Raw genomic sequence first — 72,089 nt, forward strand, 5'->3', positions numbered from 1 at the left:
AGTTTAGATAGCCTAACCAAAATTGCCTTAGTAAAGATTTTATATAAGGTGGTACACAAGGCAATTGGACGAAAGTCCGAAAAAGAGGTAGGGTTATCTACTTTCAGAATTATAGAAATAAGAGTAGTATCAATTTCTCTTAGGATCGACCTATTCCTTCTAGACTCCTCCAAGGCTAGCAGCACAACTTTTCCTATAAAGTCTCAGCATTTCTGAAAGAATAAGGCCATAAATCCATCCAGACCTGGTGCCTTTCCAAATGCATGGAAAAGACTATTTCTTTCAATTTAGCCAATGAAAAGAGGGCCATAAGCATCCTATTGTCCTCTTGAGAAACTAAAGGGGTGATTGAATTTACAAACTCATCATTTACCACCACCGGCTCTGCTGAAAGAAGAGACTTAAAGAACCTAACAACTTCGGTGGCTATATCATCCTCATCTATCAGAGTATTACCATTAGAGTCAATAATACAAGAGATTCAATTGTGAAGTCTCTTGAGCTTAGAACAGGAGTGAAAGAATTTAATATTTCGATTTCCTTCAAAAAGCCAAAGATCCCTAGACTTCTGTCTCCAATAAGATTCTTCCCTAGCCAAGGACTCACTCAACTGCATGTTTGACAACTTTAGCTTATCATACATTGCAAAAGACATATTTGAAGCAACAATGCTTTCATTAAGTTGCTCAATTTCCTCCTAAATCCTGGCCTTTTCACCAAAAATATTCTTAAAATGCATCACATTCCAATCCTTTATCCTTAGCTTTAAAAAGCCAATTTGTTAACAAGCTGAAACATCCGAGACCTAGGAAAAAATGGAGCTGAATTCCACCAATGTTTTAAGGAAGGCAAAAACGATTGGTCCCTAAACCTCATTGGCTCAAACTTGAAAGGTAACTTTCTAGGAGCCCTATCCTCGAAAATAGTGAACCGAATAGGGAAATGATCAGAACCAGTAAATAGGAGAATTGAGGACACAAAATCCTATCCTGAATTGAACCAATTATCCGAAACCATAAAACGATCCAACCTTTCCAAAATTTGACAAAAGTCCCTTTGCATGTTAGTCCATGTAAATGATCCATTAAGAGGTTTACAATCAACCAAATTTAAGGAGTGAATGAAGTTGCAAAAGTCTGACATAGCATGCTTATTAGGGATGATTCCCCTAGCCTTTTCCTCCATACTAGTAATTGCATTAAAATCTCCCCCAAAAATCAGGAAAATATTCCGTAGAGGAATAGCAAGAGAAACCAAGAAATTCCAAAGTGTTCTTTTTTCTAGAACCCCAAATGGACCATAAACATTAAATAACTAGAATTTTAAATTTGACAGCCTGCTCTTAACTAGCCCAAGCATCTAATTGGATGAGGAAGAAATTAACGAGAAATGTACAATAGAATCTTTCCAAAGGACTACCAGCCCACCCGAAGCCCCAGAAGAGGGAGATGAGTGAAAATTCCATACTTTCCAAGAAGAAAATAACCTATCAGTCGAAGACAGATTTAGCTTAGTTTCTTGTAACAACACTAAATCACACTTTATTAAGTCCAATTGTGACTTAATCAAGCATCGTTTGTTAGGGGTGTTTAAGACCCTAACATTCCAGGATATAATCCTCATTGGGCCTGAGGGGAAGCATCAGCTCCCCTCAAAACATTCGAAGAAACTAGAGAAACCAATCCTACCGAAAAAACCTTACGCGGACTTCGTTTAGTAGCTAAGGCTCTTGTGAGAGGTGGACTAAAGGGTTTCTTTGATCTTTTCTTTCTAGAAGTCTCCAAAGAAGAAAGAATAGTTGATTGACTTCCCACATCGATCTCTAATTTAGTCTTAGTATGCTTGGGCTTGCGACCCCTTTTCCCTGGAGTAGACAAGGGTGAGGTAGGGAGAAGTAGGGTTTGAACCAAATGAAGCCCAGGAGTGACTGCCACGAGTGCCTTATCTACCCTAACCTCCTCCTTCTCTAAGACCAAGGGAGCCAAAGATGACACAAGACCTGAAGCCACCAAAGCCTTATCCATTTTGGGAAGCTCAAAAGAGTTATTGGTGGGAAAAGCAACCAAGTCATTCTCCAAAGTATCCAGATCAACCGAAATCAAAGAAATTACCTTATTAGCTAAAGGAGAATTAAGAGATACCTTGTTAGTATTAACAATATCTTGTACCTGAGCAATGAGATGCTCATCTAGAACAACATCAACCTCCACAGGTTTGTCACTATCTATCAAAACCTCAGGGATTCGTGTTTCAGCCTCTAATAAAATACCCACATCTAGAATAATATCAACACCCATGGGTTTATTTAAAACATCAGGTACTCATGACTCAGCCCTTAAAATATTACCCAACTCAACCACAGGCTCAGAAGACAATCTCGTATTTAAAGTGTCATTAGGATTTTTCAGAGGGGGAGCATTCAACAGACTAATCCTCGAGGAAGGAACGTAGTTTTTAGGAGTCGCTGCTGAAACCCTAGAAGTGAAGGTCTTCTTCAAGGGGGAAGGAGGATTAGCAGTAGAACCAACAAATTGGTCTTTATTCTAGGCAAAAGTTTCCTCATTCTCATCAAAAGGAGATTCAATTCCCCCCTAACCAAAACGAATGGATTTCATATGAAAGAACAGAGGAGAATCCATAGTTGCTACAGAGCAACCAAAATCTCCATGGTCCCTGACCAAATTCTGATGCCACAAACCAAACGGAGACTGAATGTTGTAGAACTTTGGCTGGGAGATTTTAGGGGAAGTTAAAACACAAATTTTGACAACCAACACCCCATCCTCAAACATTGAACAGGACAACAAAAATTTACCCAGCGAATCCCCAATTTTTGTTAATATATTAGATTCAATAAATTCAGATGGTAAAAGAGGAATTTGAAACCACATTGGAACCTGTTTTGGGCCAACCCTAGAAGCCGCTAGAAAGGGTTTCCAACTTTCCACAAAAATTAGGTTTTTTCCAAGCCAAAAAAATAATGTACTCAAAGCCTTATCTCTAGCAGATGCATAATCAAACACAATAATAAACGAGCTTCCAGAGAGAACATGGAAGTACAAAGTGCCATATCAGTGTGCATGAAGTTTATAATGAAGCTTGGACAGAGGAATAGAATCACCCCACACCTGAATAACAACTGCCAAAGCCCAAAGATCATGAGCCTTCTTCCCCAAAATGGCATCCGAGGCATTAATCAACAGAATCGGTATTGGAGCAGGCTGAGAGGGCAATTCCAAATTCTGCAAATGACCTCCTGAATCCCTTGAAATTGGTTGCAAATTCGTAGAGGCATTCGCCAGATCAATCCGAACCTAGCATTCCATTTATGCTTGCCCTTTTGCCATTTCCCCAAATTACGATCCCAATTATGATGCCACCGAAAAAACCCTTTGAAATATGTAAAAGAAGGGAAATTAGGTTGGGATGTTTTATCCTCTATAAAGCGAGCAGGTGAAGCCAAAGCATCAACCCATTTGCCATCCTAAAAAACCCATTGCGGAACATGTCCTGCTCGAGAGCCAAAGGGATCTTTGGGAGGTAGCGGATCAGACATCGCCTCATCTCCCCAACGCCTGTTCCGTTGCATGCCAAACACCTCACTCCTGAGGGCTCTCTGCTATCTCCATTTTTATTCTTAACCAATCATGCAAATTTAATCTGCATCCACTCCTTGTAGGAGGATATAACCATCTCTCCAAGCTTCCATTCGACATAAAAGGAAGAATCAAAGCTTTGAAATCAAGATTCGAACAAACTGAAATGATTTTAATCACATTGCGATGTTTAATCTTTTTAAGTATATTGCATTCCCTGTGAAAACTTTCATGAGCATTTGCATCCAGCAAATTGAAAACTTTAACAACAATATTTGTGCCATTTTTGAGAGTACCTCTATAAACAGATCCAAAAGCCCCAGTTCCTACAAGATTTGCCTCAGAAAACCCGCCAGTAGAATTTGCAAGTTCACTGTATGAAATTCTGGGGTTTCCTACATTGAGAGAAGGGGAATTCTGGCTGGTAGGTGGATTCTTTGCACGTCTCCATCTAGAGGATAATGCTATAAGTGCAAATGACATGATTAAAATTGTAACGACAATCACAACAGGAATTATCACCTTTTTGGACCTTGATAGCAGTTTGTGCTTGGAACTAGAGCATGGTGGCAAATTTATCAAGGACCCACAAAGGCCAATATTTCCCATGATTTCAGAGCTTTCAAAAATGCCCCCCTTTGGCACCTCTCCAGTTAATCTGTTGAAAGGAAGATTGATAACTTGGAGCATTTTCATTCCACCAAAAGCCGTGGGTATTGTACTCGATAAATTATTGCATGAAAGATCCATGGTCTCAAGATTTTGCAGATTTGCTAGCGATGCAGAAATTGGGCCTTGAAATGAATTCCAAGAAAGATTTAAATATTGCAATGTTGTGAAGCTTTCCCGTGCGCTTGGTATGCCACCTAACATGTGGTTGAGAGATACATCTCTAGCTTGGATCATAACCATTTTACTCATTTCTAAAATAGAACCTTCTAATAAATTGCTGGATACATTGAAATAAAATTGGAGATTTGAGAGCGCTGCAACTTCAGCAGGTATACTTCCCATTAGTTTGTTGTATGCTAAGTCCACCAGCTCCAGAGTTTCACATCTCCCTAAGCTAGCAGGTATTCTCCCTCATAATTGATTGTGATGAAGAAGAAGTACTCTCAATTGGGGAATATCACCAAGACTATCTAGGATTTGCCTTGATAGCATGTTATCACTCAGTGCTAACAATCCAAGCCTTTTTGCCTGACCCAAAGTTCTTGGTATTAATCCTTGTAAATTGTTATTGTTTAGGTACGACCTTTCAAGATTTGGAAGTATAGACAGAGTTGATGGGATTGTCCTATTGAAATAGTTTCCTCTTAATTGTAGCTCTGCCAGCTTTGTGAGGTTGCCAATCTCATCCGCCAAGTATCCTTCTAGTTCATTCAAGGCCAGTCCCAAATAGTAGAGACTAGTTGAGAGAAGGCCAACTGTGGAGGGCATGATTCCAGTAAGATTATTAAGAGACAAGTCTATATATTCTAAACTGGAGCAATTAGTCAAGGCCTCTAGAATAGGCAAACTGCTGCTTCCACTCACCAGATGATTTCCCCACAAAACAAGCTTCTGAAGTTGGAGTAATTTCCCAAATTCCAAGGGCACTGTGCCACTAAACTGGTTACTGTCTAAGTCAAGTATAATTTGCAGATGGGTACAATTGGAAATTGAACTCGGTATCTCCCCATTCAGTCTGTTTTCCCATAAATACAGATTTTGCAGATTTGATAGTTTGCTGAACTCCCACGGGATGTGACCAACTAATTTGTTCCTAGACAACTGTAAAATTTGGAGATTACTGCAGTTTGAAAGGGCAGTGGGAATTGGCCCGGTAAGGCTGTTGAATCTCAGAGGAAGAACTTGAAGTCGAGCAAGCCTACCAAGTTCAACTGGAATATTGCCATGGAGTATTATTTCCCAAAGTCAATTGACTTAAAGAAGACATGTTTCAAAAGAAAGGTGGGACTATGTCTGTAAGCTGATTTGAATCTAACCATAGAATCTCTAAATTTTGGAGATGCCCAAGCTCGGATGGAATGTTTCCACTCTCGAATTTATTATAAGATAAGCCCAGTTTCTCTAAGGGACAGCCCGCTAAAGCGGAGGGAATTGTTGGAATGTGATAATTTCTCCTTCACATGCAAGAAATATCTACGATCATGCACCGACCATGCATCGATCATGGAAGAAATTTATGTTGTAGTTCCTATTTTAGAATATTTGATTAAGCAGTTTAGTTTGCAAATAATGTAAAGAACATGCAAAATTAAATCTCTAGTTTTAGCTCAGTTACTCTATCAATCATGCAAAGCATTGTTTGTTATGATTTTTCTAGAATTTTCTATATGTTCCTAAATTCCTCTTTAAAAGAGGAGATGTAAATCAATTAATTAGCAATCAATAAAATGGTTTTGTGCAGCAGCACCAAGGTGATTTTTTGTGTCTATTTCTAAACTTATATGTCTATGTATAATTATGTGTTTATGATTTCTTGGTGTATGCATTTGATAAATTATTTCTGAATTCTACTCTATCCACCTCCTTCATGAATGACACCTTCCAATTGGTTAAAAGACAATCCGAGACTTCTTAAGCGAAAAAGCCTTCCCAACTGAGGTGGGATTTAGCCCTTAAAGCTATTATTGAATAACTCAAGTACTCTATGGAAAGAGAGATCCACCAGAATAGGAGAGATGGGACCTGTAAGATTCAGTGAAGTCACACGTGGTCGACAAGAAGAGCAGCACACTCTATTAATACTACATTTGATACATAGTAAATTTTGTCATTTAGAAATAATGTATAGAAAATACTTGTGATAGAAGTATATAGGAACTCAATTATGCACTTGCATTGTAGTGAGTGTCTATCTATTGTAATTATGGTGTTTAATTAAATCTTTTAGGATAATTTTTTAATTAAAAAAAATTCATATAAGATATTTTATGTCCATTTTTTTTAGTAAACTTAGGTCAGACTGGAAAAAGAAAGGATTAAAGTGCAAAATTATGGTAATTTATGATTCAAAAAATTTAATTATTTTAATATCTTATCTCTCATCTATCTATTAGAAAGAAATATTTTGATTAGATACACATTTCTCCAAAATAGAGGATTTGTAAGGTTCTTTACTCTAATCGTTCTTTGGAATACTTCATGCTTAACACTATTTTTAAAAAACTTAATAACTATTGACTTAGTCATAGAAGGATGAAGAATTCATTCCACTAATTGAAGACCACATGAGAGCTTTTACGAGATTATAATTAACCTTGAGTCCTAAAGCAAGGAATATGTAGAATAAAAAATATCCTCACAAGTGATTGGAAGGTTATGATGTACCAAATAATAGTGACAATTTACAAAAAATGTTAAATGAAAAGGCAGTAATAGATGGATTTAAATTTAGATGGAAAAAAGTACTAATTTTATAGTGGAAATATGGATTCTCTCAAAAACTATATTATAATTATTGTCTTTTTAAATGGTCTAGCACACAAAAATTCAAAGGTTGAGAAAATAACTCAAGTATTGAAATGGTCCTTCTCACCTCTTTTGAAAGAAAATCAATCTCCCTAAGGGTAGAATGTTGAAGATTAATAGGTCATGGAATAATTAGATAAACTATTATGTTGAGCTTTGAATTTATGAATTGGCCCTTGTGATAGTTGAGCCAATGTTTAGAATAGAAAAATTGTTAAAATTGTTATCATTCTTTTTCAAAGACTCCTTTTATTAGTTATACTAAGAATAGTTTCCAGTATTTATCATATGTAGTTTATTGTACATAACACATAAGTGTGGCAATATGAAAAGGAAAAGGATACATATCTATATCTTTTTCACCTATTTTGTGCTCTTTTTTTCTTCCCTAATTTTAAAAAAGAGTATATTTGATCCAATAACAACAAATGGTGCTAAATTATTAGGGTATATCAATAAATATTAACAAATGAACAAGCCTTAACACAATATTTACCTTAAATGTAGTGCCTCTCCTAGACATTCATTTTGATTTTCATTTTGATAATTATATGGTGGATGCTTAGATGGTTTTTGTGATTCTATTGTTATTTTAGATGATATTGTTGATAATAGGACTTATGTGGATTTATGATTACTCAATATGATTCAGCATACTTTGGGACTTATGTGGTTGAGGATGCGAGACCTATTATAAGACATGTGGTATTTTTTATGATTCTTATGAATGTTTATACATGGTATTACCTTGATGAATGGACTTATATGATTCATGGATTTTTATGCGATTATTGATCATGTGGATTATAAGACTTATGATGATACTAACCCCATTTCATGATGATGATTCTATGCGATGATTTGATATTGTATTGTGTGCCTATCTTTGTGAGTAGAGACGATGCCATATCACTCATTGCAAGCGAGATATGTCATCGTGATTCTCTATCACTTGTCTTCTTATAATGATGTATATGTATTGTATATGTTGTGTTTTTTTTTTATGTAGGTTTGCAGGTATCGGACATCGACTCCACCTGGTCTCACAAGTTTGAGCGTGTCCTATCCCAATGGCAAGTTGTTGGAGATGACACATGTTCCCTCACTCACTCTAGATCTAGTCCTTCACCTTGTCAGTCTTGTTGTGGCGTAAGTTGATGTCTAGGCTTGAGTCAATGTTTCCCTTTTTGTCAGTTGCTTGGGGTTGTGAGTGAGTGATTATTTATGCAATTAATTATAAGATATTGTGATTTATTTATGATTGGATTAATTTATTCTATAGTTGGATATTGTCTATTTATTTATTTATTTAGTGGATAATTATTTATCTAATAGTAAGGTCTATATTAAATTAATTTATTGTTATTTGATTTATTATTTATTGAATTTATTATTGTTTTGTTTATTAATTATTTGATTTACTTTAGTTATTGTTTATTTAATTGATTTTATTTATTTGTTTGAAATGAAATGCATGATAAAAAAATAAGGCACCATTAAATCTTAAGAGTATCCATTATTGCTTCATGATCGACAGTAGTCACTATCCATAGGTCTTTGGTCTTTAGTTTTCCTTGATGCTTCAACAAGTTGACATTTGTAGCTATAATAAGGTGTGAATAAATTAGAATGGTTTTGTGTCTCTCATAGTCTTCAAATGCAGGTATGCCATTCTTTCTAATCATGTATGTTCGCAACCAAGTTCCCATAACAACAACTGAACCTGTAGGATATGTGAACCCATCATCATCTATCATTGGTTGTGTTAGCTTCTATTTTTTTGTACACATTGTTCCAACCATTATTCTGATCTCTCTTCATTCTGTTGTAGTGCAACAACTGCAAAAACATGTCCTAGCTGTACAAGATTTGATAGATAGTCATATTCAAGTGAACTTTCTATGTCATCGTTTGACAAGGATATTGTTTGAGATAAATGAGTTAGATATTGGGGAACCCACATATCAACCCACTCACTTGAATTGCATTGATCCCAATCACACCGAACACAACTCTGACAAAAACAAGCCAACACTCATGTTCAAATGGTCCATGTACTTGCATATGAGCTAAGAAATGAATGCATCTTTGAAGAATGTTTAATTGTTTGACAATCCAATCTCTATCCCACTGTGCTCTCCTCAACCAACCAAAAGAATTTGGTCATTGCTGAATCAAGAGTACCTCCGTGTGACAATGTTGAACTACACCATTCAACAATAGAATGTGCATCGGAGAAATTTACACCTGAAATCCTCAATTTCTCCTTAACTAGATCTCTCTTCAAGCATGCACTTGCTCCATCATGCTCTCCCTTCCCATGCCCTGCCTCAAAAAAACACCAAATATGAGGTATACACCTCTCTACATGCATTGTACTCAACCAAAAAAACATACCATAATTCTTGAATTGACTCGTATAGTTATCAGACCATATGATATGTCGATCAATTGCAATATCTTTCACATGCAAGAACTCAAAATAATTCTTGAAAGAATGTTGCACATACTCGGAGGAGTGTGATCTATCCTCACTCATATAAAAATGATACTCCCTGATTGTCTTCATGTCCTCTTTTGTACTATCAGGAGCATGTCTATATGTAATGTGAACAAAAATAGCAATCTGGATTGAATTGTAGTACTGAGACTGTACCTCATTTTCTGGTTGCAATGCATAGTTCTCTGCAAAATCAACCACCGATACAATAGTGCCAATCGGGAAAGAGTTCTTACACATCCTAAACTGTTGATCCAACCACTGAGACCTATGGGTGTGCCTTGCATACTTGTAGAACCTTCAATCAATAGCACTCACTTCTCTTGAGACTAATTTGCATCTAGAACCTTCACCTCCAAACTCATGTTCATTGCCCTCATGAAAACATGAAACAAACTTTGACAACTTACCACATTGTGAGCACTTCTCATTCAAACAATCATTTCTATAGAAATAGCAGTCATCATCTCTAGGGCATAAAAATAGATCTTGCAAGTCTCTTGATGATCTCAGAAATAGCATTGCACCACACTCCTCCAACATCTCATTAGTATACAACGTAGAACGAATATGGCATAAAAGTTCATGGTACATTGAAAACTCCACATGGTACTTGCAACAACAAGTATTACAAATCTTAAGAGGAACACAATAAAATGGCTTCAAAGATTCAAAGGACCTTTGTGATATTTTCAAAGTTGGATGTACTTCACAAAACAAAATTACAACATTGTTAGGCTTGATTCCAAGAAATGTTTGGGATGCGGTGTGCGGTCTCGGTTGTCGATTCTTAATTTCAAAACATCCTTTAAATTGGGTGATACTCTAGAATTAGAATGCCAAAATTATTAAATCTCCTACTTCACATTGTCAGTCAACTTTCTATCAACATGTGGAAGCCTCCCACAAAAAGCCCATGTATCATGTTGAAGTGGATCGTCAAGTTGTAGTACCCCTCCTCGATCAGCCTCTTTTTGTATGTTTTGATTTACTTTAGTGATTGTTCAATGGAACATTATTGTATATTGATTCAGATTATATGTGATGTTATTTCATGTTTTATCTGGATGTATGGTGTATGCTTTTATGCAGTATCTCAGTGCTTATGTTTAATGTTATTTGATGGATCATTATCATGGACTGACACGTTTACCTTATATTGTGAAGCGTTACTTATATGTTTCATGTTTGAAAGTGTATTGGGATGTGAGGGGATGATTTTCCTTCACTCACTCTGGTGAGATAGGGATTGTCATGATTCTCCTTCATCGGTGTGTGTGTCGTGTGATAAATCAATGATGAACAGTGAATACCAAACCGGTACTGAGAGGGGGGGGCTGAATCAGTATAGACACAAAAACTTTTCTTGAACCGGTTTGACTGCAAATAGTGAACTTGACTGACAATCACTAACACCGGTCTGAACCAGATTACTACCAATTAAACACAATGCGACTATGAAAGACATAAACCAGCAACACTTAGCTTTCCATACAACCTACTCCCTCATTTCCACTTTATCTTTATGCATAAATAGATATTCTATCATCTGAGATACAATAATTTACTAGATCAACATGATTCACCACTAAACGAGAAATAATGAAACATCACATGAAAGAGGCATCACACATGAAACACATATTTTTCACATGGAAACCCAACTGGGAAAAACCACGGTGGGGATGAATACCCACAAGCTTTTTTGAACTCTTTAGAAGTTCGCTCTATTAGGAGCCTAGTCTGGTTAAAGACTATTACAATAGGTTCTATTAGGAACCGATCCTGTTAGGGATCACCCATTTAAGGGTTAAACCCTATTAGAGGTTACCTTGTTAGAGGATTTTATGAACTCAATGGCTTTGAGTCACCCTGTTAAAGGATTTACAAAAAGACGGTTAAAGGTACCCTGTTAAGGGATTTTCCAACTATTGAAGTGGTTAGAGATCAATAGGTATTACAATGATCTAGTAATAGCACACAATGCCAATGCAAATCCACTTTAGTTCCTTCCTTCTGCACACACACTCTGTAGGTATCAATTCTCTTATTTGGTCTGGCAAGAATCACGTATCTCTACACTTAGATACACACACAACATTTGCCACCAACTTCAACATGAAACACAACATCGACCTTATAGGAAATAGATAGGTTGGTAGCATAAACCCTAAACCCTAAACATTTAGTTTGAGCAATTCAATCAGTTCAATCTTGACCATTGAACACTTTGCATTTGAATACAACGGTCTTGAACAGATCTCAAGACATTCTCCATCATTCGTTCTTCACCGCTTCATGAGCAAGTGCAAGGTAATGAGTCACAAATTCACGGAAGTCCACGCGTTGGAAAATGCGCTCTTATAAACGGGGGCCCGTTTATGCTTCGGGCTCCCGAGCCGAAAGGTAACGGGGGTCCGAAGCAAAAAAAAATGGGCCCCCATTTTGTTCTAAAATGGGGGCTTGCTTTTAAACAAAACGGGGGCCCATTTTTTAGAAACGGGGGCCCGTTTCTAAAAACGGGGGCCCGTTTTGTTTAAAAGCGGGGCCCCGTTTCTAAATGGCATTTTTCCTTTTTTTTCCACAAGCCGCCCTTGTTTGAAAACGGGGGCCCGTTTTGTGGAAGTTGATTCCATAACCCGCCACTTGGCTCGGGATTAGGCCCGGGATAGGCCTGGGATGGCCACACCTGAGACATGGACCTGCAAATTCAAATCTCCATGAATGAAAGCACAAATATGAACTTCAGAAATAGTTTACGCACCTCTAATCAGAGAATTTTTATATGAAATTAAAACCCATTTCAGATTATATTGTTTAGATTCTAAATATGTAAATTTATTTAAAAATTGATTATTTTAACTATTTTTCATTTAATTTATACTAAATCAGGTCCATAAATTTGAAATATTAACTAATTTTGTTAATTTAATAACTTTTTTATTTTAAAGAATTTTGGAAAAAAAATTATATGTCATCAATCTACACAAAATTCTTTTGTATTTAAAAAAAAAAAAAATCAAAAAATGTTAAGTTTACATCAAATTATGTGGGTCGTACACGTCAAATTTTTAAAAAGATAATTACAGTGATTAAAAAATTAATTAAAAAAAAATATTAGAAAAAAAATACAGAAAAATATGCTCATCAATCTTTAGTGTGTTACAAACCATTTCCCAAAACGGTTTGAGAAAATAATTTTAATTGTGTCAAAAAGTGTGGGTCGTACACATGCATGGTATGGTCCTGAAACAGGCATTTTTAAAACATAGTTTTCAGAACTCCATTCAAAAAGTTATTTTTTATTATGTGGGTATTAAAATAAATTATATATTTGGAAAGTACACTCAGAGGGCTATCTTTGGAAAGTACACTCAGAGGGCTATCTTTAAAACATAGTTTTCAGAAGTCCATTCCAAAAGTTATTTTTTATTATGTGGGTATTAAAATAAATTATATATTTGGAAAGTACACTCAGAGGGCTATCTTTTATATTACTGACTTTTTCCAAGATTCAATCTCTAAGTGTTTCAAAATTTAAGCTCAAATGAGACAAAATCTGAAAATCAGGTGAAACACTTCCACTTTTTGGCCAAAAAGTGGACTCATCTTCTTGCACTGACCCTCATGGAGGAGATAACCCATCATGTGTTATACACCGCTTACAGAGACTACGCACATTCCCAAGGTAGATAGGATCAATCTCCTTTATGCAAGATCCTTCACGTGCATGAGGATGACGTGGCAACATGATCTGGTCTCTATTACAATGCTAACTCATCACACAAGATCAAAACACTTCAACCAAAAACCCCGAGGGTGAGACTACCAACCGGTAGTCATACCATATTAAACCTTGATAGAAAACATTCCATATGTCGGTACACCTTTCAATATATCGATTCACAACATTATACAGATTCACTTTGCCAGTTACTTAACTTCAATAAACTGGTTCACTCTTCAGCATATTGACATCAATGAAAACACAATATTTTCATGTCAACATACTCTGCACATATGCCAACATCATGTTTGTATATATATGAATATTTTTTATATGCACGTCTGGATTCTTTTGGTACAGGACATTGCAGGTACTAGTATCGGGTAGGTACGGGGTATCGACTCCACCTGGTTTCAGAGATCTGAGAATGCCTTATATGCCCAATGGGAGTGGAGGACATAATTGTTGTACCCTAACTTGACCCGCAGTTACACTCGTGTGAGTGTTGTCAGTCTGTTGTCTTTCCCATCTGGCTAGCATGCGAGTCATAGTTCTTTGGTTTGGTCATTTGTGAGTCGTCATTTGATCATGCCTTTGTTTTCCGTGCTTTCGTTTATTTATATGGTTATTTAATTAAATCAATGATGCTATCTCATGTTGGCGTAATTAGTTAGCTATTATACTCTGTGATTAATGATTTGCTAGATTAAATGGTTAAAGGGCTTATTTCATTGTGTAAAGTTGCATTAATATATTTTGTGGAAGGAAATAAATATTGCCTAGCCATTTAAATGATATCTACTTATGTTGAAAGAAAGTATTTTGGAAAATAGAAAATAAAATAAAAAAAGTTGTTCTTTTTACCTTTCCATTTTAACTTTTTCATTTTAATTGTTGGAAAAGAATTTTTTTTGGAAAAAGAGAAAATCTTATTGTTTTTACTTTTTAAATATTCAACCTTGATTGGATGGAAAAAACTCTAACCTAGAAAGTTTAGGTTAAAAGATATTTTTCCATCTATTCCTAAGAATTCACGGGAATAGGAAGAGGGAATTTTTGGAGAGAAATTCTGGAAAACTTCCTGGAGGAGCTAGAAATTCGACCTGGTTTTCAAGGTTGGAGGATCTCTTCTTGTCTTGAAATTTGATTTGAATATTTCAGTTTCTTCCCGTGTGTTTAAAAATGCAAATCTCCTTGTAGATTCTTGTGGAATGTTAGGATCAGAAGAAAGAATGCCCAATATTGTTGATTTTGTGAAGCTCTTATCATATGGTTGCATTTAGGAAAGACATGGTTCATTTCTCTATTTGTTGTATGTTGTGTTCTTGAAAATCAATTTCTTGTTTTACCTCTTCTTTTGGAAAAGAATGAATTAGATTGGGTTTGTTGGGTGCATCCTGGTATCTAACTTACCAAGAATTGGTTAGCTATTGCTTCCAGTGTGTTTATTTCATCATTTACCTTTCTAGTAAATATCCCTTTGAATTTTGGATTTGGCACTGTGTGTGTGTGCCCGTGAAATAACCTGTAAATGAATCGTTTCTTGTGCTAAATGATTTTGTGGCTTATTGGATTTTAAATGCTTAAGGAGTAAGAATTTTAATTAATTTGGACTTTACCTTACCCCATGGTGGGATAATCCCACCGCGTGGGGCGGTAGTGTCTACTGCCCACAGGTAGGAGTACTACTGGTCAGCAGTACTGCTATGCGGTAGCAGTACTACCAGTCGTTAGGACTATTACCATTCGGTAGCAGTACCACCAATCGGTAGGACTGCTACCAGTCGGTAGCGGCTACTACCTATGGTAGCAGCACTACTGGTTGGAAGGACTGCTATCGGATGATGGTGCCTCCTACTTATCGGCAACAGTACTACCGACAAGTAGTGTCTGCGGCCTAGGCAGCGCCACTACTGCGGGTTGGTATCAACCCCCACGTAACCTTCTACCCTCACTGGTACAAACCATTTTATGCAATAAAATTAATTTTTATTAAGTGAAATATATTTTAAAGTTGTTTTAAGTGTTAAATGAAATGATGATTTTTCATGTGATTTTTATTATGTGGTTTAATAAATTTATCAATGGAAATCAAGGCATGAATTAGTAATGCAAATTGGTTAATTTGGATATATTCTAGAAATGAATTAAATGCCTGTTGGGAATTCATGTTTTTATTTTGTTAAGTATTTGACGTGAGTTTTATCCTTAATGGAATATTGATTTTGATATTGAATAGATGTGAATGGTAAAAGAGTGTTTTATTTAATTTTCAATTAATGATGTTGCAAGTGCTTATGATGCTGATTTTCTCAAAGATTGTTTGAGTGCAGACTTGTGAATTAGCTATCCTTGTAAGTGTATATTATGTTATTTATGGTCTGTGGTTCAGTCATCCTATGGTGGCGTAATTGGTACCTTTGACCAAGTGATATATGTTGGCTTCATTGTCTTAACCATGTAGTGTCTTTAGCTTATGATTAGCCAAGAGTCAGTATGTCCTCGTTTGACCACTTGTTTCTAAAAGTGGTGTAATGGTTGTCTGCTTTTCCATAGGGTCCTCAGGGAGTGACCTTGTCTGTTTAGTGTCCTTTTAGAGAGTGGCTTCCAAGATAGGGTTGCGGCCAGAGTGGTTGGCAGGTTACCCCAACAAAAGTTAGATAATAAGTGATAATCTAATTAATAGATTAGGTGGGTAGTTCATAACATTAATAAAGATATTGTAGTTCGCGCACAGGTGAGTGCTTGTATTGAGGCTCATAATGTAGTGAGACAGCCTGGAATGGAAAACTGACCACCTTATCTTTACGAAAGGCTGGAAGGGTCAGCATGAGACTTAGTTGGAGCCAGAGGTTCGGGAGAGGTTACCAGGATAGAGAGCTAAGACCTATGAGGGCCTGTCGAGGTAACCATCGAGCTATGTGATGACACTCTCTCTTTAGGTTCACTTGTGTGTGTAATGTCAGTTCACTTGTGTTTTGTGATATCGAGTCATTTGTGTATTTGTGATGTTGAGTCACCTTTATTATTGTGGAGTTTCTTTGTGTTGTCATGGAGTTGTATTGTTTTGTCGACCATGTCATGCCTTTTCTTGCTTGAGGGTCCTCAACTATCTCCTAGCACGGTGGGGTGATTCCATTTTGGGTATTACATGGTCTGGTGGTAGTGCCACTTCCCGTTGGATGTTCTTGTTCATACCTTCATGCGAGGATTGGCTTCACAGGTGTTTCTATAGATTGTGTCTCATGCTTATCTCATGTTTGGCGATTATTGTTATTTGGAGACCTATGTGGTCATTGTATCATGATCTTTTGTAACCTTGTAATTGGTTAAGTTGTATCTTTATATGTATATTGAGAAGCTATGTATTAGAAGAGAAATGTAATCCTATGTATGGGATATTTTTATCAGTTTCCTTTATGTTATGTGTACATGCTTATTGAAATAGAATTATATTATATCCTTTCAATCATTCAATGGTGTAAACTGAAATTGGCATGGCTTCTAGTGATCATTGAGTTAATGATGAATTATTGGATTAAACTTAATTGTGGAATTTATCTTTTGGTTATTTCTTCATTGGTAACCCTTAAGGAATTCTGGTGTAAGTCTTCCGCTTGTGTTTTCATCCATGTTGTGTTAAGCACTTATTATGTTTATACTTCTTAAAAAAAATTGTTTCACCCTTGTTGTGGGTTTTCCTTCAGGGTTCCTGGTGGGGCTTTACATTTGGTATCAGAGCCCATGTTTCAACACTAAGTACTCTAGGTTTGTAGTGAGCCCATTTGCCTTGACCTTTTGTGTAGGTCTTGTGGTGTGACTTCCTTGCTTCTTTCCTTGCCTTTGATCTGAGCTTTTCTCTCTTGTGTAGTGTCAGGTCATGGCTAGGAAAGCCAAGGGAGGTGGCCGTGTTGGTGGCCGCACCAGAGGCAGAGGAGGAGGACGGGGTCGAGGTTCTGACCACCATACTCCTTCGCCACCACCCACTCATGTGAGTGTGGATAGAGATCAATCAGTTCATCAGGAGGGACCACATTCAAGAGAGCAGGTTCCCAAAAGGGAAGAGCTACGGCAAATGTTTCAAGAGGTGCTAGCTAGACTAGGCCCTAGACCTGAGGCAGATCAGCCCATCCATGGTTGGGTGGAGCTGCTTTAGAAGGTTCCAAAGAGAGAGAGATATCTCCTAAAAGGAGAGAGGTCCCAATGGAATAGGATCCATCTATCATTGGGCACATGAGGGACTTGATGAGGTCCAACCCTCCTTTATTTGACAATAAAGGTACCGGTCTCGAGGTAGAGACTTGGCTTATCGGTTTAGATCGATGTTTCACCATGTATCCACATGGTAGCAAAACCAAGGTGAGATGCACTATCATGCATCTTGAGAGCTTTGTATCTATCTAGTGGAGGTTAGACGAGGAGTGGATCAGTGTGAACATTAACACCGTGCCTTGGGAGATCTTCTTGGAGAGATCTAGGGTATGATTTCTCTCACCCTAGTGGAGGTAGTCATGAGCAAATGAGTTCTATGCTCTGCACCAGTTTGGGTTGTCAATATATCAGTTTGAGCATAGGTTCTATGAGCTCAAATAGTATGTCGGGATTGGCAATGATGAGGGTATGCTTCTTCAACACTTCTTGAGGGGTCTTAATTACCGCATCAATGGAGGAGTGAGATTTTTTGAGCCTTCTTCAATAGAGGTAGTCATGGTGAAAGCCAGGATGGTGGATCAGAACCTTAGCCATGCTCATGGCGGCCAGTCTAGAGTTCCAATCGGGAGTGATCCTCCCAGTGGGTCTAGAGGGAGAAGGAATCAATCCTAGATTGTTGCACCTTTTAGGGGTCCTCAGGCACCCGCTAAGGGTGGACAGTAGTAGTAGCAGCCACTGAGACCAAAGCAGTCTTAGGGCTAGTAGGGTGGAAACTCTGAGATTTGGAAGAGAAGGTTTTGGAGGAAGGGTGGGTAGACCTTTCTAGGGAAGTCTTCTCAGCGGGCATCTTAGGCCCCTAGTGGGGAGAGCTTTTAGTAGTCCAATGGGTTGTCTGGAAGTAGAGGACCTGGTAGTGGATCTTTCTTCACTTGTGGTCAGTTTGGCCATAAGGCCGCTCAATGCCCTCAGTATCCTCACCAGACGAGTAGCAAGAGGCCAGCTGTATCAGAGCTGATAGTGGGGGATGTAGGTAGATCCCATAGAGTATTTGCAATAGTGGATGACTGCTAGGCTGAGCGTCAGAGTACCATGGTTGAGACCACAGGTTTGTTGTGTGGTATTCCTATCTCTATACTTTTTGATTTTGGTGCTTTAGATTCTTTTATTTCTTCATCCATTGTGGAGTGATGCAAGATTGTGTTTGCTAAGAAGGCGGATAGGTGGCCAATAGAGTTATCTACCAGTGTGCGAGTGTTTGTAGATGCCTTTATTCCTAGTTGTGAGTTGGACCTAGAACCCTTTGTCACTTCAGTTGACCTTCGAGTCATTCCTTTGGGGTCATATGGAGTTGTGTTGGGGATGGATTGGTTATCATCTCACAGCTCTCATGTAGACTGTCTTCTGAAGACAGCAGAGTGTTTAGATGACCTTGGCAAGAGAGTGGGGATCGTTGGAGTTCAGCGATCAATATCCTTGCAGATGATTTTGGCTATGCAACTTAGGCGGTGCATGCGCCAAGGATGTCATATTTTTGTAGTTGCTCTTGAGGAAGTGGATGAGGGAGAGAGTCAAGAAATCACTCTTGATGGTCACCCTATTCTTAGAGAGTATGCTGATGTGTTTCATTTGGATATTCCCGATATGCCTCCAAAGTGAGACATAGACTTTCGCATTGACTTGGTTCCTGGTGCGGAATCTATTTCGAGAGCACCATATCAGATGACTACTCAAGAGTTGAGTGAGTTGAAGTTGCAGGTTGAGGAGTTGTTGGCCAAAGGGTTCATTCATCTGAGTGTTTCTCCTTGGGGTGCACCAGTTATCTTCATTAAGAAGAAGGATGATTCTCTTTGGTTATGCATTGATTACTGACAGTTGAATAAGGTAACCATCTGGAATTGATATCCATTGCCTCAAATAGATGACCTTTTCGATCAGGTGAAGGGAGCCAAGGTTTTCTCTAAGATAGACCTGAAATCTATGTATCATTGGTTGCGCATTCATGATGTCGACATTCATAGGATGACATTTCGTACTCATTATGGTCACTATGAGTTCACAGTGGTGCCATTTGCTTTGACGAACATGCCTTCAATATTCATGAGTCTTATGAATGGAGTTTTTCGTACCTACCTTGACCACTTTGTCCTTGTGTTCTTGGATGATATATTGATTTATTTTAGATCTATGGAAGAGCAAGAGGGTCACTTGCGTGAGGTATTGTAGTGCTTGAGGGAGAATCAACCTTTTGTAAATTTGGTGAAGTGTGATTTCTTCCAGTCAGAGGTGAGCTATCTTGGTCATATAGTTTCAGGGGAAGGTATATCTGTGGATCCTTCTAAGATCTAAGCCATTGTTGATTGGCCAACACTGACCAATCTTTCTGAGGTTCGAAGTTTCATAAGTTTGGCTAGATATTACAATCACTTTGCGCAAAATTATTCTCAGATAGGCCATCCGATTACTTCTCTTCAAAGGAAAGGGAAGAAGTTTGTTTGGTCAGAGCAGTGCGGATTAGCTTTTCATACCTTGAAGGAACTCCTTCTTAGTGCTCCAATTTTGGCAGTTCTTGATCCATCCAGAGATTTCATGGTATGCATAGATGCCTCTTTAGAATGTATAGGTGCAGTGCTTATGTAGGATGGACGTGTGGTTGCCTATGAGTCTCGTAACTTCAAGGATCACGAGTTGAACTATCTAGTTCATGAATTGGAGTTGGCAGTGGTAGTGCATGCATTGGTTAGATGGAGACATTTCCTGTTGGGGTTCAGTTTGAGCTGCATAGTGATCACCATAGTTTGCAATATATTTTCACGTAGTCGAACTTGAATGCTCGAAAATGAAGATGGATGGAATTCCTCTCCGAGTATGATTTTGAGGTTCATTATATTTAGGGGAAAGATAATGTAGTGACTGATGCTTTGAGCCATAGGTGGCATGAGGTTGCAGGATTGTCCCTTGGTGTGGACTTGAGTGAGAGAATTCTTGGAGTTCTTCCTCAGGACACCTAGTATCGAGATGTTAGAGCCATGGTGGAGTATGGAAGACCACTGGAGGGTAGATATTCTGGATATACTCTTGAGTCAGATGGTCTTCTTTGACATCTTGGATGGATCTATGTACCTCCCTTGGAGGGTCTTCGCATTCTGATCATGACTAAGGCCCATCATGCACCTTATTCGGCACACCCTGGTGTCAAGAAGATGCATGAAGATCTTAGACAAATATATCATTGGGCTGGTATGAAATTTGACATTTTTGATTTTGTGTCGAAGTGCTTAGAATGTCAACGAGTGAAGGAGGAGCATCAGCACCTTGCAGGGCTTCTACAGCCTAATTTGATACCAGATTGGAAATGGGATATCATTTCCATGCATTTCATTGTGGGGTTTCCTATTTCCTCACTTCGTCATGATGCCATCATGGTCATTGTTGATAGATTGACCAAAGTTTCTCATTTTGTTCCTATTTGATCTTCTTATACATCAGCAGTGGTGGCATGAGTCTCCTTGGAAGATGTGGTGAGGTTGCATGGGATCCCAAGGTGGATCATTTCTGATAGAGACCTTGTCTTTACTTTAGCCTTGTGGACCTCACTTTAGCATACTTTGGGAGCCTAGTTGAACTTCAGTTTAGCTTATCACCCAGAGACCAACGGTCAGACCGAGCATGTGAATTAGATTTTGGAGAACATGCTTCGCATGTATGTTATGGACCAACAGTCACGCTGGGAGGAATATCTGTGCCTTCTGGATTTTTCTTATAACAATGGATATCATAGCTCTATAGCCATGTCTCCCTTCTAGGCTTTGTATGGTCATCCTTGGCATACTCCTTTGAGTTGGGATCAGTTGGAGGATAAGGTGTGTTTAGGCCCATATTTGCTTCATGAGATGGAGCAACAGGTTGAGCAGATTTGTGGGCATTTGGTTGTTGCTCAAGATAGGAAGAAGAAAAATGTGGATGCCCATAGAGTCGATCATCGGTTTTCTATTGGCGATCGTGTGTTCTTTAGAGTACATCCACAAAAGTGTCTGATCCATTATGGAAAGGGTTCTAAGTTTGTGCCTCATTTTGTAGGCCCTTTTGAGATCCTTGAGAGGATAGGACCTATTGCCTACAATCTTTCCTTGCCATTGAGTCTATCCCACAACCATGATGTCTTTCATGTTTCTGCTCTTTGACCTTATCAACCTGATGTGATCCATGTTCTTGATTGGAACACTTTGTAGGTTGAGGTTGGGTAGCCTTCCATGGAGCCCGTGCACATTCTTCAGTGTTGGGATTTGACCCTCAGGGGTTGTACCATTGAGCAGGTAAGGGTCCTATGGGACCTAAGTGATGAGACATCAACAACATGGCAAGATGCAATGGAGATGAGAGAGCTTTATTATTATCCATTTTAGGCTTCCTGGAGTAAGCCTAGGCTTGGGAGGGAGGATGTAGTACCCCTCCTCGATCAACCTCTTTTTGTATGTTTTGATTTACTTCAGTGACTATTCAGTGGAACATTATTGTATATTGATTCAGATTATATGTGATGTTATTTCATACTTTATCTGGATGTATGGTATATGCTTTTATACAGTATCTCAGTGCTTATGTTTAATGTTATTTTATGGATCATTATCATGGACTGACACTTTTACCTTATATTGTGATGCATTATTTATATGTTGTATGTTTGCAAGTGTATTGGGATGTGAGGGGATGATTAAATTCCTTCACTCACTCCAGTTAGACAGGGAACGTCACGATTCTCCTTCATCGATGTGTGTTTCATGTTTTTATATATATGAATATTTGGCTATATGCACGTATGGATTCTTTTGGTGCAGGATATTGCAAGTACTAGTATCGGGTAGGTATTGGGTATCGAATCCACCTGGTTTCATAGGTCTGAGCATGACTTATATGTCCAATGGGAGTGGAGGACATAGTTGTTGTACCATAACATGACCCATAGTTACACTTGTGTGAGTGTTGTCAGTCGGTTCTCTTTCACGTCTAGCTAGTATGTGAGTCATAGTGCTTTGGTTTCGTCATTTGTGAGTTGTCATTTGATCATCCCTTTGTTTTGCATGCTTCCATTTATTTATATGGTTATTTAATTAAATGGATGATGTTATCTCATGTTGACGTAATTAGCTAGCTATTATGCTCTGTGATTATTGATTTTAATTTAATTAATGATTTGCTAGATTAAATGGTTAAAGGGCTTATTTCATTGTGTAAAGTTGCATTAATATATTTTGTGGAAGGAAATAAATATTGCCTAGCCATTTAAATGATATATGCTTATGTTGAAAGAAAGTATTCTGGAAAATAGAAAATAAAATTAAAAAAATCTTTTCTTTTTACCTTTCCATTTTAACTTTTTCATTTTATTTGTTGGAAAAGAATTGTTTTTGGAAAAAGAGAAAATCTTATTGTTTTTACTTTTTAAATATTCAAACCTAGTTAGATGGAAAAAACTTCTAACCTAGAAAGTTTAGGTTAAAATATATTTTTCCATCTATCCTAAGAATTCACGGGAATAGGAAGAGAAAATTTCTAGAGTGAAATTCTGGAAAACTTCCTGGAGGAGCTAGAAATTTGACCTGGTTTGCAAGACTGGAAATTATTCATCTCTTTGCTTGCTATTGCTCCAAGGTTGGAGGATCTATTCTTGTTTTGAAATTTTACTTGAATATTCCAGTTTCTTCTTGTGTGTCTAAAAATGCAAATCCTCCTCTAGATTCTTGTGGAATGTTTGGATTGGAAAAAAGAATGCCCGATAGTGTTGATTTTGCGAAGCTCTTATCATATGGTTGCATTTAGGAAAGAAATGGTTCATTTCTCTATTTGTTGTATGTTGTGTTCTTGAAAATCAATTTCTTGTTTTACCTCTTCTTTTGTAAAAGAATGAATTAGATTGGGTTTGTCGGGTGCATCCTAGTATCTAACTTGCCAAGAATTGGTTAGCTATTGCTTCCAGTGTGTTTATTTCATCATTTACCTTGCTAGTAAATATCCCTTTGAATTTTGCATTTGGCATATGTGTGTGCCTGTAAAATAACCTGGAAATGAATTATTTCTTGTGCTAAATGATTTTGTGGCTTATTGGATTTTAAATGCTTAAGGAGTAATAATTTTAATTAATTTGAACATTACCTTACCCCATGGTAGGCTAATCCCACAACGCTGGTCGGTAGTGTCTATTGCCTGTAGGTAGAAGTACTACCGATCCACAGTACTACTATGTAGTAGTAGTAGTACTACTGGTCGGTAGGATTGTTACCATTTAGTAGCAGTACTACCGGTCTGTACGACTACTACTGGTCGGTAGCGGCTGCTACTGGCGGTAGTAGCACTACCGGTTAGTAGGACTACTATCGGTTGGTAGTAGTGCTACTGACTAGTAGCACCTAGTATCGGTCAGTAGTAGTACTATCGGTAGGTAGTGCTTGTGGCCTAGGCAATGATACTGATGTGAGTTGGTCTCAACCACCACGTAACCTTGTACCCTCACCTGTACAAACCGGTTTATGTAGTGAAGTTAATTTTTATTAAATGGAATATATTTTAAAATGGTTTTAAGTGTTAAATGAAATGATGATTTTTCATGTGATTTTCATTATGTGGTTTAATAAATTTATCAATGGAAATCAAGGCATGAATTAGTAATGCAAATTGGTTAATTTGGATATATCCTGGAAATGAATTAAATGCCTGTTGGGAATTCATGTTTTTATTCGATTGAGTATATGACGTGAATTTTATCCTTGATGGAATAATGATTTGTAAATTGAATAGATGTAAATGGTAAAAGAGTGTTTTATTTAATTTTCAATCAATGATGTTGCAAGTGCTTATGATGATGATTTTCTCAAAGATTGTCTGAGTGCGGACTTGTGAATTAGCTATCCTTGCAAGTGTATATTGTGTTATTTCTGGTCTATGGTTCAGTCATCCTCTAGTGGCATAATTGGTACCTTTGACCAAGTGATATATGTTGGCTTCATTGTCTTAACCATGTAGTGTCTTTGCCTTATGGTTACCCAAGAGTCAATATGTCCTTGTTTGACCACTTGTTTCTGAAAGTGGTGTAATGGATATCTACTTTGCCATAGGGTCCTTGGGGAGTGACCTTGTCTATTTAGTGTCCTTTGAGAGAGTGAATTTCGAGCTAGGGTTGTGCCTAGAGTGGTTGGCAGGTTACCCCAGTGAAAGTCAGATAACAAGTGATAATATAATTAATTGATTAGGTGAGTAGTTCATAACATTAATAAAGACATTGTACCTTGCGCATAGGTGAGTGCTTGTATTGAGGCTCATAATGTAGTAAGAAATCCTGGAATGGCAAACCGACCACCTTGTCTTCACAAAAGGCTAGAAGGGTCCGCATGAGACTTAGTTGGAGCCGGAGGTTTGGGAGAGGTTACTAGGATAGAGAGTCGAGACCTATGAGGGCCTACCAAGGTAACCATCAAGCTATGTGATGACACTCTCTCTTTAGGTTCACTTGTGTGTGTAATGTCAGATCACTTGTGTTTTGTGATATTGAGTTGGTTGTGTATTTGTGATGTTAAGTCACCTAGATTATTATGGAGTCTCTTTGTGCTATCATGGAGTCATATTGTTTTGTCAACCATGTCATGCCTTTTCTTTCTTGAGGGTCGTCATCTATCTCCTAGCATGGTGGGGTGATTCCATTTTGGGAATTACATGGTCGGTTGGTAGTGCCACTTCCCATCAAATGTTCTTGTTCGTACTTTCATGCGAGAATTGGTTTCGCAAGTGTTTCTGTGGATCATGGCTCATGCTTATCTCATGTTTGGAGATTATTGTTATTTGGAGACCTATGTGGTCATTGTATCATGATCTTTTGTAATCTTGTAATTGGTTAAATTGTATCTTCATATGTATATTGAGAACCTATGTATTCGAAGAGCAATGTAATCCTATGTATGGGATGTTTTTATCAGTTTCCTTTATGTTATGTGTACATTCTTATTGAAGTGGAATTATATTGTATCCTTTCAATATTTCAATGGTGTAAACTGATATTGCTATGGCTTCTGGTGATCATTGAGTTAATGATGAATTATTGGATTAATCTTAATTGTGGAATTTATGTTTTGGCTATTTCTTCGTTGTTAACCCTTAAGGAATTCTGGTGTAAGTCTTCTGCTTGTGTTTTCGTGCATGTTGTGTTAATGCACTTATTATGTTTATACTTTAAAAAAGAAATTGTTTCACCCTTGTTGTGGGTTTTCCTTTGGGTTTTCTAGTGGGGCATTACACAAGTCTTTGTCTTCATCCAAGTACTCTATCCAAATTTTTACGGTTATGTTAAAATCAACACAAGTTTGTCTCATTTGACGAGCCTTCCTCAATTGATGTCTTACTAAGGAGGTTGTAATCACTCTTAGAGTGGCTCTCTTATCTCTTTCTTTGGTATTCTTTCTAATAGAATTGAGAGCATCAAATATATTTATGGAAATAGTAGAATTTCTCTCCATCTTCTTTTTAATACTAATCTTCAATTTGTTTAGCAGTGGTCTCATCTTTAGCAATTGAACAAAGAGTTGGCATTGCTCCATCAATGTCTTATTGCTAAAATTTTGGTCGAAAAGTTGTATAGCCTACAACCGAACGGTTCTTGTTGACATATTGCCTTCAAGATTCGCAATAATGTTCTCATAAATTTCAAGTAACCATTTTGGGGTTCTTGAAGGTCTTGGATTTGGAATTTGTCTTTCATCCATGAGAGTGTCTTCATTTTAAAGTAATTAGGTGTTATATATTGTTCACTTGGTTGAGAAATTTTGCCTTCAATGTCAACGTTTTCCACATTTTCACCTCCAATGTCAAAAGTTTCTACATTTTCACCTCCAATGTCAAAAAATTTCATATTTACACCAAAATTATGGACACCTTCATTGTCAACTCCCAAATTTTGACTTTCCATTCTCACGTCATGTTGAGCATTTTCATTATCACTTTCAACATTTTCAACATATTCAAAATTTTTGCTTTCAAAATCTACATTTTCATTTTCAATAGCTTGTTCAACATTTTCAAATTCAATTTCCTCTTCACTTGAAGTAATATTAGCAATATTTAACATACCTTGTCTTCTCCTCCTATGACCTTCTCTATCTCTTTCTATATACACTTAAATTTGGTCATTTGAAAGTTTTCTTTCGCGTTTAGACTTTCGACAACTATTGCTCCCCATTTACATCCACAAAGATGCTCCTAAATGATTGACAATGTAAGATTTGACTTTCAGAATCTCTCAAAAGCATAAATTTATCTCAACCTGTCTAAAAACCTATGATTGTTGATAGAAAATAGAATGTGAAGAATGTGGACCATTGGAATCCACAAAATGGCCCACAAGGCTCTATTTTATTTTCAAAAATTGGATATCGAATTATATCAGATATCCGATTTTAATGTATAAATTTATGGTCCCAAAATTTTTTCTCATTGCCACCTTTTTTAATTATTGCCACATTAATAGCAGTGGCACAAATCAAATATCTGATAAATCTAATATCTGATTTCATTACTCATATTTTAGAGAGAGAGAGAGAGAGAGAGAGAGATGTCAGGGGAGGGGGGTGAGAGAGATTAGGGGAGAGGGGGTAGGGGGAGAGAGAGAAGTATTAGGGCAGAGGGGAGAGACAGAGAGAGAGAGAGAGAGAGATTAAGGGAGGGGTCATATTGTGTCGTACGACCCTTTTAGGACACCATATGACCCCTTCAAACACTGAATTGTGTCGTTATGGGTCATATTGTGTCCTAAGGTGTCATATTGTGTCATATAACCCCATTAAGACATCATATGACCCCTTAGGACACAATATGACCCCTAAGGACAACATATGACCCTTAAGAACAACATATGACCCCTTAAGACACTATATTGGGTCGTTATGGGTCCTATGGTGTGCTAAGGGGTCATATTGTGTCTTACAACCCCTTAGGACACCATATAACCCCTTAAGACAACAACTTGTGTCATTATGGGTCATATTATGTCATATAACCCCATTAAGACACCATATGACCCCTTAGGACAAAATATGATCCTTTACGACTCTATACAGTGTCATTATGGGTCATATGACCCCTTGTGACACCATATGGTGTCCTAAGAAGTCATGGGACACCATATGACCCCTAAGGACAACATATGACCCCTTATGAAACCATATTGGGTCCTATGGTGTCCTAAGGGGTCTTATTGTGTCCTACAGACCCTTAGGACACCATATGACACCTTAAGACACAAAATTGTGTCGTTCTGGGTCATATTGTGTCCTAAGGGGTCATATTATTTCATATGACCCCTTTAAGACACAATATGACCCATTAGGACACAATATGTCCCTTTAATACTCTATATGATATCTTTATGGATCATAGGACCCCTTAAGACACCAAATTATATCATTATGGGTCATATTGTGTCTTAATGGGTCATGGGACACCATATGACCCCTAAGGACAACATATGACCCCTTACGACACTATATTGGGTTGTTATGTGTCCTATGGTGTCCTAAGGGGTCATGGGACACCATATGACCCCTAAGGACAACATATGACTCCTTACAAAACCATTTTGGGTTGTTATAGGTCCTATGGTGTCCTAAGGGGTCATATTATTTCCTATGATCCCTTAGGACACCATATGACCCTTTAAGACACCAAATTGTGTTGTTATGGGTCATATTGTGTCCTAAGGGGTCATATTGTGTCATATGACCCCTTTAAGACACCATATGACCCCTTAGGATACCATATTACCTTTTACAACTCTATACGGTGTCGTTCTAGGTCATATGACCCTTTATGACACCATATGGTGTCGTTAGGTGTCATATGGTGCCCTAAGGGGTTGTAGGACATAATATGACCCCTGAAGGAACCATAGGACACACAACGACCCAATATGGTGTCCTAAGGGCTCACATCATATCCTTAGGGGTCATATTGTGTCCTAAGAGGTCATATCATGTTCTAAGGGGTCACAGAACACAATATGACCCATTAGGACACCATAGAACCCATAACAACCCAATATGGTGTCATAAGGGGTCTTATGTTGTCCTTAGGGGTCATATGGTTTCCCATGACCCCTTAGGAAACCATATGACCCCTAATGATACCATATGGTGTTAAAAGGGGTATGACCCATAATGACACCGTATAAAGTCATAAAGGGTCATATTGTGTCCTAAGGGGTCATATGGTGTCTTAAAGGGGTCATAAGACACAATATGACCCCTTAGGACATAATATGACCCATTATGACACAATTTGGTGTCTTAAGGGGTCAAATGGTGTCCTAAGGGGTTGTAGGACATAATATGACCCCTTAAGACACCATACAACCCATAACGACCCAATATGGTGTCGTAAGGTGTCATATGTTGTCCTTAGGGGTAATATGGTGTCCCATGACCCCTTACAACACAATATGACCTATAACAACACAATTTGGTGTCTTTAGGGGTCATATGGTGTCCTAAGGGGTCGTAAGACACAATATGACCCCTTACGACACTATAGGACCCATAATGACCCAATATGGTGTCCTAAGGGGTCATATGGTTTCCTATGACCCCTTAGGACACCATATGACCCCTAGCGACACCATATGGTGTCATAAGGGATCATATGACCCATAACGACATCGTATAGAGTCATAAAGGGCCATATTGTGTCCTAAGGGGTCATATGACACAATATGACCCCTTAGAAAACAATATGACCCATAACGACACAATTTGGTGTCTTAAGGGGTGATATGGTGTCCTAAGGGGTCGTACAACATAATATGGCCCCTTAAGACACCATAGGACCCATAACGACCCAATATGGTGTCAAAAGGGGTCATATGTTGTCTTTAGGGGTCATATGGTGTCCTATTACCCCTTAGGACACAATATGACCCATAATGACATAATTTGGTGTCTTAAGGGGTCATATTACGTCCTAAAGGGGTCATAGGACACAATATGACCCGTTAGGACACCATAGGACCCACAACAACCCAATATGCTGTCATAAGGGGTCATATTGTGTCCCATGACCCCTTAGGAGACAATATGACCAATAACGACACAAATTGGTGTCTTAAGGGGTCATATGGTGTCCTAAGGGGTCGTAGGACACAATATGACCCCTTAAGACACCAATTTGTGTCGTTATTGGTCATATTGTGTCCTAAGGGGTTATGGGACACCATATGACCCCTTATAATAGCATATTGGGTCGTTATGGGTCCTATGGTGTCCTAAGGGGTCATATTGTGTCCTACGACCCCTTTAGGACATAATATGACACCTTAAGACACCAAATTATGTCATTATGGGTCATATTGTGTCCTAAGGGGTAATGGGACACAAGGGGTTTTAGGACACAATATGACCCCTTAGGACACCATAGGAGCCATAACATCCCAATATGGTGTCGTAAAGTGTCATATGTTGTCCTTAGGGGTCATATGGTGTTGCATGATCCCTTAGGACACCATGTGACCCCTAATGACACTATATGTTGTCATAAAGGGTCATATGACCCATAACGACACCTTATAGAGTTGTAAAGGGTCATATCATGTCCTCAGGGGCCATATGGTGTCTTCAAGGGGTCATATAACACAATATGACCCCTTAGGACACAATATGATCCATAACGACACAATTTGGTATCTTAAGGGGTCATCTGGTATCCTAAGGGGTCGTAGGACACAATATGACCCCTTAGGACACCATAGGACTCATAGCAACACAATATGGTGTTATAAGGGGTCGTATGTTGTCGTTAGGGATCATATGGTGTTCCATGACACCTTAAGACACCATATGACCTCTAATGACACCATATGGTGTCATAAGGTGTCCTATGACCCATAATAACACCTTATAGAGTCATAAAGGGACATATTATGTCCTAAGGGGTCATATGATGTCTTAAAGGGGTCGTATGACACTATATGACCCCTTAGGACATAATATGACCTATAACAACAAAATTTGGTGTCCTAAGGGGTTGTAGGACACAATATCACCCCTTAGGACACAATATCACCCCTTAGGACACCATATCACTCCTTAGGACACAATATCACCCCTTAGGACACCATATCACCCCTTAGGACACCATAGGACCAATAACGACACAATATGGTGTTCTAAGGGGTCATATGTTGTCCTTAGGGGTCATATTGTGTCCCATGAGCCCTTAGGACATAATATGACCCACAATGACACAATTTGGTGTCTTAAGCGGTCATATGGTGTCCCAAGGGGTCATAGGACAAAATTTTACCCCTTAGGACACCATAGGACCCATAGCAACCCAATATGGTATCATAAGGGGTCTTATGTTGTCCTTAGGGGTCATATGGTGTCCCATGACCCCTTAGGATACTATATGACCCATAATGATACCATATGGTGTGATAAGGGGTCACATGACCCATAACGACACCGTATAGAGTAGTAAAGGGTCATATTGTGTCCTAAGGGGTCATATGGTGTCTTAAAGGGGTCATATGGTGTTTTAAAGAGGTCATATGACACAATATGACCCATAATGACACAATTTTGTCTGAAAAGGGGTCATATGGTGTCTTAAAGGGGTCATATGGTGTTTTAAAGAGGTCATATGGCACAATATGACCCCTTAAGACACAATATGACCCATAATGACACAATTTGGTCCGAAAAGGGGTCATATGGTGTCCTAAGGGGTTGTAGGACACAATATGACCCCTTAGGACACCATAGGACCCATAACGACCCAATATGATGGTGTAAGGGGTCATATGGTGTCCCATGATCCCTACCATGACTCGTTAGGACACAATATGACCCATAAGGACATAATTTGGTGCCTTAAGGTGTCATATGGTGTCCTAAGGGGTTGTAGGACACAATATGACCCCTTAGGACACCATAGGACCCATAACAACCCAATATGGTATCCAAAGAGGTCATATGGTGTCCTTATGGGTCATACGGTATCCCATGACCTCTTAGGACACCATATGGTGTCATAAGATGTCATATGACCCATAATGACACCATATAGAGTCGTAAAGGGTTGTATTGTCTCCTAAGGGGTCATATGACACAATATGACTAGTTAGGACACAATATGACCCATAACTACACAATTTGGTGCCTTAAGGGTTCATATGGTGTCCTAAGGGGTCGTAGGATAGAATATGACCCCTTAGGACACCATAGGACCCATAAAAAACTAATATAGTGGCGTAAGGGGTCATATGTTGTCCTTAGGGGTCATATGGTGTCCCATGAACACTTAGGACATAATATGACCCATAACGACACAATTTGGTCTCTTAAGGGGTCATATGATGTCCTAAGGGGTTGTAGTACAAAAAATGACTGCTTAGCACATCATAGGACCCATAACGACCCAATAGGGTGTCATAAGGGGTCGTATGTTGTCCTTAGGGGTCATATGGTGTCCCATGACCCTTTAGGATACCATATGTCACCTAACAACACTATATGACACCTTATGACACCATAAATGATGTCGTTATGGGTCATATGACCCATAACAACACCGTATAGAGTCGTATAGGGTCAATTGTGTCCTAAGGGGTCATATGGTGTCTTAAAGGGGTCATATGAGACAATATAACCCTTTAGGACACAATATGATCCATAACGACACAATTTGGTGTATTAAGGGGTTATATGGTGTCCTAAGGGGTTGTAGTACACAATATGACCCCTTAGGACACCATAAGACCCATAACGACCAAATATGGTGTCATAAGGTGTCATATACTATCCTTAGGGGTCATATGGTGTCCCTTGACCTCTTAGGACACCATATGACCACTAACGACATGATATGTTGTCATAAGAGGTCATATGACCCATAATGACATTTTATAGAGTCGTAAAGGGTCATATTGTGCCCTAAGGGGTCATATGGTGTCTTAAAGGGGTTATATAAAATAATATGACCCCTTAGGACACATTATGACCCATAACGACACAATTTGGTGTCTTAAGGGGTCATATGGTGTCCTAAGGGGTCATATGGTGTCCTAAGGGGTCGTAGGACATAATATGACCCCTTAGGACACCATAGGACCAATAACGACCCAATATGGTGTTGTAAGGGGTCATATGTTGTCCTTAGGGGTAATATGTTGTCCCATGACCCCTTTGGACACCGTATGACCCCTAATGACATAATATGACCCTTTACGACTCAATACAGTGTCATTATAGTGTCGTAAAGGGTCATATGACCCCTTATGACACCATATGGTGTTGTTTGGGGTCATATGGTGTCTTAAATGGGTCATATGACATAATATAACCCTTTATGATACAAGATGACCCATAACAACACAATTTGGTATCTTAAGGGGTTATATGGTGTCCTAAGGGGTCGTAGGACACAATATGATGTCTTATGACACCATAGGATCCATAATCTCTCTCTCGCCCTCTCCCCTAATCTCTCTATCTCTCTCTCCCTTCCCCCTCCCCTAATCTCTCTATCTCTCTCTCTCTATCTCTCTATATCCCCTCTCTCTCTGTGTTGCCTAATCTCTCTCTCTCCCTCTTCTCTCTCTCTCTCTCTCTCTCTCTCTCTCTCTCTCCTAATCTCTTTATCTCTCTCTCTCCCTTCCCCCCTCTCTCTTTATGTATATGGTTGTGTATGTTTATATATGTATATGTATATATATGTGTATGTATATATATATATATGTGTGTGTGTGTGTGTAAATTTATATATATATGTATGTGTATATATGTGTATATATGTATATGTATGTGTATATATGTATATGTATATGTATATGTATATATATATACATACATGCTAAATATATGTACATATATTATTCATATATATTTGTGTGTGTGTAAATATACGCATACATATATATATACATATGAAGCACTAAGAGTCCAACCTTGGAGACCCAAAGATGAAGGTTGGACCCAAAGTGCTTCTTGATGACACCTTCTTTCCAACCTTAACTAACCTTCCTCCTCCTTGTCTATGTTCATAGTTCTCCCCTTCTCTATAGGCCTTGGTTTCTTTATCCTCTCCATGGTGCCTTATGGCTTTTCCCCCTCCCCGCAGTGGTTCCATTCTCCTCCTATTTCCTATCCTCTTTGGGTCATCTTTATTGTTTCTTCCTTATCTTTCTTTTCTTATTTCATTTGTTCCTCTTATTTCCATTTGTTTTTCTCCTCTCTCCTCCTCTCTTTATTTCCTTCGTCAATTTCTTAGTATTTTTCTCATCCCATCCCTTCATTTCTACTTTTTCTTATAGTGTTTGGTTTGTGGTAGTGGTTTTAGTTAGGTTGGTTCTTTTTTATTTTTGCATATGCTTTTACTTTTTCTTTTTATGTGCTCCTTTAATTATGCTTTCTTTACCTTTTTGTGGGTTTTTCGTATATTTTTCTAGTAGATTTTTAATCTAATATATATATATATATATTCACACACACACACACACACACACACACACACACACACACACACACACACACACACACACACACATATATATATACACATACATATGCATATATACATACATATACATATACATCCACACATACACATACATACACACATACGCACATACATATACATGCATATGCATACATATGCATACATATGCATACATATATATATATATATATATACATACATATATGCATACATACATTTACATATACATATAGATATACATATACATACATACATTTACATACATATATACATATACATATAAATATACATATACATATAAATATACATATACATATATGTATATATGTATATACATATATATATACATATACATATATGTATATATGTATATACATATATACATGTATACATATATGTGCATATATATGTGTATATGTGTATATGCATGTGTATATATAAAGAGAGAGAGAGAGAGAGAGAGAGTTACAAGTGTGGTTAATGCCCGATACAATCACTAGACTTACAGAATCTACAGGAAGCCATGTCACAAACCCTTTTTTCCTAAAACCTTTACATTCAAAAGAGGGAAGGGAATCCACTAGATTTAGTCACAAATCAGATAAGGATTGAATATTGAATGGATTGATTAATTTTTGCAGGGTTTTACCTTTCTTTTGGAAGTTGAAATGCTGAATTAAGGTAAATTGCTAAAAAATGAAGGTAAGAAAAAATGAAGACCACACTGAGCTACAGATGTGGGAGTTTTGCATGTACTTGGATCTAATTCATATATGGTCAATTGGATCTAACCCTAAAAAATGCTCCTAAAAATCCGGGACCATGGTGTATCGCAATGGTGCTCCAAACTTTCCTACATCGAAGGGGGTGATTCATCTCTGTGAACAAATCTTATTCTGAAGAGTACATCTCTGTACCTATTTCCTGCACATGGAAAGAAGGGGAAATAGGTTGGGAATAGGAGCTTGCCTTAGGTTAAAAACCTATTTTGGAATTAAACATGAAATTGAGATAAATGTAATTGAAATAACTGTAATGAACAGTTCTCCTTTTGACAGAGATGTTGAATTATGATTGAAAATTGAATGATAATACGAACATGAAATTTTTTGTTTGGATCCACATGGAATTAGGGTTTATTAAGCCTTAAAAAAAGAAGATGTATGATGCCATCTTCATTGCTTGAATCTTGACTTTATTGCTGCTCTAAGGCTCGAAAGAAGACTCATTGATGTTGAACTACTCTTGAATGCTTGATTACTTGATCTCATGTGTGCTTGATTTCATGTTATATCTAAATAAGGGGGAGATCCTCTTTATATACTTTCCCATCATTCAAATTGGTTAATTTTCTGACATGAATCGACATGAAGAGGGGAATCCCACTCAAATTTGAAATGTGAAAATGGGTTACAGGGGCCCCAAAAATGAGGGGGCCATGGCATGGCGAAAAGATCCTATTAAGTACCAGTGTGCCACATCCTAGTCGTGCCCTATTTTTAGGCAAGGATCAAGTTCCTTATGCATAGGAAATATCAAAAAATGATGCAATAAGAAAGGGACATGAGCATAATCAAGTCCCAAGTAGGCAAAGGGGCACAAATGCTAAGGTAGGGACCCAATGCGATACAAATTGCAATGTGTGCAATAATCCTCCACTTTTGAAAGAGTATGAAATCAATAATACTCTCAGTAACATACAAAGGGTTCACATTGAAAAACTTTAACCAAGTCATCAAGGAGGCAAGATACACCAAGCCCCCTAATGAACTTTAGGATCTCACAACTTCAATAACAAGATAAAAGGGATATCATGAGAAACAGAAAGCGAGAACCATGACTACAAACTAGTAAGGTTCTCTTATTATGAGTCTTGAAAAAAAATACCAAAAATTACAAAGCAAAGGACAAATTTTTCTAAGTGACTTAGGTATCAAGATATGTAAGAGAGATGATCATTGAGTGGAGTATATGCCCCCATGTTAAAGTGATTGCTTACACCTTATTGGGAAAAATTTATTTAAGGTAGGATACACCAAATATACAAGAACACTATCACAATAATAATCCCCCAAGAGAAGAGAAATAAAGGATAATAACACAAAACACAAAGCATGGGGTGGTTTCACTTAACTCTGGGGTCAGTATGTTTTTTATGATAACCAATTTATATCATTTGTATATATATGCATAGAATTATCCTCATCCCCCAAAGAAAGGAAACCACCAAGGAAGAAGGGCACATGTGTCTTTTGAGTCAACATGGGAGAGAAAAAAAGAGATCTTAATGCTTTGCATCATCCTCAAGTAGACAACACTAGAGACAACAAATATAAGAATTGAGACAAAAATAGAAGAAAGTAACAAACAAGAAAGAGAGAAGAGAGAGAATCTATAATGCTAATGAAATGAATCAAGCACCTCATTTACCCCCCAATATTACTCATCATTTGTTTGGGAAGGTGGACAACATGCAATAGGAGAGACATAAAGCACAATAGATGGAGTTATCACAAGTTCCAAACAAGAACCATTCTCTAATGACAAGTCACTTTGTTTGTTACTAGGAGCTAGGATTAATGTTTTTGAAAATTGTTTTGATAAATCATTGTCAACATCAATATATTTACATTCATCATCTGAAATACTAGGATCAACATTTTCACCATTCACAATATTCTAACCTATCTCCTACATATCTTAGATTTCTAGGTTTACTAAAGGATACAATCATCTCATTTTTCCACTTTTTATATGATTTAAAGAGAAAATCACTTCTGGGTTGAAGAGGTTAGAATCGTTCTGACCAAAAATCATCAAGACAAACATCTCCATGCCTCACTATGGGTTGATATATGCTATGATTAATAGTTATGATTCTATCACTAGGAGGAAATTTCAAAAACTTATAAATGATAGATGTGATCTCTTTCATGGAAGAGAGTCAAGGATGGTCCAACTTCACACAAAATTGATCGGATATGTGAATGATAGAAAATAAAACATCTAATCATTTAGTGCCAACATCAATAGGAAGTGTGGTAGAACCAATGACATGAAAAGAGAAGCCATAAAAAACTCTAACTATCACATTAGTTTCATTATATGTAACTTGATGCAATTGGAAAGTATAAATAATTGTTTTGGTTATCGCATTAACCATGTAGCTTAGATCAATAAGCACCCCTCAAGAAGGTATACCTTTGATTTTTGTAGTGATGTAAAGTGGGCCATCGTGTGCTTCAATATTCTCACTAGGATCATATCTAATGCATAAGTGTTTAGAAGGTTATATTTGATCTATAAGGTTCACCACATTGTTGGACTCAAGGCCAAGATCATTGGGAGAGAAGGAAAGACGATCAATCTCAATCAAATTAGTGGAATGGGAAGGTAAAGGATCAATGAAACTTTGAAGATTTTAATTACTAGGAGCTACTGATGTGTTTCCTTTATCATTCACACCAGCCACAAATATGGTATTATTATCAATCAAGTCTTGAATCCTACTCCTTAAGGAATAACACTTTTTAGTGTCATGACCAGGTCGAAGATGATATTGGGAAAAGGGTTTGGAATCAAAGGTAGGTTGTAAAGGCTTAGTTGTATCAATTGGTTTTATAGGGGAAGTTTTAACACATTCCTTTGTAACAAGTACAACATAATACTATGCAAACATTAATTAATAGGAGTGAATTATTTTCTAAAGTATTTGGACAAAGGAGGCACCCTTGTTGTTGCAGTTGCTACTTGAGTGTTGTTGTTGTCATTGAATTTGATGAATCCCTTATTCAGTTTGAACTTTGCAAAAAGTTGTTAAGTACTTTCACTTTTATCATTCAAATCCATTGAAGACGATTATTCCAATTGACTCACACTAAGATGATAATTATGGAGTACTACACACAACTGCATAATGAAAGTAAACTCAAATAAGAGAAGTTAATCCTTAATATCTTTTTAAAAATTAGAAGTAAAAATTATTTGAATATCTTGATCAAGCATAGGAAAAGAAATTTGAGAATACAAATGCTTATATCTACTAATAAAATCAGTCAGTTTTTCTTGAACACCTTGTTTAGAATGCATCAAATTAGTCAAAGTAATCTTAGGACTAATGTTATTGTGAAATTATTGAATAAAAACATTAGCCAATTGTTAAAAAGAAGTAATAGAATAAGGACGCAAAGAGAAATACCATTGCAAATCTTTATCCCTTAGTGTTCTAGTAAACAATTTAGCCAACAATCTTTGGTAATGAACAATGTCACTACACAAAGTTTGAAATGTTTTAACATGAGTCAAGGGATCACCTTTTTTAGTATAAAGATATAATTGAGGGGCTTCCACAAGTTTAGGATGGACAACTTAGACAATGTCATTAGATAATGGGATTGCTACATTAAATATGTGCACATTATACTTAGATTGATTCAGAGAAGCTATTTGTTCTTGCAAGGAAGACACTGTTTGGGCTATACTATTGATGGTAGCTTCGGTGGAAGGATTTAAATTGGAAATGTTGGATTGAGAAGGAGGAGTAACATTGTTGAATGAAGGAGTCGTAACATTCTTGAAGGATGGAGGATCTTGATAATAAGGAGGGATATTGTTATAAGGGGGTGGGACACTATTGTAGGTAGGTATTGGAGAAGATTGGGTAACAAATGGAAGGCTCACTTGAGGAGGAATGAAAAAATTATGATTAGAGGAGTTTCCCCCTTGACTAACACTTGTAGGTATGACATTTTTGTGTAGAGATAGGTATGATATTGAAGGTAAAAATGGGAACACTAGCCATAGGGGTAGTCAAATGAATGGAATGATTAACTTGACAAGGAGGTTGTGTGTAACCAAGGATTTCAACACAACTCTTCATAGGCATAATATTAGTATGAACAATAGGAGAAATATGATGCAAGATATCTACACCAAGTTTATCAGATTGAACCATTAATTTCAATCCTTCAATCAACACGAGAGAGAGAGAGAGAGAGAGAGCTCTCCACATTCTAGGTATTGTTTACTCATCCATTGTTGAAAATTTTCAAATTAATTGTTAATCTTTTCCAATTGGTCAACAAAAACCCTAGTTAGTGATTCCTCCACATCATGAGAATTATGAAAAGAATGAGGATAAATAGGGACATTTTTAGGATTGGAAGAACCACCAGCATTACCATGAAATAAGTTATCCAAATGGGGACATTACTTGGATTTAAATACTAGAATAATTTATTCACTTGTAATATTAAACTACATTAAATTTTACCTTTAATTTTATTTCAGCTATCCATAGAATAAGCTACAAGAGCTAGCTAACTATAAGTCTATAAATAACTAATCAATCAACTTAATGACTATTGGATGATCACAGATTAACAACATAAGCTCCATTTTGGCTCGAAGTTCTGAAGGACAAAGGTTTCTTCAAAAAGTCACCGGAATAGAGATAGGTCTAATCATTGTCTAATTAACTATTATAAATTGTATACTTAATTAACAAGGAGGATAGATTGGGCAAACCCTTTCCAACGTGTCCTTTGACCTCCAGTATGCATAATCCTATTGATCCACTTAAGAAGAGCCTGATATCAGTAGAACCCGTGTACCATATGTGTGACGGGGCTGTAGAGTTAAGGTGAACGAGCATCTTGATCTAAATGTGTAGTTGTGTGAAGATCTGGATTGTTGATATAAAAGGAAGTGCATGATGAGGTAAAATATGAAAGTCATTAATTTCAATTTTTATTATATTTTATTGTTTATAAATTTATTCATTACTTATATTTAAATATTAGATTAATCAATCAACTTAATGACTATTGGATGATCGTAGATCAATGACATAGGCTCTTTTTTGGCTAGAATTTCTAAAGAACAAAGGTTTCTTCAAAAAATTGTTGGAATAGAGACAGATTTGAGAATTCTCTAATAATTAATTAACTATAATAATTTTTATACTTAATTAACTCTATTCTATACTTAATTAATTTTAATCGATGACATAAGCTCTATTCTAGGGAGAAGTTGTGAAGGACACACGTTTCTTCAAAGAGTCCCTAGAATAGACTTAGAGACATGTGTGAGCACTGGAAGGAATGAAAGGTTTTAATAAATGAATAAATGAATGTTTTTAATAAAAGAAAGAAAAAAAAACAATTTTAACCATGGTTTTTACTTTGAGGAAGCTATTTAAATTAAGGGAGATTGGACTTTGGAGTAACCAGTTAACCAGGGAGATTCAAAAATTAGAATCCATATTTAGGGGTGCAAGAAAGTCATTTCAAATTCAAAATTTTCAAGGAAGTTCCTGAGATAAATAAACAATGATCTGAACAGTGCACACAAATAGAGAAGAATTCACCATAATATTATAACACTTCAAAAATATGATCACTTACCTTTAGGTCACTAGCACTCACCAATGTAGTCAAGAGCAATGGTTGTTCTCGGTCTGAAACTTTGCTAGCGATCCAAATTGAGAGCTTAGAACTGACCAAATTGTGTAGAGATAAATTTGATCTTTGGTTGTATTTATACCAATCTTTAGTTAGTGATTTTAATGGGAATTTTATATGGTATACAAATATTTTGTGAATCACGCTTAACTATAACACATCTTATGTAATTTTTGAGGCGATTATGGGTCATCCAATTAATTGGTAATTATAATAGATTTTTGAAAATTGGGGTGAATTGAGACATGCTTCCACAAAATCCCAGGAAAATTGGATTCTCCTAAACAATAAATATTTATATGGCTATTGGCATATTATGATCGTATATTAAGACAACCTCAAAAATTGTAGGTGAAAATATTGAATTTTCCATATGGAAAATGTAGATTCTATTGGCAAAATCTTGATAGAGATACAATTAATTACATAAAACAATGGGTTATTGGGCCATGTAGTTGACAAATATTTATAAATTCCAGGCGATACAGCCACCCCCAATCTATACAATATATTCACCACTTTCCAGGTCACCGATGTGAAATATTCGCCATTGGTGAATATTCACTACTAAAGTAAACTTTGGTTACAGGCTATATGAAAATAAACATCCAAAGTCCATAAAAAATAAAGAAGTTGTCATGCAGTCGAAAAGGATAGAAGACCAAACCAAAAGACAACATAAAGCTAAAACTAGAAAAACACTAACCTAAGGACTTTAAGGTCTCTACAATCTCAGCTTCGAGTATGTTCATCTCTTGAGCCACCTTCTTCAGGTTTTGGAACTCCTGAGTGGAAGACTCTGCCTTTCTCTTGAGGTTGTCTTTGGTTCTCTTAGAGGGATAGGAATCCTCATTCTAGCATTTTTCTCTATCAGCATCCAGGTCCACAATTAGGGTATCTTGTTGGGCTTTGTCCAACTTCTCCAGTAGTGTACTCATAGTGGCAACCAAATTATTCACAATTTTATGGCTTTTCTACATAATGATGTTCATTATTTCCCTACTTTTACCAATTTCCCCTTCAAGCTGCCTGGTCTTTTTCTCATTTTCCTTTTTCATTTTTTCCATTAGTTCCACGGTTCTTTGGAGACATTATTCCATTGACAGTTGTTCTTATTCAGTCGACACTAGACCCCTATAATATTCTAAGGCTTCCCTTTTTCTATCATTTCATCTATTTTTCAAGACATCACCCTGTTCTTTAAGTTAATGTCTTTTATTTCATGAAAAACCCATTTAAAAACCCTAATGAAATCCACAACACCATTTCTGGAAATTGCCAAAATATCATCTGAAAATTCCTAGTCTGGTTTAAAGTAATAGTCTAAAGGTTTGAGGTCTATAGGGAATCTAGGCCTATTCTCTCTGTTAGTGGTAGGGTCAGAGGAGTAGATTCCTTCAGAGGTATTAGAGGTATCAAAGGAGTCTTTCAGCGTGTCCTTAGAGTAAGAAACTAACTTTTTCTAAGGAGGGGCCTTCACCTTGTTTCTAACTTTAAAAACGGTTTTCACAAAGAGATCTTTTTTACCTGAAGGTTAAACAAGACTAACGTTTACCTATCTAATTTGTAACAATTAATACACTACATTAATTAACAATAATGAACAATGGAAGAAAGTTTGCATGAAACCAAAAACATAAACATAATAACACAAACAACACTGATATACCTATGAAACCCTAATGTGGGCAAAAACCTACAAGTGTTGAATCTTTTATTCAGCTCCAAGAAAAAAATTTCCTTCCAAATCCTTATCCTATTTTCTACAAGGATCTTATATAAATAGCCCACTTGATGAAACATCAATCATGCAAGAGAAGACAAACTTTCTTGACACAACACAACCTAAGAGAATAATTCCTTATGTGATTTGGGAAAGGAACTTTCCTTACATGATGAAAAATAAAATAAACTTGCCTTACATAACTCAAACTATCTCACACATAAGACCTTCCTTGGTGCTAGCCTCACAACTCAAAGAAACATTCTATTTATAGAATAAAAAATATTCTCTTGCTAAAAATTCAACTCGAGTTGTACTTAAGAAACTTCAACATTCCACACCTTGCAAACTACAAAAAACTCAACAAAAATTGAGGAAATTTGTGAGATGTGGAAATTTCTAATATTTTGGTAAACATGTATGCAAAATATGGAAATATAGCTAAGGAACATGAAATGTTTGTTAAATCACCTCAAAGAGATACCTAGAGTCATTTTGATGAAATGGTGGTGGATTGACACACAAAATGTGTAGAATATAAAGATAAATTACTTGCCTCCACCACATAACTAATTAATATTCATACACAACCTTATTCAAATATATTACATGTACAAGCATTATGTTATTGAGTATTGTGTAGGGGAAAAAGTGAGGCTAAGAATGGAAACCCTAATCCCACTCTCATACACACTCATGAAATATGAAAGAGCCTAGGGAGGTAACACACTTTGGATACTTCTTGTGATGAAGGGAGAGCCAAGGATTACCTCTTAGGGTTTCTATTCCCTTGCTGCAAATGGGAGAGAGGAATGATTCAAAATGCAATCTAACCTAAGATGCAAGTAAGCAAGAAAACCCTAATCTAGAAAGGTAGATTGAAGGACAATTGATATGCTGCTGAAAAGTATAGATTAGGAGGTAAGATCAGAGGTGTAACTATATTTGAAATTTGAGTAGAAATGTTTGAGACCAAGGTGCCACGCCACTGTCCTGATTCTGCAGATCTGGAGCTACAACTAACAGGATATGATCTAAAGCCTGCAAGACTCTATTCTACCAAATCCTACTGACAGAGGGCAGGACTAGGGAAACACGCCCCTATCCTTGGTAGGACCAGGGTTCCAAGCACTTTTCCTTAGGGTTTCTGATGAAATCTACACCCAAACACTATCTCTATGTGCTCTTCTGGTCCTGAAACTTCCAGCAACACTCAAATCCGAACCTGTACTTGTAGCTAAAAAAAGGGGTTTCGAGTGGCTATGTAGGGTTTTTCCTTAGTCAAACCCCTATGTTGGTAATTTCCACCTCCATAAATAGCCGATAATTTATTGAAAATGTGTGTGCAATAACCTTGTGTGTTTGCAAGATCCTAAAATGAAAGAAAACAATCTAGAGCAATCTTAAAGAGTAAACCCTAATTCCTTACAATTGATAAAGTAAATGCTCTAAATCCATGATGCAAAGTTACCTAGAGAATGAATGTGAATCAAAATGAAGCTCATACAAAGACATGAAAACAACATGAAACCATACCCAACCCTAAGGGAGAGGTATAGAAAAATCTTCAGTTGGTGATCTTTTATTGTTCCCTTACATCTTGAAAATTCCCCAATTGATGAAATGATGCTTGATGAATGCTTGGTTGGTGAATTTTGAATGTTGTTGAATACTTCAAAGATCTACTCTTTCACTGTAAAGAAGGATCTTTGTGCTACAAAAACCCACTCTTAGATTCCTAGCCCCAAAGACCCCTTCAAATGAGGAAAGTGAGCTCTTATGTATGAAACCCTCGATCTTAATTTCATCTTTAGGCTCACCTAGGATTTGAATTTCCTGCCAATATTTTGAGGTTAAGCATTATTATATCATAGGATTATGCTCCTGAAATTTTGGGAAAAAAGTCAAGGACCATGTACACTTTCAACATGGTCCAACCAACTTTTCACCAAATTTTTAGGGTTGTTAGATATGATGATATTAGAGCTAATCCCAAAGTTACAACTAATTTCAAGGTGTTTTGATATGTGATATTGGGCCTTAAAGATTAAAATGGGACATAATTAGGGTTTGTGATTAAATGATTTAATGGAGTAATAAAATGAAAAGGAGAACACTTAGGATAAAGGGCCCAACTTTATAACACGTGAAGAGGTGAAACATGAATTTAGATTTAATTAAATTGATTAATTAAATGCTTAAAAGAGATTAGAGATGCAAAATGCAACACACACTAAGGCGGTTACTAAATCAAGTGTGAAATTGTACCACCCTACCAAGGGTGTATAATTTATAACACTACATTTAGCCCCCACTTTAGTGGTCATATGACACTACACGCATATGCAAGCTAAAGTACAAAAAACTAAACATCATTTGAAAAAGGATATATCCATAAGTTGTTAGATGAAGCCCCTAGTGGCATCTATAGTACACAGTTAGGAACCCCACCCTACAAAACCACATGTTAGATCACAAAATCAGCTAATGCTTACTAAGAAAGGTGATGAAATTCATGGGTAGCTATATGTAAGGTGAAACAAGGTATCATGTTTACCACAATGAATTGTTATGAAAATCTTGATGAAATATATTCATGACAAGGCTTGATTGTTCATTCAAGCACTGCATGGAACTAATGTGGAGCAATAGGGCATGCCCACAATTCCAACACCATTGACAACATGAAAATCAAATCTCTTTAGCTCAAGATAGGATAGATTGAAGGAAAAGTGCATAAATTAGGGTTTCTAACTTAAAATCATAAAACAAAAAAGATGCATACCTCATAAATATGAAAGTGACACTTTCATTTGTCACTTTTTGACTTTTCAACACTATTCACTTTAGAGGATCCTACTTATAGCCATCATGCCTTGATGCCAACTTGAGTGACCTACCTAGATGGAGATCTTGCGCTAGTTTGTACTCGGCGACCGACCATTAGACGAGGTGAGTTGACTACCCATTGACTCATTATTGACTTAGTTTGATTGCATTGATTTCCATTCTGAATGATTTCATCATAGAGATCATACTCATGCTCCCTACTCAGACACCATGGTCTCCCAGGGCACCATGGTCCTGGTCCTAGAAGGGCACCCTAGTCCCTGTGTAGAGCAACCACGAGGTTCACAGGATTAGGAGATTGATGTGCATAATAGATAGAATGAATTTTTTGATTAGATGAACACATTGTTTTCACTTTGTAGATTTTCCCTTACATCTATGAGCATACTGCTGGTCACACCTTTCAGAGCCTTCGGAGTCAGATTTCGAGGCTAACACTGAAGGATAGATAGTTGCTTCATGTCGTAGGTTTGTGGTACATGATGACTATGCCCACCATCAAGTTTCATCCTATGATGCTGATGGCATTGATGGAGAAGTCGGATGCAAATACTTCAATGTTCCTCCTTCCTGTGGGGGAGATGATGATTACCCTTGAGGATGTATACCATATTTTGTGCCTTCCCATCAGGGTAGAGACTGTTAGATATTGATTTGATCATTCCACTACCGAGTACAAGAGGGAGTAGGTATACTACATAAGGAGAGTGAGGCTCGACAAGATGAGGGGCTACATCATGGTCAATTGGCTCCTACACCCTATTGGCAAGGTTCCACTAGTGAGGCGGCTCATGAATGCTACCATCGCATTATTCATATGCCCTAATGGGCACGACACCTACATTCATGGAGATCTCACCTATAGGATTAGAGCCATGGAGAGACATTAATGAGTATATTCCTGGGGTCAGAGCATGCTTGCACATCTCTATCACGACCTTGGAGAGTATGTATTTGGATAGGGGTGTGGTCTGATGACCTGCACATAACTACATGTGTGGATGTTTGAGCATATCATGTGTACTAGGTCTATTGGAGTCCCTATGGACTTAGTTCTAGAGATGCCTAGGGTATTTTCATATCCTCTTACCCGTGAGTGGCGGTTTGGGGATCTACTGCATTGGAGATTGAGAATTGATAGATTGAAAGTGGATGTGATTAGATGGAGACCCTACCTCAGGATATATATGTGGGTAGGGATAAATAGGCAGTTATTTTGCATGTAGAGGAACTGCCTACTGGAGGGACGATACAGTCACATAGTCATTTTGTTCTACTTCAACTGAGTCCGATGGTAATTCGGGTTCAAGTGGTGTGTTCCTACTGATGTGCCTATCTACAGACAACAATCACGTGTGACTCCTAGGCCGAGAGCTATTCCTAGGCCTACGAGCGAGGAGATTGACATCATAGATTTAGATGGATTTTATCGAGATATTGTGATAGATTATAGAGACGATGTGGGCGCGCACCTTTGGTACCTCAAATGGTGGGGGAGATATACCCTAGAGCTATCTTTCTAGCTGACTTCCATAGAGGGAATCCTAGACCATGGAGACTTACAGGTGATGAGGATGGACCTGCTACATCCAAGGAGGGCACAAATGATCAAAGAAATGATGCAAGATAGTAGGAGGTGGGTATTGATGGAAATGACCCTGATGTAGGAGAGGGAGATCAGGATGGAGATGATGAGGAGGATGGAGAGGAGGATGAAGAGGATGAGGAGGATGAGGATGAGGAGGACACGAATGATGAGGAGATTGAGGAGGAGATTGAGGAGGATGAGTCAGATGCAGTTCCTCATCACTCCGAGCAGGATGATCCACTGAGCCTCCCATCATAGGTGGAGAAGGACCCTATAAGAGGTCTTTATTCTATTCCCCATTGGCCCATGCCTACTGTGGAGAGACAGTATGAGTGTGGAGAGCCTAGTGGGTACTAGTCTAAGGTGGTTCCTTTCCCTGACTCCTACTGGCAAGAGGGAGATCCAGGTAAGGTTCTTTATGATTATTTAATTTATGCATCCTATTTTCTTAGAATTGATGAAATAGAATGTTTACTGATGAAAAATTCTCTCTCTACAGTTGGCATCCAAGAGTGACATTCACTTATCCAACATGTAGTGACATATCTCATCATGTCTGCAGACATCCCTAGTTCTTTGCAGAAGGACATGATGACACAAGGACCTATTTACCACCATTCAGATGGAGATGGAGGCCTAGTGAGAGACAGAGAGATCTTTATGAGAGAGATTACAACATATAGAGGATGATTTAGTAGCATCTCTGACAAAGGCAACCACATACCACGATATTATGATGGAGAGGGATCGCAGGAGCTCCTCATGGTGTCATTCATGTTCTGTATCATGATACACACCCATGGGCCCACCCCCATGGCCAGATCAGGAGGGGACATATAGTCACCATCCTCTAGTTGCTAGTCTAAGGGATAGGAGATGACTTTGCTTTACTATGAGACATTTTGTTGATGTATATGTTATGACACTCATGGATATGTACATATTTATGCTCATATTGTATCTCAAACATGTTATTTTAATACTTAAACAATATATGCATTGCTTAGATTAAAAGCAACACATTTGGTGGTGAACATGTATGTCTAATCTAATTTCTATGTGATTTATTTTTCAATGCTTCATGATTAAATTGATACATGTGTGATTTAATTAAATAACTAAGTATTTTATCAAATGCTACTTTGATGATATAGAAAATAAATGTGTTAATCTTAAGAACTATATGACTAATGTGATTTAATTAACTCCAATTAAACACAACATGATATAATCCTACTTAACACATAAGAGATTGTATAACATGCTAGCACATATAAAATGCAAATATATTATAACTTACATAAATTAATCCAAGACAAACAATAGAGTAAAAGGATCATGCTTGTCAAGAATGAAGTAATGTAGACTAAATGATAAAATATCATTTAATCATACATACTTTAATGAACATATGCTAACATATTATGCAATTCTGAAGAAAGAGAAGGTTGTAATAAAAATGAGAAGATAAACTAGGAAGAAAGAGAAAGAGAGAAATATAAGCTAGGTATAGTATCTACGAAGGTACATAGCATTTATAGGTTCCTTGAGAGGTGTACCTTCCACATCTGCTATCTTGTAAGAACCCGATCCATAGACCTCGACAACAATGTATGGTCCAAGTCAATTAGGGCTGAATTTTCCTTTCTCCTCGAGCAAAGAATTCACATTACATTGATTTTCATAAAGCACTAGATCACCCACTAGAAATGAGTGTTGAATGAGATTATCATTATAAATCCATTGTAAAGTTTTATGATACACTTAAATATGCTCGAGAGTGTTTATACGTTGTTCATGGAGCATCTCAAGTTGTTGAAGTCTTTGTTCTCTAGAGGAGTCCTCATCTACTATACCTTTAAGAGAAACTCTCAAAGAATAGATTTCTAGCTCCAAAGGCATAATAGAATCAACACCGTAAACAAGATTATAAGGAGTAGTGCCCATAGCAACACGTACCCTCATCCGATAGGCCCAAAGAGCATAAGTTAATTGAGTATGTCAATCCTTACCATGCTTGTTTACAATCTTTCAAAAAGTTTGTTCAATTATCCTATTGGAAGACTTGGCTTGACTATTTGATTCAATATAGTAGGGTGTAGAAAATTTATATTGCATATGGTATTTCTCAAGGAACTTCTTCACATCCTTATTTTTAAATGACGTTCCATTATCCAAAACCAAGGTAGTTTGTATTCCAAATCGGGAAATAATGTTTTCTAAGATGAATTAACAAATTACCTCAATGATAGTGGATCGAAGGGGAACTTATTTCACCCACTTTGTAAAGTAATCAGTTTCAATTATGATGAAAGTATGTCCTTGAGATGAGGGAGGAGATATTTTACCAACGAGATCTAAACCCCATGTAGAAAAGGGCCAAGATGATACTTGAGATCAAAGTTCTTGGGCAAGGGCATGGATCAAATTGCTATGTTGCTTACACTGATGACACTTTTTAACAAATGAAAAGGAATCATTTTCCATGGTCTACCAATAATATCGCATTTAAAGAAATCTCTGAACTAAGAATCTACCCCTGAAATGCCCCCCACAAGCACCTGAATGTGCTTCCTCAAGAGCAATAGGGACCTCAACTTTGTTAAGACATCAAAGTAGAAGACCATTGTAACCTCTCCTATAAAAAACATTAGAGAGGACGATGTATCTAGCGGCTAGTTTGTGAATCCTAGCCCTACTATTCTTATTTGTAGAGTCAGGAAAGGTACCATAACTCAAATATCTCACAATATGCTAGTACCATTCATCAGAATCTATAATGAAGCAATTCACCACATTACTAGGATTATCTACAATAGTCGGGGTAGTGAGGTTGTGAATAGTGAATTTAAGATCTACCAAGGTGTCCTCTAAAGACACAAGAGAAGCTACACATGCCATTGCATCAGCATGTCGATTATCTTTTCAAAGAATAGGCTCCATGGTATAAGAGTCAAACTTTTGTAATAAGGCTATAGCTAGATCTCTATATTGTCATAATTTGTCTTGCTTACCTTGATAAACTCCCATCACTTGTCTTATGATTAGTTGAGAATCTCCATAGATATGTAGATGTTTTACATTTAATGCTAAGGCTTCTTTAATTCCGGCTATAAGAGCCTCTTATTCACCAATGTTGTTGGTAAATAAGAAATTGAGATAATATGATAAAGGGATAGGCTTCTTTTTTAGGAGAAATTAAGACCACCCCTGCCCCCAATCCTATACGACACCTAGAGCCATCAAAATATAATTCCCAAATCTCATCAACCTCAATAGAGAAAATGCATTCATCGAGGAAAGACTTCAGGCTAGGTAGGGATAAGGGTGAATGAGCCTCAACTAAGTTATTGGTCAACACTTGATGATTTATTGCCTTTTGTGAGATAAACTTAAGGTCAAACTCAATCAACATCATAACCCACTTAGTTGAGCATCTCGAAAGGTCCGCTTTAGACAAAAGATGCTTGGGAGGATCAGATTTAATGATAACATGGATTTCAACATTCAAGAGATAATACCTTAACTTTTGAGTTGCAAAGACTAAAGCAAGGCATTGTCTTTCTATCACTAAATACTAAACTTTTTAATCGAGTAGAGTACGACTTATATAGTAAACCGAACATTCTCTACCATCCTTATCATGTTGTGCCAATATGGCTATAAGAGCATGAAGGGAAGAATATGTGTAAAGAAGAAAAGGTTTAGAAGGGTCAGGCGGTTGAAGAATAGGAGGATTGGCCAAATAAGTATTTAGGTCTTCAAATGCTCGATGATAATCCTCATTCCATTGAAAGATGGTATTATTGTTAAGAAATTGAGTAAAAGGAAAGGTACGATCTGTGAGTTGAGATACAAATCTATGAATGGTTTGAATCTTTCCTTGCAAACTTTTTAGTTGGGAAACATTTTTAGGAGGTGGAATGTTAACAATGGCATCTATCTTCTTCATATGCACCTCAATTCCATGATGCAAAACTATGAATCCTAATAGTTTTCAACTATCCACACCAAAATCACATTTTTCAAGGATTCAAGCTCATGTTCTACTTACGAATTATCTCAAAGATCTGACGAAGGATCTTAACATGGTATGTGCAAAGAAATTTTTTAGCTAAGATGTCATCCACATAATCTTCTAAGGTCTTATGCATGTAGGCATGAAAGATGAGAGTCATAGCATGCTGGTAGGTTACGCCTGCATTTTTCAATCCAAAAGGCATCATAACCCAACAAAATGTGCCCCAAGGGGTGGTGAAAGCGGTCTTGTATTGACCTTGAGGATTAATGAAGATTTGATTGTATCCAGAAAAACCATCCATGAAGGATAATAAAGCATGACCTGCTATAGAATCTACTATCATATCGATATTTGGGAAGGGAAAATCATCCTTTAAATAATATTTGTTTAGATCATGAAAATATGTACACATCCTAATCTTATCATCAGACTTAGCCACAACCACAATGTTTGAAATCCATGGGGAATAATCGATAGGATGAATGAATCCAACATCCAACAAATTTTCAATCTCACCTTTAACAAGTAATGCCACTTTAGAGTTAATCTTTCGAATATTTTGCTTCACAAGTTTAGCATCAGGAATTAGGACAATGTTATCAGTGACAATCTTAGGATCTATTCTAGGCATGTCAGAGTACATCCAAGCAAAGATTTCAGGGAACTCATGTAACAATTCAAAATATTGTTTTTGATCTTCTTCGTCAAGACATTTCCCTATTTTGATAATTTTATCTTCAACACAAGGATCCATCTGATATCAATTGTATCACTTATTAGAAGATTGCTTTGTTGAGGAGCATCTTTTAACTGGAGAAATTATTTAACTATCTCATCAATATTTTTTTATTTCCTAAAGTGAGCTTCCCCATTCAAATAATAGGCAAACCACAATTATGGTGATAACGAGGAAGGTTGTCATAAGCTCCTAATAATCCAACTACAGAATCATCAGTAGGAAAAATATCCAAAGTGAGGATACTAGAACAGTCACGATCAATATACTCTGGATAATTTATTGGGAGAGAAGCATAAATGACATTAACACTAATAGATTGTCTCTTTGAGGCTTTAGTACGCTTAAAAGTATCATAGACAAGCCCAAATACCATATCATGGAATTTATTTTCCAAAGGAACCTTTATCCCTTGTTCTTGAGCACCACATCCATTACCATCATATCTGCATCTAGCTAGGATGTGAAAAACAGGACCATAAATATTAGCCATTTTTGAGAGAGAAGGGGGATTTTCATAAAGCATGCAGTCAAAGTCCTCTAGGTCAGAAACTAAGGGAGATGAAGTTTGGGAAGCCGCCACAAAGTTATTACTCAATGGCCCAGATAAAGTGGATTGTTTTTTCAGGTTCTTCTTCTTCTTCAATCTTTTAGACCTTAGTCTTTTTAGGGGGGATTTTATATTCCCTTATGAAGGTAGGATTAAAATCAAGGGATCCCCAATAATCTTCTGCAAGAACCTTCTTAGGAGAGAAAGTGTCTTCAATAGTAGATTCAAGCTGGGAAGACTCTTCCCCAAGAACCCTAGGTCCACTTTACGAAGCATTGGGAAATGATTCGGATGTGGGAGATAGGTTTGATGAAATGGATACACTAGTAGGAGTACAGGATTTAGAGGAATCATCTAAGATAGATGAGGAAAAACTAGTTGAAGAGGATTTGGAAGTTGATGTCTACAAACAAGCCTGGAGATTTGTGTCACCTAGCAAGGTATATGTCTTATTGTTGTAAATGAACTTAACTTGCCTATGTAATGTAGAGGGGACAACTTGCATGCTATGAATCCAAGGTATCCCTAGTAACAAGTTGCATGTTAATTCTCTAGATATGACATAGATGGGTGTGGGTAAGGTAACATGACCTACCTTTATAGGCAAGGTGATAATACCTAATGAATATTTCGCAACATTATCAAAGCCTTGGATAGTGAGAGAATCGGGCTTAATAAGAGATGTATCGACATTGATCCTATGCAACAATTTAATACTACAAACATTAAGGCCAGAACCATTGTCCACTAGTGTTTGTCTTATTGCACTATCATTTATAATAACCACAATCATTAAGGGATCACATTGATGTTGAATTTCACTAGCGGGTAGCTCATCTTGTGTAAACACAATTTGAGCCTTAGGAGTTGAGATATAATTAATCAAGGAGGCCATATTATTGGATGTTACTACCGGTGGGACATTCAATGTTCTTAGGGCATCTTGTAGCATACCATGACAAGTTGAAGAAGTCTGAATCAAATACCAAAGGGATATCTTGGTAGGAGTAGCTTTAAGTTGTTCAACAAGATCATACTCTTTACCAAGAGTTTGCAAAATATAAGGTGCTTGAGGGAGAATAGGTTGAGGATCAGGAAGAGAAGTTGGGATAATTGAAGGAGGATTAGGTTGCCTATTGTTTCTCATGTTATAAGTATGGGCAACTGTAGTACAACTCTCTTTAATTAGTGTAAAGTGGAAAAATCACGATCGAACCCTAGTTGTTCTCCCCTCTTCCGACTATGAGGAGAGAGAAGGGAGGTTCACTAGGATTCGATGGTTTTTCACTTAGCGGAGAGACTTTACATTCAAAAGAGGGGTTGAAACTCATAAGATCCAATCCCACGTAATGCAAGATTGGATGCTAAATGAATTTCAAGGGTTAGGAAAGCAAGGCTACCCTCTTTTGTAAAGAATGTTGTTAAGGAAATTAAGCTAAGCATGCATAGAAAGTCATAAAGATTCGCTTATAAACTGAGTTCGGGTTATAGGATGAAGCTGCGGACCTGGAATTAGCAGTAAAATGTTGATACGGTGCTGTCCTGCAAATTTGAGCAAAAGTTGTCAGGACGATGGCGCCCGGCGCCACGGTCCTCCGAAAAATCTGCGAAACGAAGGGGGATCTGTTCGTCTCTGCACAAGGATTCCAGATCTTCAATTTCAGCCGCGTACCTGCAACCTACACACAGAAAAGCGAAGATGATTGGGGGGTTAGGGATTGGGGGTTTGCCTTTAGGTCAAACCCCAGGTTTTGGAATTAACCAAGAAATGAGCAAGAGCTGTAAATGTAAATGACTGTAAAACAAGTACTAATACCTTGTTCTAAGGATGTTGGTATCCTTATGTGCGAAGGTTTAGATGTTGTATGTTGTATGTTGTAGTAATATATTGTATGTGATCTCCTCTTCAATGGTTGAATCCTTGTCTTGAATGCAACACTTAGCCTTGAATGGAGACTTGAAATGATCAATTGCTTGAAGGAATGCTTGAATGCTTGAATGCTTGAGTATAATTTCCATGTTTTTTTCATCATATCGAATGAAAGAGGAAAATGTCATTTATATACTTGTCATTTAGGGCTGATAGACTGATTTTCCCGACCTTAGGCCGACCAGGGAAAGTTAATTTCCAAATTGCAAACAAAAAGACCCGAGCCCCTTAGGAGACCGGGCCCAAAATAGGACCCAGGGACCATGGCGCTGGGCGCCATGGTCCTGGGGACCAGGGCGCTGGGCGCCCTGGTCTTGAGGGACCAAGGCGCTGGGCGCTCTGGTCCCACCTCCCGGGACATCAGGGTGCAAGGAGGTTCATGCCAGGTTACTTGAAAAATGCAGTTTTCAGTGTCGTGAGCAAGTTTCAGGGTCTCCATTCAGGTTGTGTGTTGCGTCGCCATCGTGAAGACCGAAATGCAGTCGAAATTGCAAGTGTCGCAATTTTAGGACGCTACATTTAGCCCCCACTTTAGCGGGAGTATGTATGCTCATACTTCCGGTAAAGTACAAGGAAACAACATTGAAAGACTTTCACCACGTCAAGGAGGCAAGATACACCGAGCCCCCAGTGGACTAAGGATCTTACGACTTCGATTGACAAAGTAAAAGGGAAGATCATGAGGGAGAACCATGACTGTCAGTAGTAAGGTTCCCTCACTATGAGTCATGCAAGAGAGATATCGAAAATTTTCAAGGCAAAGCTAAATTTGCCAAGAAATTTTCAAGTATCTTGAAAAGATATGAACGGGATGTATGCCCCCCTATGTTAAAGCGATCGCACATGCCTCACCGGGGGTGATTGTTTTAACGTAGTGATACACATAAGAAATGAGAAAGGAAAGGAGCACATTATCGCAAGGATTTAGCCTCCAAGTGTGAGATAAACCCAAGGATAATAGACACAAAACACAAAGCACGAGGTGACTTCGCTTTCCTTGGGGTCAGTATGTTGTATGATAATTCATGTATATATATCATATGTATGTATGCATAATTGTTCTTCATTCCCCAATCAAGGAAGGTCACCTAGAAGAAGGGAACACGTGTGTCTTTTGAGTCAACATGAGAGAGATCGAGAGATCTCAATGCTTTGCATCGTCCTCAAGTAGACAACACCAAGGACAACAAATAGAAGAATGAGAATAACATATAGAAGAAGTAACAAAAGAGAGGGGAAGAGAGTCTACTATGCTAATGTAACTAGTCTAGCACGTCATCTACCCCCCGATCTTGCTGATCAATGTTTCGGGACGGCAGGGAACACGCTAGAGGAGGAACATCCAACACAGCAGATGGAGCTATCACAAGATCCAAACAAGGGCTATGTTCATGTTCCGAGCCACATTGTTCTTGTCTAGGAGCTAGGATAAGTGCTTTAGAAAATTCGTTAGATAAATGGTTATCAACATCAACAAGTTCATATTCACTATCAGAAGCAAGAGGAGTAACACTTTCATCTATATCATCATCAAGATTTATAAAAATAGGATCTTTAACTCGCACAGGATCAAGACCATCATGCATCTTATGTTTAGGAGATTTAGGCTGAATGTCCGACTGAGGAGAAAATGGAATAATGCGTGTTGAAGGTGTTTTTGGAGATTGCAAAGTTTGAGCTCTAAGACGACGCTTTCGCCAGCGTTCACGTGCAGAACAATTTCGTCTAGTCTTAGTAGGAAGTTGCGAAGATTGAGGAGGAGGAATGTTCTCATCCTTAGCACTTGGGTGTTTAGGTTGTGGTCTCTTAGGCTGGATAATAGGAGAAGAAGAAGGTCTCTTCTCTCTATAAAAAGAAGGAGGAGGAACTGCTCCATATAAAGGAGGAATATTTGGTTTAGGGAGAAGACCAAGTCCATCATGACGAGGAGGTATAGGTCTACTCTTAGGAAGTTTATTAGGTATAGACATAGTCACATCCATAGGGATGGGTTGGGAATCTTCTTGAGGAAAGACATTAGTTTTATCTTTCAAAGGAAGAACTTCCTTCTCAAGAATGATAGGAATGTCAAGTTTAGGTGTTCTAGGTTCACTTAGAGATAGGATCATATCTGTTTTCCACTTTTGATAAGATTTGAAAAGATGATCACTTCGCGGAGGAAGAGATTGGAATTGTTTAGGCCAAAAGTAATCAAGAGGAACACTAGAGGTTCTTTCAGCTGGTTTAAAGAGACTATGATTGACAGTAACAACTTCACCATTGTGGGGAAATTTCAAACACTTATGAATAGGAGAAGCAATAGCTTTCATGGAAGATAGCCAAGGATAGCCAAGCTTCACACAAAATTGTTTGGAAGATGGAATAATAGCAAAGTTCACATCAAGAGATTTGTTATGGACCTCAATAGGCAATGTAATAGAACCAATTGCAGGAGAAGAAAATGCATCAAATAATTTCACAATCACATCTGTTTTGTCATAGATCACTTGATTCAATTGCAAAGTAAAAAGGAATTCTTCAGTAATAACATTAACCATGCACGAAGGATCAATAAGCACTCCACGGTAAGGTGTATTCTTAACTTTTGCAACTATGTATAAAGGACCATCAGGTGCCCTAATGGTTTCGCTAGAATCAAATGTGATGGAAGGTTCTTTAGGGAGTTCTTGCTGCTCTACAAAGTTAATCACATTCGGAGTCATAGACACAAGACCATCAGATGAGAGAGAGGAATCATTAGCCTCAATCGCATTAGAGGTATGAGAAGGCAATGGATCAGTGAAAATCTGAAGATTTTGATTAGGAGGAGCTACAGATGTGTTGCCTCTATCATTCACTCCAGAAACAGAGATAGTATTATTATCAATCAAATCTTGAATTTTACCCTTTAAAGAAAAACATTTTTCAGTATCATGCCCAGGCTGACAATGAAATTGACAAAAAGCTTTGTTATCAAAATAAGGTGAAGTAATCTTTGCAGGATCAATTTGTCTTATAGGAGGAAGAGTAAGCACATTTTGTTCCAATAACTTATTCATAATACTATGCAATGATTCATTCAAAGGAGTATACTTTCTTTCTCTCTTGAAAAATTTAGAAATAGGAGGCACACCTGATGCTGCATTCACATTGTTGTTGATGATGTTTTCATTGAATTTGATGGAATCTCTGTTCGGTTTAAACTTCCCAAATGGTTGTTGACTGCTATCACCCTTATCACTCGGAGCCATAGGATGTGATTGTTCCATTTGACTCACAGTCAGTTGATAATTGTGAAGAGTGGTGCACAACTGTTGGAAAGAAGTAAACTCAGAAAATAGAAGTTTGTCTCGAATATCTTTTTGTAAATTAGAAATAAAGATTCTTTGAATATCATTGTCAGGCACTGGAAAAGAAATTTGAGCATACAAATTCTTATATCTACCAATGAAATCAGTCACTTTTTCTTTAACACCTTGTTTACAATGCATTAAATCAATCAAAGTAACTTTAGGACTTATATTGTTTTGAAATTGTTGAATAAAAGCATTTGCAAGTTGTTCGAAAGAAGTAATAGAATAAGAAGGCAACGAGCAATACCATTGTAGGGCTTTGTCTCTTAATGTTCTAGTAAACAGTTTTGCAAGCAACCTTTGGTCATAAGCAAAATCAGTACAAATTGTTTGAAAAGTCTTAACATGTGTTAGAGGATCTTCTTTACCATTATAAAGTTCCAAATGCGGGATTTCAACATGTTTAGGAGGGATAGCTCGAACAATGTCAAGAGAAAGTGGGCTCGCAACGTCAAATGTGGGCACACTAAACTTAGATTGATTCATAGAGGCAATTTGTTGCTGTAAAGAAGAAACAGTTTGTGCAAGATTGTTAATGGTCGCTTCAGTCAAAGAATTCATATTAGATGTGTTAGATTGAGATGGAGGTGTTATGTTATTGAAAGAAGGTAGAGAGTAAGGTGGTGGGACCCTATGATAATTAGTCATCGGAGATGATTGGATAGGAGGAACACTACAAGGAGGAATAGACTGATTAAATGAATTGCCCCCTTGCGTCATGTTCATTTGTGATGATATAATAGGCAAACTTATTGGAGGAATGAATGAAGAAGTCGGATTGAATGAAGGAATAGGGTTAATTGAAGAAGAGGGATTGCCCCCATGACTGGTGATCACAGGAGGAATGTCTTGTATAGAGGTAGCCATGATGTTTGATGTAAAGGTAGGTATGCTAGCAATAGAAGTCGTCAAAGGAATAGAATGATTGTCTTGTGTAGGAGGTTGTGTATAACCTAAGGTTTCGGCACAACTCTTCATAGGCATCACATTTGAATCCACAATGTGTGCAATACCACGCAAAATATCAATTCCATTCTTATCACTTTGAAGCATACGTTTTAGACCCTCAATTAAAGGAAGAGCTTGACTATCAGGGTATTCTTGAGACATCCATTGTCGAAAATCGTCAAATTGGTTATCCAATTTCGAAAGTTGTTCTACAGAAACCTCATGGAGAGCTTCTTCATCATTAGGAGGATTAGAGGAATTACCCATGTCCTCGTTAAAAAGGCTATTCAAATTAGGTTCCATCTCCTCAGTAATTAAACCTCGGAAGGACTTAATTCTAAGGCTTCGTCTAACGGGAATAGTGTAAGTAGGGCTTATTGTTGTAAAACTCATGCACTAGAGAAGGAGAGAAAATTTTGAATTTAGAGGTAGCAATTTTCAGTAAGATCAACCAATTTTCTGGATTTAAGCTGTTAAATGCAATCACAACAGTCTCCCGAAATTTCGGAAAAAATGTCCGGGACCGTGGCGCCCGGAGTGCAACACGGTCCCTGCAACTTTTTTCGAAATTTGCAGGGATGAAAGGTATGATGATTTTAGAGCTAATCTAAAAAAATTGAGTGATTTTACGATCTGTAGATAGGCCAAATTAAAGTTGCAAATTCAAAATTGAACCCTATCAAGATTATCGAAAAATGCAAAATTTGAATTTTGAAAAAGAGAGGGAAACTAAAATTTTGAATTTTATGATTTTAGAGGGAATGTCAAAAGCAATGCAAATTTTGAAATTCAAAAATTGACTCAATTTCACGCAAAATTCAATTTTGAAAGCGGAAATCAAAGTTGTTGTAATTAAGCACTTAATTTCAAAAGTCACAAAATGCAAGAATTTTGAATAAAGCACTGAAATTTCGAATGACTGCAAACACAATTTTCAGATTTATGATAATAAAAACGCAATTTTGACACAAAATTTTAATTTCAATGACTTTTGAATGATTAGAAGCCTTAGACCAAGCAATCGCAAGACCAACTTTGACTGTAATTTTGAAAGTGTTATAATTGATAAAAGCAGCCAAAATTCTGGATTTTAGCAAGAAAATACAGCAAGATCTTGCTCCCGAAATTTTGGAAAAAATGTCGGGGACAATGGCGCTCGGAGTGCAACACGGTCCTCGCAACTTTTTTCCAAATTTTCAGGGATAAAAGATATTGTGATTTTATTGCGGAATCCAAAGTTACAGCTGATTTGGAGATGTTTTGATTGGTCAAATTGTCGGACAAAGGTTGAATTAAGAGGGTTTCAAAAATTAGGGTTTTGACATTTAACCACTTAATTTTCAGAATTAAAGCACAAATATGAATTGAAAATTTGTAATAGAAAGGCAGATCTGAAACAGGCATTAACATTTAGTCATTTCGCAAGTTCAATTACCAAAAAGAAAATTTAGGGTTTTTATGCAATCACCTCTAAAATTTTGCAAAAGATCAAACATGGAAATGTAATCAATTTTTTTAGATTTAAGCATGAAAAATCAAAAAGGATGTTCACGTCGGGTTCACCAAAATGTAAAGCGGAAAAATCACGATCGAACCCTAGTTGTTCTCCCCTCTTCCGACTCCGAGGAGAGAGAAGGGAGGTTCGCTAGGATTCGATGGTTTTTCACTTAGGGGAGAGATTTTACATTCAAAAGAGGGGTTGAAACTCATAAGATCCAATCCCACGTAATGCAAGATTGGATGCTAAATGAATTTCAAGGGTTAGGAAAGCAAGGCTACCCTCTTTTGTAAAGAATGTTGTTAAGGAAATTAAGCTAAGCATGCATAGAAAGTCATAAAGATTCGCTTATAAACTGAGTTCGGGTTATAGGATGAAGTTGCGGACCTGGAATTAGCAGTAAAATGTCGATACGGCGCTGTCCTGCAAATTTGAGCAAAAGTTGTCGGGACGATGGCGCCCGGGCGCCATCGTCCTCCGAAAAATCCGTGAAACGAAGGGGGATCTGTTCGTCTCTGCACAAGGATTCCAGATCTTCAATTTCAGCCGCGTACCTGCAACCTACACACAGAAAAGCGAAGACGATTGGGGGGTTAGGGATTGGGGGTTTGCCTTTAGGTCAAACCCCAGGTTTTGGAATTAACCAAGAAATGAGCAAGAGCTGTAAATGTAAATGACTGTAAAACAAGTACTAATACCTTGTTCTAAGGATGTTGGTATCCTTATGTGCGAAGGTTTAGATGTTGTATGTTGTATGTTGTAGTAATATATTGTATGTGATCTCCTCTTCAATGGTTGAATCCTTGTCTTGAATGCAACACTTAGCCTTGAATGGAGACTTGAAATGATCAATTGCTTGAAGGAATGCTTGAATGCTTGAATGCTTGAGTATAATTTCCACGTTTTTTTCATCATATCGAATGAAAGAGGAAAATGTCATTTATATACTTGTCATTTAGGGCTGATAGACTGATTTTCCCGACCTTAGGCCGACCAGGGAAAGTTAATTTCCAAATTGCAAACAAAAAGACCCGAGCCCCTTAGGAGACCGGGCCCAAAATAGGACCCAGGGACCAGGGCGCTGGGCGCCCTGGTCCTGAGGGACCAGGGCGCTGGGCGCTCTGGTCCCACCTCCCGGGACATCAAGGTGCAAGGAGGTTCAGGCCAGGGTACTTGAAAAATGCAGATTTCAGTGTCGTGAGCAAGTTTCAGGGTCTCCATTTAGGTTGCGTGTTGCGTCGCCATCGTGAAGACTGAAATGCAGTCGAAATTGCAAGTGTCACAATTTTAGGACGCTACAATTAGTTGTTTAGCATATCTATAAGGACTCTTAGTGGGATTTCCTCCTTGCACTCTAATAATAGGTTTATTTGGAGTACTAAAGGAATCATGACTATATCCACCTGGAATAGTAAAAGGAGGTTGATTAGGAAGAGATGAAGTTGAGGGATAAGCACCTTGGAATACAAAAAGAGTTTTACTATAATAATTCACATTGATCATGTTGATTAACCTTTTAGATGTATTATTTTTGTTTAATGGTTTAGGCAAAGACACAAAGTCATCAAGGGCATCATCCAATGAAGCATGGTCATAGTGATTGAAAGGTTTATATTTGGATTCAAAAGGAGACATAATCTCATAAAGGGAATTATGATGATCAACCATGTTATTATATTTAGTGGAGGATTTGATAGGAATTTACCCATGGGAGGAGCCATTCAAATTATCTTTCTCATCACCACAAAATGGTATAGCAACAAAGTTGACTAGTTTTTGGCAAACAAGGGTTTAGAAGGATTAGGGTTCAAAAAATCATCAAGAGCTTCATCTAGCTTGTCCTTACTAAACTCATGTTTTGAAATAAAATTAAATATACTAGATTGAGATATAACAGTGCAATGCAATCAAAATAAAATTGGGTTCACCTCGGGCTCACCAAATATGTGTAGGGGAAAAAGTGAGACTAAGTATGGAGACCCTAATCCCACTCTCATACACACTCACGGAATATGAAAGAGCCTGGGGAGACAACACACTTTAGCTACTTCTTGTGAGTAAGGGAGAGCTGAGGATTACCTCTTAGGGTTTATATTCCCTTGCTACAAATGAGAGAGGAATGATTCAAAATGCAATCTAACCTAAGATGCAACTAAGCAAGAAAACCCTAATTTGGAAAGGTAGATCAAAGGACAACTGATATACTGCTAAAAATTACAAATTAGAAATGTCTGGGACCAGGGTGCCACACAACTATCCTAATTCTACCAATCTAGAGCTGCAACTGACAAGATAGGATCTAAAGCCTACAAGACTTTTTTATCCCAAATCCTGCTAACAAAGGGTAGGAAAAGGGTGCCATACCCCTATTCTTAGGGTTTCTGATGAAATTTGCACCCAAACATTGTCTCTATGTGTTCTTTCGTTCTTGAAACTTCCAGCAATGCTTGGATCTGAACCTGTACCTGTAGCTATGAAGTGGTTAGAGATATTTATTAGGATGAACCTATAAAAAAAGGCCTATTCAAATGTATATGGACTTTAATAGAGGAAACTTTGAATAATTTTCTTGAAAAAATTTAGGATAAATTTTATGTTCATACTTTGTACTTAAGGGTTTTTGAGCTTGTATATTTTCAAAGGGATAATGAAGAATGTATTTTGTTCATATGTCTTGAATGTATTTTTGAGATATTATTACTAATGTATTATATGTTAAATTGGTAACATATTTATGTATTGGTGGAATCCATTGGTATTTAGGTCAACATTATATGTAATTGATGTGGAAAAACACACTCTTTTTTTGATATTTTGATTTGGATGTGTTAGTATAGCCTATCTCTTCTTATGTCAAGGTTTTTCATTCTTCTTTAACCATCATTGCATAATATGCTAACACTCCCAATGTAATCATTATTATTTATGAAATATTGATTGGTATTCGTATGTCTAATGCTAGGGTTTTTTAAATCCTTTCTCTTTAGTTTAATATTTTCTCCTTTATGTACTTTTAGGTTGAAACTACACAAAAGTCCTAAAAACCACCATCATATTTGGGAGATCCTCCTCTCAAAAGTATATAAAAATCATTATTTCACAATGATTTCTCCAATTGTTGGCATATTTTATAACTGCCCATCAGACAAGTCACTTTGAAATTTGTAGTGATAAATGTATTCACCAACAAGTTTTAAGGACAAATTTGTACTAACTCCTCTCTTTATTCTATCATGCGAAGAATTTTTGTGTACCTTCCTTCCTTTTAGATGGTATCAAATATTGACCAAGTTTTCTCCCATTGTTTAGTAGACAATTTTTTGGATTAATATTTGTTTAAGTGGGATCCTTTTACAGATTATTCTGTTATCTTATTGTAAGAGAGAGATGGATAGTATATCGAAAATAATGTAAGTGAAGTTTAACAACACTAACTTTGAGTTGTGTAAGATGAAGATGTAGGATATGACTATGGATAGAGATCTGTGAGATGCAATATATGGATCTAAACTAGTAACCATGACTCCAATATAATATGACTTGATGGATTGGAAATCCAAGGGTATTTTATACTTTATTTATGAGATTTAGTAATCCTAAATATCCAGGAGGAGAAGCATCTCGTAGACCTATGAAAGAAGCTAGGCAATGTTTATGAATCTAAATCCCAGGTAAACAAGCTATTCCTAAGGAAGAAGTTGTCTTCACTAAGAATGAAAGAGGGAGGATTTGCAGCTAAAAATTTCAACCCTTTCAATATTATTGTTACCTACTTGACCTCTATTGGTGTGAAAATCGAGGAGGATCATTGCATAACCTTACTATTTTCTTTTCTAGACTCATGAGAGGACCTTGTAGTATCCATAATTATCACCATCACTAACTTTGAGATGGATGATGTGGTTGTATTGTTACTTTATGAAGAGATACAAAGAAATAATTTTGAGTTGGCTAAGGAGGCTCCTGTAGTTTTTTGTAGATTGAAACAAAAAGAAAAGAAGAAGGAATTTAGAAGGTATTAAAAGGTAGATCCAAATCTCATCAGAGATCTAATTCTTCTAAAAATTCCATGGTGAAGTGTTGGAACTACGACAAAATTGGTCACTTCTAGAATGAATGCAAGGAGTAGAAAAGGAAGAAGAAAAGAAATCCCTCTATTTTATATTAAAAAAAATCATCTTAGATGATGGTGGATCATTTGTTGTAGCCTTGGCAATGTACACATCAAAAAATATGCGGTCGATAGATTTGGGTGCATCTTTTCAAATGATCTTTCATAAGGATTAGTTTACAAAATACAAGATTGTGATGGTGAGAAGGTGTATCTTAGTGATGGATATCATCTCAATATCATTGGCCATTGAGGAGTCATTATTAGATTCCTTGATAGTAGATTGAAGGGGATTAATGATGATTTTCATATACTAGGATTCTCACAGGACATACATTCTCTAAGTAAGTTGAATTGTGTGAGTGTGTAGGTTATTTTCATGTAAGAAGGATGTTCATATTGGAACTCTATATGAGCTAGATGCATTCAATATTTAGTGTAATTACTCTTCTATTGAGTCAAAGAAGAGATCTTTAAATTCTTTGTCCCCATTGTTAGATCAATCTACGAATAAGTTTGTTGCTTCTACATATCTGATGGTCATTATTTCTAGGTACCTAAGAATTCTAATTCTTATAGATGAAACTTCCAATGGAGAAGAAAATGTTATGCCACCAAAGACCTAGTAACATTGGTGATAATGGTCTCAAAACCCTAAAAAATAAATTTGTCATTGAGGGGCTTAATGATTGTAATCTTGTATATAATTTTTATGAACACTACATATATGAGAAGATAAATCATGATTAATGTGACTCTAGTTCTCACAAATCTTCTAGGTTGTTGAACTTGATACACTATAACAATTTTTGTCCTTCGAAGGTTCCTTCAATTTATAAATATGTGTTTTTTGTATAATTCCTTGAAGATTATAGTAGAAAGTCATTTTTAAATTCTCTCAGAAGTAAAGTTCAACTCTTTCGTTGGTTATAGAGTTTAAGGCTCTTGTTGAAAATCACATTAGTAGGAAGATTAAGTGTTTGAGGACTGACAATGATGGTGACTTTTGTTTGGAATATAAGTTCTATAAAGACTTTAGGATAAATAAGCATAATAGAAGATACTAATTGTTTACATAAATTTAAATTACATCTAACACCAAAAGAATGTTATTTATTCTTTGGTCACAAATTGAAGCCCCACCATCCTACATTCCAAACTCTCAACCTATCAAATAGGTTAATAATATTATAGAAAACATGTCATATGAGTATTCTTGACTTTTGGTATGAAAATAAGCAATAATTTGTTAATTGCATCTAAATAAAAATGAAATAAATTTTATAGTAGGAAAAGATATTCAACATTTGAGAGAGAAAGTCACCTAAAAAAAGTTTAAATAATTATGAACACCTTGCCCCTCTTATTTATTTTATCAATCTCATGTCTTAAGTTTAGCCTTAAATTCTAAGTATTTTATAATTTCAAATGTATAATCCACTTATTGTTTTCACAAAATGTTTCAATCTAATATTTGTACAAATCATAAAGTATATTAACATAATTTTTTCATACCAATACTAATTACACTCACTACTTTTCAATGTTTGACAAAATGAAGAACAAGGAGTCGAACCACAAGATTTGACTTTTAGTATTAATTTTTATTCATATTCTATTTTTCACTTTATTTTTCAATTAAATTTAATTGATGATATTATAAATGGAAGGGTTTAAATGACTAATACATTGTAATAGTTGTTTATAATGCCAAAATTATAATTAACACCTAACTAAGATTGTTTTTTATTAGACAGAAGTCTTAATATACATTTCAAGCAATCAACCTATTAAAGATCAATTTAGTCATTAAGTAATTTGCCACTTCTATCTTAAGAAACGTACAATGTCAACATTCTTGACTTTTAGCAAGAAACACCAACACTTCTACCTAAACGATATGACACTTTCAACATTCAATTAAAAATCTATTACTCCAATCATTTTCACATTTATTGATGAAATTTTAACATATATTGAGAAGTTGAGGTTGCAGTCTGATGTGCAATGGTGTATATCCAGCTTAGATATTTCTTAATATTAGTGTCCACCAGCAGAGTACAACGACATCGATCTTAATGCAGCAAGACGTAAGGTAGTGATGGAAAAAAAATTGTTGCGTTTAATGTTTTGTTAGTCCATATAAAATAAAATTATGTATAGGTAAATTTTCAAATATATTTCTTAAGCTAACTATTGCCAACTCTGTTTAACAAAATCAATTCATGCCGATTAAACGTCAAAATTTTAAGTAATTATGACATAGTCTTAAGAGATTTTTGTCTTGATGGTCTGAGTTGGCTCCACAACAGAAATAGTTGCAATCTCCATAAACTGATTCCTCTGTGCATGTCTTCTCTCGCTCTTCCTAAATAGCCTACATTAAATACGATTTTTTATGCACCATATTCCTGTTGTTCTCTGCCATCTCTTCCAATTCCCTTTTGATGGTTTCCTGATTGCAAAAGATTTCATTGATAACCCTAGCCACTTCCTTTCTTCTTCTGCTGGGGTCACCATGGCACTCAAGGCTTTGACTTCATCATCCAAATTATCCCATTGTAGAAGCCTCTCTACTAGATCATTAGCTGCCATCAAGACTCTTTCATCTTTATCCTCTGCCGACTAGTTAGTAGCCTTAGCTTTAGCCTCAACTAAAGCCTCTAATCTGTTAATCTTAATTTTGTTAGTATGGATTTGGGCAAGGAGCTAGGAAATGAGTTCATTTTGTGCATTGTAAGCTATGCAATGTTTATTACCTTTTTGAGCTCTATTTAGCAACTCCCAAGCTCCAGATGGTGAAACATGAGGGTCATCATAGAGGACTTAGGGGACAATGCAAAAATATTAAGGATAGAATTGTTAACGGTCCATTCTAATACTATAGACCAAGAGGCAGAGAAATCCTCAGAGTTAACCTCCTCCTCAATGATCAATTATGTGAATTTTTTCTCATTTTGACGAAGGGCTTGAGGTTCATTGGTGGTTAACCTAGGTAGGCACCAATTTAGATGGAGGGTTAACCAAGGAGGAGCTAGAGGCACCTTTGAAACTGGTCTCAAGTGTGTTGAACAATTCCACAACTAGGGTGGGGTTAGGAAGGGGATCAATAAGGTTTAAAGAGGGACTGCAGGTAGGGGACATAGCCAAATGGAAATTGTAGAGCCTCATAATTAACGCTTGGTGGAGGGGGAGCACTTTCTTAGTCCTAGGCGTAGCTACAAATTAGGACATGGAAGAAAAAATCCAAAAGGGAAAATTCATTTTACTTCATGTCTAAAATGATTTAACACAGGAAATAGTTAGGAATATAATATCTCATACCTACCATCCAAGGTATGTATTTCATCAAAGCCAACACAACCTCCTTCCATTCCCTAGGGAGGTCCTCTCTATTGAATCCATTCTACAAATGAGAGATTTTCTCTTGTACTTCCAAAAATCTCTAGAAGCCTTCTTTATAATGCCCTTTGGACTTTAATGGGAAAGCCACCCCTTCTAGGGAGAGTCCAAAAATAGTGTTGGTAGACTCTATAGAGAGTGAATGAAACACCTCCATCCAAACCAAATCCTCATCCCAAGAGCAAACAAACTCTTTTGATATAGAGGATTGAAACATTTCATATCCTTATTGTAGGAGGCAATATTTCTTTTCAATATCACATGCCAAAGAACCCCATTCTGCTTAGAAGAATCACAATTATTGAACTTAGTCTATATAAGATCTCCCCTATGTTAGGCCAAATATCAAGAGAACTAGTGATAAAAACCTAGAAAGGGTAAAACAAAATGAAATTTGGAAAATAATAGATGATAATGGTTATTTTGAAAGGCATTCAATTTTTCCAAATTTAGTAGACCGTCTTCCCATCATGTAATAATTATAGGAAATGACCAAAAGGGCCATAATTAATTTGGTAATCCTTAAATTTTTACACCACATTAGATCTTATATCATTCTATTTCACAACACAAATCTCCTCAAGTAGCTTGTGCAAAGCATTCCATGTTTGAAGGGACATAGTGAAGGGATCCAAATTGGCAAAGCCTATCAGTAAATTTATTCTACTCTCCGAGTGTGTGGGTTAGTTTGATGTTTTCAAAACTTAAAAGAAAGTAATGAAATTTTTTAATGAGGTCTTTCACCATCTATCCTAGGGTTTCTTCTCCATGAAACATGATAATAACATTGTTAAAGTTTCCTTGATCATTTGGAATCCTATATTTTTTTCTATAGATATTTCATAGAGCATTGTCACCACTTCAAGACAATTTGAGGTTTGGATGCCTAGATTTTTCACATAGGCCACCATCATTTTACATTTCCTATCCCTAATAATTTCACCATGTCCTGCCCGACCTAAGTTACCCTTAGAAGAACGATCAAAATTTAATTTTAACTAATCAATTCTAGGGGCAACAATTTCATATCCTTCTTGTGACCAATAGGTGGAGAGACAATGAGAGAGAGGTCCTCATTTATTCCCAATTTTTTAGCAATACTTCACTCAAAGGGAAAAGGTAGAAGTTAATAATTGAGCCTAGAGAAATATTTGATATTTTTCAAAGTGTTGTTGATGATAGAATAGGCCAAAGCTTCCCATTAGGTCTCTTTATCCTTGGATATTTTGTTATTTAATTCTTTTCAAATGCTCCTTCTATTGTGAAGGAAAGCGTGCCACAATAATTCAACAATAAGTTTGTGGGCACATAGAGGGGTCCAACAAGAGGAGACCAACTTAGGATCTTTATGCTGCATCCAGGATAGGGAGAAAAGACACAATATCTTATATCTTATATTCCAAGAATGGAAATGTAACATAATATGGTTTATGCTTTATTTAGTCTCTTTGCATAGGTCACATCAGTTCACAATCTATATCCCATGCTTCTAAAGGACGTCAATAGTAAATATATTATTATGGTAGGTCATCTACCAGAAGAAATAGATCTTAGGGATGGTTTTGGATCTCCAAATTTTAGTCCATTTAAATTGGAAGGATGAAGAGTGAGCCAAGAGATTATAACTAGACTTAACAAAGTAGTTTTCGTCCTTTGAAGGGGACCAAAATAGATTCTCTTTAGCATTGGTTCTAAAAGATCTCAAGTTATTTAATATCTTGAGATGCTTGTCCTCCACAATATAGACCAATTGATCAACTTCAAAGGGATTAATCATCCAAGAAGGAGGAGAATAAGTTCCAATAGTCCTTCACAAGGACACCGAGTATATTAACAAGCACATTTTCAATAGTAGAAATAATTGGAAGACATTCCAAAGGTAGGGGCAAGGGCAAAGGATTGTTTAATAGAAAACCCCTAACCTCTCTCCCTTCAAGATATTTAGTCTTCATGACGATGGACAATCGGTCTTCTTTGAAATGAGTCTCCATCCAATTTTAGCAAGAAGAGCCATATTTAAAGAGTGTGTCTCTGATACTTGGACTCAAGCCTCCTTGCTAGTGTAGACCTTTCCCCAATCTATGAGAGAGCTACCAAACTAATTAGAAGTTAGTGTTAGTTATATTTTAATACAAAATTAGATTTTTATTTTGTCTATATGGACATTTTTTAACTTTTTAAATTGTCAAAATTAGTTAATGGCAATTTGATTGAGAAAAACACATTGGCATTGATAGAGTAGATTTTATAGATCCACTGAGATGATTTAATTCTTTAGACAATTTTTTATCTTCTTGTTTTCATCTACGATATAATTTTTTTATATTTAACATATGTGAACATATGAATAAGCCACTTAAAATTAATAATACTAAACTTTATAAAAAAAAATATTGTATAAGAATTATTAGATTTCTATATTTTAATATTTTTTAAAAACATATTTTGTTTTGAACCATTTTAATATCTATAAAATAATTAAATAAAAAAATACATATATAATTTTTAATCAAAATAAAATAAAAAATAATAACTATATAATTTTACCTAAGTATCATTCTAATTCTAAACTATCTCCTATACATATGAAAATAAATTAAATATAAACTAAATTAGTCACTTTCCATAACAAATCTAAAAAGGTAAGCACTCACTACTATAGTGTATTTTATTTGTTCCAAAGATATTGACATGAAAATTAAATTTTCCTTAAGGTTAGTATATACAAATTAAATGAAATTAATTAAGTATAAATAAATTTACTTAATTAAGTGTAGTTGGTGATTGATATTTTAGATGTGTATGTGTGTTATTTAAAAATAAAATGTTATGGATATTTAATTTTGTGATTGCAAAATAATTTTGAAAATTTATTTAATGTATATTTAAAAATAATATTTCTTGGTTGGTGAATTGTCTTAATTTTTATATTAGATCTATATTCTTATAAGTGACAAGTTCAAGAATCTAAGATGTTTCTCATAGCAAAAAAAAAATTCCCAGGACTAGTCTTTTTTCCCTCACAATGAAGCTCTATTCTAATAACATGTTGAATAAGTTCTTTGTCTAAGTTTGTTGAAGATTTAGAGATACAGTGACATTTGGAAAAAACCAGATGTTAAGTAATACTATAAGGTATTTAGGTGGATGAAGATGTTGACACATGTCACATCCATCTCTTAAGTTAAGTTATATATATTGGGTCATGTGCATGATTTGTTTAATTATTATATCACAAGTTGAATAGGTATGGTTATCATTGAAAGCAAATAGGTGTGAAGTATGATATGATATTTGAGATCTCATAGAGATATTATATGGAGTGTATTTTTCTTTAAAGACTATTGTATGGTGTTACCCTACATCAAGTGTTTATTATATGTCTACATACATTGGAAATTAGCTATTATCAAATTACAAACATGTCTTTTGCTATGTGAGATCTATGCATATATGTAATCAAGTGTTATCAAAGCTACGATTTGAGAAAAGGGGCTTAAAGTCCAGCCTTTAAAGATTTACCCATAGTTTTTAAATCACAGTGAATCTTTTAGAAATTTTATTATCCAATTTGAAGCATCATATAAAAACAACAATCCAAAAATCAAGTTTTTAACTTTAATATTTGTGATAATTTGCAGCTTTATAATTTTTGGTAAATTTACTTTTTGGTCACCAGTCAAGAATTATTTTTGAAAATTTTGCATTTCTATAAATCTCATGAAAAATCATTTGGGGTCTATTACTTTTAATTTTTAATTTTAAGCCAAGTAACTCACATTTTGTTCATATCAATGTTGGATGAATTGGGCTTGATAAAATGTTTATCTATTGAAAGCATTGTTTCTTCAACTGTAGTTTCAATGGAAGATTATAATTTTTATGGAAGTGGAGATGCAATGGAATGGTGGTACAAATATAAATCTCATGGAAGAATATATCATGAAAAATTAAGTTTTTGTGTTTGTTAGGAGGTAAAGGTCTACAAGTGGTATTTATCATTTTATAATCATATTTATTCTTTAAATGAACTAGAACAAGAATTCTTAGAGAGATTAACTCCAAAAGAAGAAAATAAAGGAGAAAGTGAAGAAGAAAAATAAGTGGAAGAGAATAATGAAAAAGAACAAGAGAAAGAAAATAAAGAAGAGGAAGAAGAGGAGGAAAATAAAAAGGAAGAATAAAATGAGGATGAAAATGAATATGATGAGGAAGAAAAAAAATAAGATGGAGAAGGAGAATACCTATAATAAAGAAAAGAAGGAGATGATGCAAGTACTTGCACTTTAGTTTTCATAAAGGAAGATTCAATCTTTTCATTTCATGGATGCATCCAAAAGGAAAAACTTATTGTCTCTATAAACCCTAGTGTAACAAGTATATCTTCATCAACATGGAGTTAGAAAAGAAGATATATGTACAAGAAAATAACATCAAGACAATCACTAAAATTTTCTATGGATGAATATGTTGACCATTTATTCACATTAATATGCTTTGGATTTGAATGAAATTTATGCTTTTTTTTTGTTAAATCCTTGGTGAGAATTTCTTAGATTAATATATATTAATGTGCTAAAGAAGTTAATAAATTTTTGGTATAGGATGAAAAGGTTACACTGCAAGATTTTACACACAAAGAAGTCAATAATTTAAAAATAAACTTTTGAGTTATCTATTTATACTATTGTTGCATTATCGTTTCAAGGATTTCTCCTTCTTCAAGATGATTACTCTTATCCATGAGCTACAAAATAGCCTTCCTAGGCAAGGATCCATAGAGGGTCAATAGCTTATTATTATTATTATTATTATTATTATTATTATTATTATTATTATTATTATTATTATTATTATTGAAGAATAAGAATGGAATTATATTAAAAAAGAATAATTAATAAGTGGCGACACACATGTGAGGTCATAATTTATTTGGAAACTACTTATTTTCTCAATATGTTAA

General features: G+C 36.5%; 1 protein-coding gene across 1 annotated transcript; it reads right to left on the reverse strand.

The window, feature by feature from the left end:
* Positions 1-4,679: 4,679 nt before the first annotated feature.
* LOC131027247 (LRR receptor-like serine/threonine-protein kinase RGI5) lies at positions 4,680-51,848 on the reverse strand. The gene is made up of 2 exons (XM_057957265.2): positions 51,509-51,848; positions 4,680-5,479 (listed from the first exon to the last, which is right to left on the reverse strand). The coding sequence occupies exons 1-2, from the start codon at positions 51,846-51,848 to the stop codon at positions 4,680-4,682; spliced, it is 1,140 nt and encodes a 379-aa protein (XP_057813248.2).
* Positions 51,849-72,089: the final 20,241 nt, after the last annotated feature.

Source organism: Cryptomeria japonica, chromosome 4 (assembly GCF_030272615.1).
Source record: "Cryptomeria japonica chromosome 4, Sugi_1.0, whole genome shotgun sequence".
In the NCBI taxonomy this organism is placed as follows: Eukaryota; Viridiplantae; Streptophyta; class Pinopsida; order Cupressales; family Cupressaceae; genus Cryptomeria; species Cryptomeria japonica.

Excerpts from the sequence above, each read along its gene's own strand:
- LOC131027247 (XM_057957265.2), bottom strand. The coding sequence starts at position 51,848 with ATGGCTAATATTTATGGTCCTGTTTTTCACATCCTAGCTAGATGCAGA. Across the intron at positions 5,480-51,508 it reads TCGTTATCACCATAATTGTG|TTGAACTTGGTAGGCTTGCT; the intron begins GTTTGCCTATTA and ends GCAATATTCCAG.